Genomic DNA, 72089 nt, shown 5'->3' with positions numbered 1-72089 from the left:
AATTGGTCATAACTTGATCATCCGGAAACGAAATCAAGTGATTCCAAAGCCTAAAGTTAATAGTTTTTCGAAAGCTAATCATCTAAAAATGTTATAAGATCAGATCAAAAGTCAACTCTTATCAGATCCTAGAGAATAAAATTCGTTTTTCATGTAAACAACATCAATTGATCAAATTAACGAAAGAAATTAACATGTACGTGTATAGACTTGAGCAATTGACAACATACCCTATGAAACTTTATAAAAAAAATCAGATTTTTAACAATATGGGTTTGAGAGATTTTACCACAAATCAAGCAATTACTTGTATCTACGCGTAGAGGAGAATGAGAGGAACACGAATCCGCAAGTAATTTAACGATCAAGCAATTGTGTGATGTTTAATTTGGGATTTAAGATGATGGTTTATAGTAGAAGATGTTGATGATCAAAGTAGGGCTGTAGTGTGAGGGTTAAAAATAATATTGATGCATGTATGCACATGTGTGTGTTATAGTATAAGAAGGAACTAGTTTTTCAACTACCAAAAGTCAACAAACATGAGCCTAAACTAATAGTCAACATGCATTGGCTACTCATGGGACCAAGGATGATGAGGTATGAGGTCATGGCCATGTGGCCTCGGGCTCGGGTCTCAGGCTCGTTTTGTGTAAAAGCTCGTTCGCGCGTGGTTCGTTTCGAGTGCCATTAACCGTACCGAATCTCCAGAACGTTAACTAGTCGTTGAAACAAAATCACCGTGTTTAATTCATTAAGTAAATAATAAATTGAATTTCTTTCATAAGTTCAATAATTATTAACAATAATTATTCTATCATTTTTGTGAGTTCCGTTAACTGAAAAGTTTTATAGGCGATTAACTTTAATCGTGTCGTTTCTAGTTTAATTCGTCAACCGAATTAAGTTCACTAATTAATATAACATATTAATTCAAGTAATCCACTAAGGATCAAGTATGCATTTAATTACTTTAAATACGAAAAGTTTCACGTAGCCACTGTTAACTATTCTAAAAAAAGAATTCGGCATATGAAAATCGTATGATTTAACTAACGATCGTCAAGTATTTAACAGAAGTTTTAACGGAAAAGCTCGAGTTGTTACATTATCCACCCGTTATTGAAAATTTCGTCCCGAAATTTGGATGATGGTAGTTATTGATGAAAATAAAATATTTTCGTATCATTAGAAATCCACGTTTCAACGTGAGCTTGAATTCTATAACGAAGTTTGCAAATAAAGTTTATACTTGGCTTGAATAGTTTGTCTTTCCAGACATAAGCCTTCATACATTCTTTTAATAAAAGATTTTGGTCATATATGAGTGTTTCGTCAAAGAATATGATAAGATTAAATAATCTTTCGAGATCTCTATACGGATGGACTTCTAAGTTCCGTTCGGTTTCGTAATGAATATGAGTTAAGTGTATAGAATTTCTTATCATCAAGAATATGAATGAAATGATTCGGTTACGTGTAAAAATACAACTAAATATGTCACTAATGGATGTATTGAAGTAATAGTTGTCCGCCTTGACTTTTCGATGTAATCACTATTGATTCTCCTAAATTCAAGGGATTTGAATATAATCGTTTGAAATCTGTGAGATTTGAATCCCGGTAATTAAGGGAATTAGAATCCTTTTCTTTTTGATTTAATACGATTATCTTAATCGGCTAACGCGTTGCTATGGTAAAAAGTTCTGATATAAATTAATCATCTCTGCGTCCTTATTTTCTCAACCTCAATCTTCTTACTTTCAAAATTATATTTTCGAAAATTTTGTGAAGATGCTTCATCCGCTCTTGATTTTCATTACTATTTTGACTATGTATACAGTCATTCTTCTTTTTAGTCTACCACCAGAAGAATCTCTGTTCTTCTATAATGCTCTAGGGGTGACAGTATTTTTAATTCTACCACTCCTCTGTTTTTCAATACTTATTGATATAAATGGTTTATGATCTTCCATGTTTGTTGTCTTTTATATTTTGACCTATTTTTCGAAGACTCGTTCTTTTTATCCAAGAAGATCTTCAGCTTGTTCTTCTATACATGGTCAAATAATACGGGTCAATAGCTGGTGATGATGCAGAAACATTCGTTGTTCATCGACATAGTATCCGTTTTCACCTTGTTTTCTCTTCTCGACTTTAAATCAAGCAAGTAATGGTCCAGAATTCGTAGGTATGGAGTTTCGAATGATTATAATATACAAAGTAGAAAGGAAAGGTAATAGCACGATTTGATTTGTCAAATTACCAGAATATCCGAAAAAGACCGAATCATCAAGAAATATATTTCCTTGATATGTTTAGAAGTTAAATAGAATGAAAGAGTTATGTAGCATGGTTCATGATGATTGTAAGGTCTGTGAATCATCATCTTCCATTAGAAATTCTGCATGACTTCGGAGCAAGATATTATCTAAAGATTTCATCGGATCCTGAATTACCTGGATTCTTTGAATATAGGGTTTGGTCCTTATATTTGTCCTTGGTCTCCTTCATGGTTTGCTCAATCCGTTTTCCAGTTCCAAATTTGAGCTTATACCATTATTTATTATTAAACTTTTAGTCCTTAAGACCATCTACAACTTTTGCTACTTCATCAGCATTCTCAAGGTTAACAAATCTGAATCATTGAATATCAATCCGAGATGGTTTCAAGAAATTTTGTTTTTAGATGATTAAACGCTGATTGTAATCGTCAATAGATCTAACGGTTGACGAATAGGCGTTGTTGATTTCAAAAGTAATAAATGATAATTTCGGTGGTTTGATGTGATAATTCATCACATAATGCGAATGAATATAATTCAGGAATGTAGTGATCTTTAGGAAGATAACACTTGCTAAAGCTTTAATTGGATTCTGATATGTCAAAATATGTAGTGGTTGTTCTTTAGTGAACGGATACATATATCTTGTGAATGTAAGTAGTATAGCTACTGTTTATCGAATCAGAATTTGAAGAATGTACAATGTAGCATATTAATGTGAGATATAAATATTTCTCGGGTATTACCTACCCGTTAAAATATTTTCACAATTAACAATTTGTACAAAAGAATTTTTAATTACAATCTTTATGAAAATATACGTACATATATATCTTCCTTCAGGTGTAATTATGGATTTATTGAGTTAATATAATATTAAACTCATTTGATTTACGGTTGAATAAATAATCTCCAAAATTTTAGAGATTACATAATCGTCGCATAATATTTCTTTAATGAAGTTATGAATCAGTACTTCATCGTTCATTGTTATTGATATACCTCGGTATATGTTGTCAGTGCTTGTAGGATTTTTGTGAACTTCGCAAGGCACAATTAATGTTTTCAAAAAGGTTTCGAGTATATCGAAAATGGAAGTATAAATCAAACATGTATTAGAATAATACACTTGATTTATTATGAAATGAAGTTTATTGTGCTGAAGCAGTGATTAATGATTGTTAAGTCATTAACGATGGGTGTACATCATATCCTATTAGTGATATGAATTAACCAAGTAGTACATACTAGTTAAGATTCAAACGTAATAGCTTAGTACGAAAAGATTTATTATTGTTTCAAACCACACACACACACACACACACACACATACACACACACACATATATATATATATATATATATATATATATATATATATATATATATATATATATAAAGTATACATATATAATTCTTCAGGAAGAATGAGTCAATACATCTTAACTCATTATTACTAATATTCCTTGGTATCTATGGGGCGTATGATGTTGATATCCGAGGTACCGAGTGTGATGTTGAGACGTGAGATGCGGATGTTGTCGTTGGTACTGTTGTTGTTGGTGGTGATGCTGCTGGTACTGGTGGTGCTGATTATGCTGCTGGTGCTGCTGATGCTTGTAGATTTCGCATCATATTTTCCAGAGCCACTACTCGAGTGCGAAGCTCATTGACTTCTTCCATTACACCGGGATGAATGGCGGTTCGGACAAGGGGATGAATAAGATCTAGAATTCTAGATATTATATATTCGTGACGGGATATTCTGGAAATGAGGGTGAAAATAGTGTTCCGAATTGGTTCGCCGGTAAGTGCTTCAGGTTCTTCGCCAAAAGGTGAATTCGGTTGGTGGAAGGGATCGCCTTCTTCTCGCCTCCATTGATTAAGTCGACTACGAACCCACCCCCAATTCATCCAGAAAAGATGATGGCTAATAGGTTCGTTCGTTCCGGTTACGCTGTCCATGGAGCTCGAGGAATCAGATGAGAAATCCATATTGTGTGTTTGGAATAGGGTTTGATATGAATTGAGTGTTGGATACTGAATGATATATTCGTCTCCTTGAATACGTATATATATAAGAAGATTTCCGTAATTTATGGAGGAAATTTAGGAAAAGTGTTAGACAAAGTCTATTGGGATAGATACGATAAGATATGATTTGTCTACAATCCATTTATGCAATAATTGCAGTATGACGTGTCTAGATTAAAAATGATAAGCAGTGAGAAGTAGTGATCGGTCGCAACTAGTAGTGAGAGGCGGCGTTGAATAGTAGTAAGCAACGATAAATAGCAAATAGTAGTGGTATAAGATGATGAGTATGTTTAGGCAGTGTCTTCGTAGTGCCAAGTAGAAATCAAGGATGATGTACAGTGTCGTGTAGTGACGAATTGTGACGTTATTAAACGCTCCTTATAGGTTATAATAACAATTAAATCGTACAATGTAAATTTCTACTCATATTTGAAATTAAACGGTTTATGTTCTAAATGGTATTTATCCAAGTAACCTACTTGACTCGTTCCCAATTCCTTATTTTGCGGTGTCGGAACTTCTATATGAGTTACCGTAATGTAATCCCGGTCATTACATTACGCTATCTCACATTTCCATTCGACATCACTCCATAAGTTCAAGATGGCGTAATCAACTTAATTTAGTTAAATCTCGCGTCGCTTGTACGTATGTGTTTTGTAGTATGGTATTCAGTTCAAGTCCATATCATATGAGTGTAAGGTGTATATGTATGTGATGTAATGTGTAGCCCTACATGTAGCATAGTGACACATACAGTGTAAGTACGGTGCATAAAAGTCATCCAAGACACACGGCTATAGACTAGACTTCACTAATGCGCCCTACGGTTAGACACACTAATGTATCCTAGTTCCCTATAGCCAAAGCTCTGATACCATCTATAACACCCCGTCAAAAATCCCTTTAACGGAATGTTAACTCTGGTCCCAGTGCTTGGCTTGACTTCTACGTAACAGCAATATTCTACAGCGGAAGCAATTAATACCTGAGAATAAAACACGCAAACGGATCAACAACAATGTTGAGTGAATCTACAGGTTTTAGGTAAACAATACAGTATGTTTAAGAAATACATTTCGAAATGGTTATTAGTGGAAGACCATCAAGGTTCAATGTTAAAAGTTAGACAACTCCGTGTCCCATTTTAAAAGTTTGTTGACACTACCATGTCAAGTTTCAATCATTTGTAGACAATACCATGTCAAGTTTCAAATATTCGTAGACAATACCATGTCAAGTTTTATCTCATTTGTTCGTAAACCACAGTTTTAAATAACGTTGTATAGTATCTGAAAAACAGTTATCAGAAATATAGTTTAGTTTCCTTGACCACGAGATTTTACAAGTACAACTCCAAGTTGCGAAACGTTTGCATAATCTATGAGCACCTGAATACTAGCAATGACCCTAGTATAGAATCCACTATACCCGCCTTTACATCATAAAAATGTTATACACTTGTACGAATGTATTATGTTCAAAATAAATGCACCACAATTTTTATAGCGGGTGAGGTTGTCAACCTAACGGATCCGTCCATCTAAATTGTGCCTACACCGATGGTATTTAAAGTATTCAAGCTAGAGGCTTTGTGCACAAACTCAATATGCATATATAGTACTCGTGTCAATACAAAAGCATTTGTAAAAAAAATAAGTTACAATAGCGTGTATTCTCATCCCTGAAAATATGTAAAAAGCGGGACTGTAGACTCACCTTTGAATAAAGCTCGGATTGAAAAGTGGACAATTTACTTGTACGGTTTATAGCCGAGTAATGCAACCTAAGTATATGTATTTAGGTTGGTCAATAAATATGTCTTAAACAAGTATGGTTTCATAGTATAAGTTGTCTTATTGCTCGAATCGACGCGTTTCAAAGTAGAAGTCAACATACAGTCAACTAATTCATGCAAGTCAAACAAAGTCAACCGAAGTCAAATTGAAAGTCAAACTTGGTCAAATTAGTCAACTAAAGTCAACATCAGTAGGTTCATGTCAAATGTTGGTCAACATGTCAAACCTAAGTCAAACAACACGTTTTAGATCATAATTGGTCAATTTCACAATTTCAGTTTATCGTTGTGCACAAAGTTCATGTACATGTAGCAAACTTAGCATATTATCTCATAGTACAAAATTCATGCAAACATGGAAAACTCCAGATCATAAGTATACTCAAAATCGATTCCAAAAAGTCTGGCCAGGGTCTCATACGATAATTAAAAGTCAGGAATCAGAAGGGATACATTTATGGTTTGTCAAGTCAGTTTCTGACCGCGCACTGATTTTGTTTTGGCTATAACCGGAGCTAGGGACATGCAATTGATACAAGACTAGTGGCCATGGTTCTAGGACAAATCAAACTAACACATATCAAAAGTTGAGCAATTTTTGTTTAGCCAATTTGTACAGTTTATTCGTACAAGTTGAACATTCAGTTTTTCAGCTCAAATCAGAATTTACATAAAGTATGGCCATATTGTGCCCAATGCATAAGGTTTCAGAGATTGATATAAACTAACAATAAGTCACATATCATGTTAAAATTCATATTCCAGAAGCTTACATGCTCATTCAATAAACACAATCAACAGAGTATAAAACAGAGAGCAATTTACAGATTCGATTCTAGTTTCGCTAGTCACATTCGTACGCGATTACTCGAAGATCTAGATACAATTAGCCTATGATATCTACATGAAAGATGAAGTAATTTTTGTGTAAATTTCAAATATGAAAAGCTTTAAATCCATAAGTTAACACATTTTATCATACAAGGCTGATTTCATGCAAGTGCTGTATAAATCAACTTTTTCAGTAAATCAAGCATATCTCAAGTTATACATAAGCAAACAAGATGATATCCTAGTGTAACCTGAGTGTTTTTAAATTACCTCTCCAATGGTATTAATTTCACAAACCAATTCGTGGTCTATCAAACCCAGAATTTCCGATCAATCACAAAAACACAACGTTAAATTCAATTGGTCATAACTTGATCATCCGGAAACGAAATCAAGTGATTCCAAAGCCTAAAGTTAATAGTTTTTCGAAAGCTAATCATCTAAACATGTTATAAGATCAGATCAAAAGTCAACTCTTATCAGATCCTAGAGAATAAAATTCATTTTTCATGTAAACAACATCAATTGATCAAATTAACGAAAGAAATTAACATGTACGTGTATAGACTTGAGCAATTGACAACATACCCTATGAAACTTTATAAAAAAAATCAGATTTTTAACAATATGAGTTTGAGAGATTTTACCACAAATCAAGCAATTACTTGTATCTACGCGTAGAGGAGAATGAGAGGAACACGAATCCGCAAGTAATTTAACGATCAAGCAATTGTGTGATGTTTAATTTGGGATTTAAGATGATGGTTTATAGTAGAAGATGTTGATGATCAAAGTAGGGCTGTAGTGTGAGGGTTAAAAATAATATTGATGCATGTATGCACATGTGTGTGTTATAGTATAAGAAGGAACTAGTGTTTCAACTAACAAAAGTCAACAAACATGAGCCTAAACTAATAGTCAACATGCATTGGCTACTCATGGGACCAAGGATGATGAGGTATGAGGTCATGGCCATGTGGCCTCGGGCTCGGGTCTCAGGCTCGTTTTGTGTAAAAGCTCGTTCGCGCGTGGTTCGTTTCGAGTGCCATTAACCGTACCGAATCTCCAGAACGTTAACTAGTCGTTGAAACAAAATCACCGTGTTTAATTCATTAAGTAAATAATAAATTGAATTTCTTTCATAAGTTCAATAATTATTAACAATAATTATTCTATCATTTTTCTGAGTTCCGTTAACTGAAAAGTTTTATAGGCGATTAACTTTAATCGTGTCGTTTCTAGTTTAATTCGTCAACCGAATTAAGTTCACTAATTAATATAACATATTAATTCAAGTAATCCACTAAGGATCAAGTACGCATTTAATTACTTTAAATACAAAAAATTTCACGTAGCCACTGTTAACTATTCTGAAGAAAAAAAAATTCGGCGTATGAAAATCGTATGATTTAACTAACGATCGTCAAGTATTTAACGGAAGTTTTAACGAAAAAGCTCGGGTTGTTACAGCCGTCCTGGTCTTCAATGCTGGACGCTGTCCAGATAACTGGACACCATCCAGATGCACTGAATCAAAATTTTTTTTAAGGCGTGTTATTGGTCGGATAACGGGTTGGGTCGTTACAAACCAACAAAAGAAGTGAATAAACAAAGTTAGATATACAAAAATATTTTTGTTAAAATTATATAAATTTTATTAATAAACACACTATGTATAGATTTAGAATTGTTCAATTATATTAAATATACATTTAATGTATGTTATTAAGAATTTCTAATTTAGTGTATGATAATGATTCATTATTCATTTATAATGACAGAAAGTGATGTAAATATAGAAGAAGAAGAAAATGTATGTGATTCAGATGATATTACGATTATCTCGGAGAAGAAAGGTACAAGTAAAAGACTACCAACAAGATCGAGTAGAAGACTGAGAGATTTAAAGAGATCAAAACAGTATAAAGGTAATAAAAAAAATTAGAATTGTTAAATTATGTATAGATTTAGAATTGTTCAATTATATAACACATACATTTAATGTATGTAATTAAAAATTTCTCATTTCTTTTATATTATTGAAATATGACAAAGAAAAAATATTAAAAAATAATAATAACAATTGCAGTAGAACCAATAACAAACAAAAAGGACTTGAAGAATCAAACAATAATAGAAAAGAAAAAATGAAAAGAAAAGAAAAGCAGCAAGAGAAGAGCATCCTATTGAGATTGAGGAAGAAGAAGAAGAAGAAGAAGAAGAAGATGGATTTGGAGATGAAACATACAAGGAAGCAAGCAAACAAACTAAAAATGAAGAAACACTAAAAACAAGAATGTCTCCAAAATCTTTCTACGAAACTATAAAAGTGTTGAATGAGGATCAGAGACAAGCAGTTACAAGAATTGGTTTTGGACAAATGCTAGAAATGGATTTTTGTGAATTGCCATCGAAGTTAGCATATTTCTGTTTCAAAAAATTTAACTATCAAACAAGCAAGATTGAGTTGCCAAATGAAAATATAAGTATAATAGATGATAGTCTGCACAAGTTGTTTTGGGTACCCATATGAAGGGAAAAAAATAAAAACAAGCATAAGGGTAAGGAAAAGAGACAAGATGACTAAGATATTTAAAGATCAATACAAAGACAGAAAAAATACCACAGCGAATGTAGCAGAAATGATACAGGACTCAAATGAAGCTGGATGGAAGTTTATATTAAATTTCTTAGTATTGTTCACAACAACAATGGTTGAAGGAAACCAAAATACAAATGCCAACCAAACATTTCTGTCCAACATTGAAAATGAAAATCAAATCAAGGAGCTTAATTGGTGTGAATATATATTAGAGAAACTGAGAGAAGGAGTGAAGAATTACAAGGAAAAAACGATGTTTGTTGGAAGCATATCGGCATTAATTGTAAATCTGAAAAATAAATACTAGAATAATATGTTCATACACCTACAGTTTTACATATTATATAAATATATATATGAAAATAAGACATGTTTTTATCACAGATGCATTATGTCCAATCAACAAGAATTGGAACAATGTATGTACCTGATAAAGGTTTGACAATAAGCAAGTGGACATCAGCTATATTGAAACAAAGAGAAGACAAGGAAAAAAAGCTTGAATTTGGTAATGTCATTGTGATTCAAGAGAGAAGCGTAAACAACGATGGATTAGAAGAAAAGGAACCAGCTAAGGTAAGAAATGAAGAATAATAATATATATTTTAAAAGTAATTAATATAAAAATAGTTTCTAATATCTACAAATATGTATAGATTTTGATGATTATATACAATATTGATGGGAAAGAAGAGGAGCATGCAAGAGAAGAGGTAAAAAAAAAAAAAAAATACTTTCTTACCATTATAAAGAAAATTAAAAATAATAACATACATTTCATGTACTTTAAAAAAACATATGAATTTTAGTTTGATGTTTTCAAGTATATGTAACATATATCGGTTGTATCATATAAAAATGAAATGCATGTTAATAAAACTTGACTAAAATACATCAAAAAATAAAAAAAAAATGTGCACGAATTTAAAAGGGAATTGAAGAGGGGATATCTACCTGTTGAAAAATATCTTTTAAAGCTTAAAGAAGCTTTTATCAAATTTCCAAATAGCGTCGAGATTAAGGAAATTTCAAGAAGCCTACAAAGTGTTATTTTAGAAATGAGACCAACATAGAGTGAGAAGATGAATCCTACAGGATCAAGTGAAGCAGACAAATATGAAGATCAAAATGAAGGAGAAACAGAGACAAAAGATGATTTATTTGATGAGGTTACTGAAGAAGTTAAAGTAGCATCATCTGTTTTAGAAAGTTTGAAAACATGATGCTTGAAAAAAGATGATGAAGAAACAAGAAAAGATATTGCAGCTGTCTACAGATCACCATTTAACAAAAGAGAGGTTGATATCAAACAAAAGGTTGAAATTGAAGAAGCAAACATTTTAAGGTACTTGATGAGCTTAGGAGAAGACAAAAGGTAATGTGATAAAATAAAAAATATGTTATTATATATTTATCTCAAAAATACTATATTAATGTTCAAATACAACTAATGTATGCTAATAATTATATATTTTATACAGTTCAACTGTGTACATGAATGGAGAAGAAGACTTCTGTTTTTATGAATGTCTATTGACCTTAATGTATCCAACATGGGTGAGTTCAACTATAATAGACATATGGTCAAGTATACTGAGGGCAAGAAGCTGATGCTGTACCAACAACACCAAAAAGATTTTTCATGCCGACAACTGTCGTGATAAGTAAACTATATGAAACATATACAAAAAATTTATTGATGAAATCATTTACTAATTTATTTAAAAAAAAGTCCCGTAATATAGGGACCGATTATGATGAATTGTCCTAGTATCAGAAAAGAAGATCAGGTGGAGTTCAACAGAAGTGTTGAACATTGTCTAAGGCGTTTTAAAATGAATGAGGATTTGAAAGGAATTGATATGGTAAGATAAACAAGCTATTGATATATATTAAATCAAATTATTTAACTAAAAAAAACAAAAATATAGAATTGAATAATTATATGCAGTTTATCTTCCTGGTTTGTAAATCACAACACTACTACATGTTATGCTTTAATCTAAGAAATGGAATTTTGGAAATCATCGACAACTCAGAAGATCTGATAAAGAATAACAACAAATATACAGACATCCTGAACAAATATGTAAGAACAAATTTCTAATATATATTTTCATCAAATAAATTCAAAAGTTATAAGACTAATGTACATATATATTTTGATTTAGGTATATATGCTCAAATCATATATGGAAACTAAAGGTAACAAGACCTAAGCCAGACAAATTGGAAAAGTTGTAAAAGAGCTAGAGATGAATTGGAGAACAGTGGACAATACAAAAGACTGTGGAGTTTTCCTGATGCGTCACATGGAAACTTACAGAGGAGAATATCCATGGGAATCTGAACTAAAAGAGGAGGGATTCAAGCAAGATAAGCAGCTACTAGAATTAAGAATCAGATATGCAGTGAAGATAGTGACTGATGAAAATAACACATTATGGGCTGGCATGGAAAAAGATGGAAAAAATATGATGCAGATTTTACTGAAAAGGAAAAGAAATAAAAACTGGACAAAGCAGCACCTATAGTGTTGAAGATGATTGAAGATTGTTTTAAAAGGAAACAAGTTGATAAAAATTAAATGAAAAAAGAAACAATGTTTGTAATTTGATGTTATTTTGAAACAATTAGATTAATTTCTATAAAAATTGATAAGATTCATGAATGATGTTTATATTAAAAAAATGCTACTTTAGTTCAAAATTTCCAAATAAAAAAACATTAACATACATATGATGTATGTTAAAATACTTTCTAAGTTAAAGGCACGAAAATTATTAAAAAATAGTTATGATACATCCGATGTATGGGTAACCAAAATTAAGTGTGTTTTGTTGTATTTGAAGTGTATTTTTTTGTTTATGAAGTTTAATGTTTTAAATTTAATATGAATCGTAACGTAATCGTAATCATAATGTTTATATTTTTTATTTTTTTTTATTTTTTTGTATACACGGTTTTGCTACGTTATATATATGAAATACATAGTATTTATATTAGAAAAATATTAAAAAATAAAAAAATAATAATAATAGAAAAAAAACTAATCCCAAAAAAGAACAACCTAGAAGCCTTCTTCCTTCTATATAATAAATGACACAATTCATTCTCTCTATCTCTCTCTCTCTCTCTCTCAAAAAAAAAAAAGGAAAACTTTAGAAAAATAATAAAAGAGAAAAATGTCTGCTTCAACATCAAAACCCTCAAAATCAAACAAAAGAAAAATACCACCACAATCACCAAAACTACCACCACCATCTCCTAAAATTGAAATATTCGAAACTCCAGAAGTAACCAAACGACACCCAGAATATGAAAATATGAAAACATATGTTGACATTGTGAATAGGGATAAAATGAGATACCAAGTGCTTTATGAAAATTACAAAGAACTGGAGGATGAAACTAAAGAAATAATGAACATGCTTGATGTTCACAAGAACTACCTTGATAAGCATGCATAAATGTATTCATGTATAATCTTTTTGAATGTTCTTGTGTTGAATCTTTTCTTATTATGGATTTTATCTTTTGTATTTGTGAAATTTTAATGAATGAATGAATCTATGTTTATTAATTATGTATCAAATACATTGTGTTATTTTACTTGCGTTTAATTAAATTAAAATTTAATTATAATAACTTTTTTATGTGAGTTGCAATGATTACAAAAAAATATTTTGTTACTATTTTAATAAACAAGGAAAATCTTATAGTCTGAAAAAATCTTATAAAATCTTATAGGGTGACTATAGACTGAAATCAGATTATTATGAACCGTCAAAAAAACATCACATAAAATGCATTGAATGTATTTTAAAATTTATTTAAAACAAAATAACAATAAACCTTACAACTTCCGATTTTGCCTATATATACCATGAAATAAAACCACAATTTGTACCTTTTATTCTTAAACATCAAAAACAAAAAAGAAAAGAAAAACAAAACAAAAAGAAAAAATGGATTCAAGTATCTCTCCACCACCACCAACAATGTAGTGACCCGAACTTTTCCATGTTTATATATATATATATATATATATATATTAAATGAAATTGTTATTTACATGATTAAGTGTTTCCAACATGTTAAGCAATCAAACTTGTTAAGACTTGATTAATTGAAATAGGTTTCATATAGACAATTGACCACCCAAGTTGACCGGTGATTCACGAACGTTAAAACTTGTAAAAACTATACGATGACATATATATGGTTATATATATAGTTAACATGATTTTATTATAAGTATGTATCTCATTAGGTATTTTAACAATGAGTTATATACATAAAATGAGACTATTAAATTAAGAAACTCGAAAACGATATATATAACAATTATCGTTATAACAACGTCTTACTAGGTACATATGAATCATATTAAGATATTGATACACTTGGTTAATTATGTTAAATGATAAGTAAATATATTATTAAGTGTATTAACAATGAAATACATATGTAAAAATAAGACTACTAACTTAATGATTTCGAAACGAGACATATATGTAACGATTATCGTTGTAACGACATTTAACTGTATATATATCATACTAAGATATATTATATATCATAATATCATGATAATATAACAATTTAACATCTCATTTGTTATAATAAACAATGGGTTAACAACATTTAACAAGATCGTTAACCTAAAGGTTTCAAAACAACATTTACATGTAACGACTAACGATGACTTAACGACTCAGTTAAAATGTATATACATGTAGTGTTTTAATATGTATTCATACACTTTTGAAAGACTTCAAGACACTTATCAAAATACTTCTACTTAACAAAAATGCTTACAATTACATCCTCGTTCAGTTTCATCAACAATTCAACTCGTATGCACCCGTATTCGTACTCGTACAATACACAGCTTTTAGATGTATGTACTATTGGTATATACACTCCAATGATCAGCTCTTAGCAGCCCATGTGAGTCACCTAACACATGTGGGAACCATCATTTGGCAACTAGCATGAAATATCTCATAAAATTACAAAAATATGAGTAATCATTCATGACTTATTTACATGAAAACAAAATTACATATCCTTTATATCTAATCCATACACCAACGACCAAAAACACCTACAAATACTTTAATTATTCAATTTTCTTCATCTAATTGATCTCTCTCAAGTTCTATCTTCAAGTTCTAAGTGTTCTTCATAAATTCCAAAAGTTCTAGTTTCATAAAATCAAGAATACTTTCAAGATTGCAAGTTTACTTCCAAGTTTTCTAAATCCATTCCAAGTAATCATCCAAGATCAAGAAACCTTTGTTAATTACAGTAGGTTATCTTTCTAATACAAGGTAATAATCATATTCAAACTTCAATTCAATTTCTATAACTATAACAATCTTATTTTGAGTGGAAATCTTACTTGAAATTGTTTTCGTGTCATGATTCTGCTTCAAGAACTTTCAAGCCATCCAAGGATCCTTTGAAGCTAGATCCATTTTTCTTATTTCCAGTAAGTTTATCCAAGGAACTTGAGGTAGTAATGATGTTCATAACATCATTCGATTCATACATATAAAACTATCTTATTCGAAGGTTTAAACTTGTAATCACAAGAACATAGTTTAGTTAATTCTAAACTTGTTCGCAAATAAAAGTTAATCCTTCTAACTTGACTTTTAAAAACAACTAAACACATGTTCTATATCTATATGATATGCTAACTTAATGATTTAAAACCTGGAAACACGAAAAACACCGTAAAACCGGATTTACGCCGTCGTAGTAACACCGCGGGCTGTTTTGGGTTAGTTAATTAAAAACTATGATAAACTTTGATTTAAAAGTTGTTATTTTGGGAAAATGATTTTTATTATGAACATGAAACTATATCCAAAAATCATGGTTAAACTCAAAGTGGAAGTATGTTTTCTAAAATGGTCATCTAGACGTCGTTCTTTCGACTGAAATGACTACATTTACAAAAACGACTTGTAACTTATTTTTCCGACTATAAACCTATACTTTTTCTGTTTAGATTCATAAAATTGAGTTCAATATAAAACCATAGCAATTTGATTCACTCAAAACGGATTTAAAATGAAGAAGTTATGGGTAAAACAAGATTGGATAATTTTTCTCATTTTAGCTACGTGAAAATTGGTAATAAATCTATTCCAACCATAACTTAATCAACTTGTATTGTATATTATGTAATCTTGAGATACCATAGACACATATACAATGTTTCGACCTATCATGTCGACACATCTATATATATTTCGGAACAACCATAGACACTCTATATGTGAATGTTGGAGTTAGCTATACAGGGTTGAGGTTGATTCCAAAATATATATAGTTTGAGTTGTGATCAATACTGAGATACGTATACACTGGGTCGTGGATTGATTCAAGATAATATTTATCAATTTATTTCTGTACATCTAACTGTGGACAACTAGTTGTAGGTTACTAACGAGGACCGCTGACTTAATAAACTTAAAACATCAAAATGTATTAAAAGTGTTGTAAATATATTTTGAACATACTTTGATATATATGTATATATTGTTATATGTTCGTGAATCAACCAGTGGCCAAGTCTTACTTCCCGACGAAGTAAAAATCTGTGAAAGTGAGTTATAGTCCCACTTTTAAAATCTAATATTTTTGGGATGAGAATACATGCAGGTTTTATAAATGATTTACAAAATAGACACAAGTACGTGAAACTACATTCTATGGTTGAATTATCAAAATCGAATATGCCCCTTTTTATTAAGTTTGGTAATCTAAGAATTAGGGAACAGACACTCTAATTGACGCGAATTCTAAAGATAGATCTATTGGGCCTAACAAACCCCATCCAAAGTACCTGATGCTTTAGTACTTCGAAATTTATATCATATCCGAAGGGTGTCCCGGAATGATGGGGATATTCTTAAATATGCATCTTGTTAATGTCGGTTACCAGGTGTTCACCATATGAATGATTTTTATCTCTATGTATGGGATGTGTATTGAAATATAAAATCTTGTGGTCTATTGTTACGATTTGATATATATAGGTTAAATCTATAACTCACCAACATTTTTGTTGACGTTTAAAGCATGTTTATTCTCAGGTGAATACTAAGAGCTTCCGCTGTTGCATACTAAAATAAGGACAAGATTTGGAGTCCATGTTTGTATGATATTGTGTAAAAACTGCATTCAAGAAACTAATTTCGATGTAACATATTTGTATTGTAAACCATTATGTAATGGTCGTGTGTAAACAGGATATTTTAGATTATCATTATTTGATAATCTACGTAAAGCTTTTTAAACCTTTATTTATGAAATAAAGGTTATGGTTTTTTTTAAAAATGAATGCAGTCTTTGAAAAACGTCTCATATAGAGGTCAAAACCTCGCAACGAAATCAATTAATATGGAACGTTTTTAATCAATAAGAACGGGACATTTCAGTTGGTATCCGAGCGTTGGTCTTAGAGAACCAGAAAATTTGCATTAGTGTGTCTTATCGAGTTTGTTAGGATGCATTAGTGAGTCTGGACTTCGACCGTGTTTTCTTTAAAAATGATTGCTTAACATTTTTGTTGGAAACTATATATTATTAACATGTATATATTATGTGATATATTAATCTCTTAACATGTTTGATATTGTGTGATAGATGTCTACCTCTAGCACAAATCCCATTGATTCACCTAATAATAACGAAGAGTCGAATATATATTGGACTGATTCACAAGTTCCTTAAGAAGAACCGGAAGAAGAATCAGAACCGGAAGAAGAATCAGAACCGGAAGAGGAGGAACCGGAGGAGGAAATAGAACCGGTGGGGGAAATAATAAAACGGTTAAGTAAAAGAAAATCCTCAACCAACCGACCAAGGTTAATTATAGTCAATGGTGTTTCCGCCAAGGAAGCAAAATATTGGGAGGATTACCAATTCTCCGATGAATCGGATTCCGACGAGAATTCCGATGATGTTATAGAAATTACCCCAACTGAATTTAAAAAGGCAAAAGAGAACAATAAGGGAAAGGGCATAAAAATAGAGAAATTTGATTCCAAACCCGATGAACTTTATATGTATCGTCAACACCCGTATTTCTTAAGTTGTGACAATAACCCGGGAACCTCTAAACCACCAGGTTTTTCTAAACCAATGTGGAAAACGACGGCTCGTATTAGGGGAACATCATATATCCCTAGAAACTTGGCAAAACGAACCAAAACCGAAGAAGAAGAAACGAGCGAGTCAGAATAAGATAGTGGTATTCGTGTGGTGTAATATATGTAATATAGTGTGCTTATGCTTTATGATATATGTAAAAATTGCTTGTATTAATAAGTATTTTTTTTTATGAATCTAACTCTTGTCTATTTTACAGTATAAAAACACAAAATGGATAGACAACCCAATATTTTAAGAGACCTACCCGGAGACATGATTGATGAAATCTTGTCTAGAGTCGGTCAGAATTCCTCGGCACAACTATTTAAGGCGAGATCAGTTTGTAAGACATTCGAAAAACGTTCCAAGAATGTCTTGGTTTATAAGAGACTTTCGTTTGAAAGATGGGGGATATCACATTGGGAAACTCATAAGTTACGATGTGTTTACTTTGACGCATATATTGCGGGGAACCCAAATGCTATTTTACGCAACGGGTTAAGAAATTATTTTGACTCAATGTATCCGAATATAGGACTTCATGATTTAGAAAAAGCGGCTAACATGCAACATAAAGAAGCATGCTATGCTTACGGGTTAGTAATGTTCGTTTCTCACCAAAGTGAGAAAAAGAACATCGGGCTACAACTATTAAACAAAACGTTCCCACAAGTGACGGAGTCGGTAATTGGGGTAAGAAATGAGGTTTTTAGGTTATTACGAGACTGTTGGTCATTACGTAACCTTCGTCCCTTTGACGACATTACAACACGCTGTCTTATCAACAGCCATAACGGTTATGTTCCACAAGACCAAGGATGGGAAGTAGTCCTAGTAAAACCAGAATGCGTGACTTGTTTCTGGACGTATGAATTACGTGTCTTTATTGCCTTTGCTGAACGACTTGTGTACTAGCTAGAATTATCTTCACAACTATCTTGTATCAAAGTTATTGTGTGCTATATTTCATGCTTTATGTAAAATAAGCGGTATTGTAAGTTTGTAAAATATTGTATAAAAGTTTGAACGCGAAATATTATTATAATCAGTTTTTTCATATAGAATTGTAGTAGTTGAATTGTATATTAGCTACTAAGTATGAACTTAACGGGTAGGTACTACCCGAATTTAAACTTATAAAACGCTAATATGAAGAAAAAGCTTTTATAAATGAGTTCATATTATACTACGAAATACTATTAACTACTCTTAATATTCTGTATGATTAACTTGTTCCATTTGACTATCTGGAAGGAAATGGCACCGACTACTCGACACACCGTGAATATGAATGAAGAGGAATTCCGTACTTTTCTAGCTTCAAACATAGCCGCAGTACAGGCTGCGCTACATACCAACAATAACCTTGGATCTAGTAGTACAGGAAATCATGTAGGATGCACCTACAAAGAATTCACTGCCTGCAAACCTTTGGAATTTGATGGAACCGAAGGACCGATCGGATTGAAACGGTGGACCGAGAAGGTCGAATCGGTGTTTGCCATAAGTAAGTGTACTGAAGAGGACAAAGTGAAGTACGCTACGCATACCTTCACAGGTTCTGCGTTAACATGGTGGAATACCTATCTAGAGCAAGTGGGACAAGATGATGCGTACGCACTACCGTGGTCAGCATTCAAGCACTTGATGAACGAGAAGTACCGTCCCAGAACCGAGGTCAATAAGCTCAAGACAGAACTTAGAGAGTTACGAACCCAAGGATTTGATATTACCACGTACGAAAGACGATTCACATAATTGTGCCTATTGTGTCCGGGAGCATTCGAAGATGAGGAATAGAAGATCGACGCGTTTGTGAAAGGATTACCGGAATGAATCCAAGAAGATATAAGTTCACACGAGCCAACCTCCATACAACAGGCATGTAGAATGGCTCACAAACTAGTGAACCAGATTGAAGAAAGAATTAAAGAACAGACTGCTGAAGAGGCCAATGTGAAGCAAGTCAAAAGGAAGTGGGAGGAAAACGGTGATAAGAATCACCAATACAACAACAACTCCAATTACAACAATAATCGCAACAATTATCCCAACAATCGCAACATCAATCGCAACTACAACAAACGGCCCAACAACAACAACAACAACAACAACAACAACAGCAACTACAACAATCATCCCAACAACAATAACAACGGCAACAACAACAACAATCAGAAGCAGCTATGCCAAAGGTGTGAAAAGTATCACTCGGGGTTCTGCACCAAATTTTGCAACAAGTGTAAAAGAAATGGTCATAGCGCGGCGAAGTGTGAGGTCTACGGACCAGGGGTTAACAGAACGAAAGGAACAAATAGTGTCGGAACGAGTAATGGCGGAGCAAGTAGTGTCGGAGCAAGTTATGCCAATGTAGTTTGTTATAAATGTGGAAAACCGGGCCACATTATTAGAAATTGCCCGAACCAGGAGAACACGAATGGACAAGGCCGCGGAAGAGTTTTCAATATTAATGCGGCAGAGGCACAGGAAGACCCGAAGCTTGTTACGGGTACGTTTCTTATTGACAATAAATCTGCTTACGTTTTATTTGATTCAGGTGCGGATAGAAGCTATATGAGTAGAGATTTTTATGCTAAATTAAGTCGTCCATTGACGTCGTTGGATAGTAAATTTTTACTCGAATTAGCAAACGGTAAATTAATTTCAGCAGATTATATATGCCGGAATCGAGAAATTAAACTGGGTAGCGAAATATTTAAGATTGATTTGATACCAGTAGAGTTAGGGAGTTTTGATGTAATAGTTGGCATGGACTGGCTGAAGAAGGTGAAAGCAGAGATCGTATGTTATAAAAATGCAATTCGCATTGTACGAGAAGAAGGAGAACCCTTAATGGTGTACGGAGAAAAAGGCAACATGAAGCTACATCTTATTAGTAATTTGAAGGCACAAAAACTAATAAGAAAAGGTTGCTATGCTTTTCTAGCACACGTCGAGAAAGTACAAACTGAAGAAAAGAGCATCAATGATGTTCCCGTCGCAAAAGAATTTCCCGATGTATTTCCGAAAGAATTACCGGGACTACCTCCACATCGATCTGTTGAATTTCAAATAGATCTTGTACCAGGAGCTGCACCAATAGCTCGTGCTCCTTATAGACTCGCACCCAGAGAGATGAAAGAACTGCAAAGTCAACTGCAAGAACTATTAGAACGTGGTTTCATTCGACCAAGCACATCACCATGGGGAGCTCCTATTTTGTTTGTCAAGAAGAAAGATGGTACATTTAGGTTGTGTATTGACTACAGAGAGTTGAACAAACTTACCATCAAAAACCGTTATCTACTGCCGAGAATTGACGACTTATTTGATCAACTACAAGGCTCGTCGATTTATTCAAAGATTGATTTACGTTCTGGATATCATCAAATGCGAGTAAAGGAGGATGATATTCCAAAAACTGCTTTTAGGACGCGTTATGGTCATTACGAGTTTATGGTTATGCCGTTTGGATTGACTAACGCACCAGCTGTGTTCATGGACCTTATGAACCGAGTGTGTGGGCCATATCTTGACAAGTTTGTCATTGTTTTCATCGATGACATACTTATTTACTCAAAGAATGATCAAGAGCACGAAGAACATTTGAGAAAAGTGCTAGAAGTATTGAGGAAAGAAAAACTGTACGCTAAGTTTTCAAAGTGTGCATTTTGGTTGGAAGAAGTTCAATTCCTCGGTCACATAGTGAACAAAGAAGGTATCCAGGTGGACCCGGCAAAGATCGAAATAGTTGAAAAGTGGGAAACCCCAAAAACTCCGAAGCATATACATCAATTTTTAGGATTGGCTGGTTACTACAGAAGATTCATCCAAGATTTCTCCAAAATAGCAAAACCCTTGACTGCATTAACGCATAAAGGGAAGAAATTTGATTGGAAAGATGAACAAGAGAAGGCGTTTCAATTATTGAAGAAAAAGCTAACTACGGCACCTATATTGTCATTGCCTGAAGGGAATGATCATTTTGTGATTTATTGTGACGCATCAAAGCAAGGTCTCGGTTGTGTATTAATGCAACGGACGAAGGTGATTGCTTATGCGTCTAGACAATTGAAGATTCACGAGCAAAATTATACGACGCATGATTTGGAATTAGGCGCGGTTGTTTTTGCATTAAAGACTTGGAGGCACTACTTATATGGGGTCAAAAGTATTATATACACCGACCACAAAAGTCTTCAACACATATTTAATCAGAAACAACTGAATATGAGGCAGCGTAGGTGGATTGAATTGTTGAATGATTACGACTTTGAGATTCGTTACCACCCGGGGAAGGCAAATGTGGTAGCCGACGCCTTGAGCAGAAAGGACAGAGAACCCATTCGAGTAAAATCTATGAATATAATGATTCACACTAACCTTACTACTCAAATAAAGGAGGCGCAACAAGGAGTTTTAAAAGAGGGAAATTTAAAGGATGAAATACCCAAAGGATCGGAGAAGCATCTTAATATTCGGGAAGACGGAACCCGGTATGGGGCTGAAAGAATTTGGATACCAAAATTTGGAGATATGAGAGAAATGGTACTTAGAGAAGCTCATAAAACCAGATACTCAATACATCCTGGAACGGGGAAGATGTACAAGGATCTTAAGAAACATTTTTGGTGGCCAGGTATGAAAGCCGATATTGCTAAATATGTAGGAGAATGTTTGACATGTTCTAAGGTCAAAGCTGAACATCAGAAACCATTAGGTCTACTACAACAACCTGAAATCCCGGAATGGAAATGGGAAAACATTACCATGGATTTTATTACTAAATTTCCAAGGACTGCAAGTGGTTATGATACTATTTGGGTAATAGTTGATCGTCTCACCAAGTCAGCACACTTCCTGCCAATAAGAGAAGATGACAAGATGGAGAAGTTAGCACGACTGTATTTGAAGGAAGTCGTCTCCAGACATGGAATACCAATCTCTATTATCTCTGATAGGGATGGCAGATTTATTTCAAGATACGGGCAGACATTACAGCAAGCATTAGGAACTCGTCTAGACATGAGTACTACCTATCATCCACAAACTGATGGGCAGAGTGAAAGGACAATACAAACGCTTGAAGACATGCTACGAGCATGTGTAATTGATTTCGGAAACAGTTGGGATCGACATCTACCGTTAGCAGAATTTTCCTACAACAACAGCTACCATTCAAGCATTGAGATGGCGCCGTTTGAAGCACTTTATGGTAGAAAGTGCAGGTCTCTAATTTGTTGGAGTGAAGTGGGGGATAGACAGATTACGGGTCCGAAGATAATACAAGAAACTACCAAGAAGATCATCCAAATTCAACAACGGTTCAAAACTGCCCAAAGTCGACAAAAGAGCTACGCCGACATTAAAAGAAAAGATATAGAATTTGAAATTGGAGAGATGGTCATGCTTAAAGTTGCACCTTGGAAAGGCGTTGTTCGATTTGGCAAACGAGGGAAATTAAATCCAAGGTATATTGGACCATTCAAGATTATTGATCGTGTCGGACCAGTAGCTTACCGACTTGAGTTACCTCAACAACTCGCGGCTGTACATAACACTTTCCACGTCTCGAATTTGAAGAAATGTTTTGCTAAAGAAGATCTCACTATTCCGTTAGATGAAATCCAAATCAACGAAAAACTTCAATTCATCGAAGAACCCGTCGAAATAATGGATCGTGAGGTTAAAAGACTTAAGCAAAATAAGATACCAATTGTTAAGGTTCGATGGAATGCTCGTAGAGGACCCGAGTTCACCTGAGAACGAGAAGATCAGATGAAGAAGAAATACCCGCATTTATTTCCACAATTTGTACCTTTTATTCTTAAACATCAAAAACAAAAAAGAAAAGAAAAACAAAAAGATAAAATGGATTCAAGTATCTCTCCACCACCACCAACAATGTAGTGACCCGAACTTTTCCATGTTTATATATATATATATATATATATATATATATATATATATATATATATATATATATATATATATATATATATATATATATATATATATATATATATATATTAAATGAAATTGTTATTTACATGATTAAGTGTTTCCAACATGTTAAGCAATCAAACTTGTTAAGACTTGATTAATTGAAATAGGTTTCATATAGACAATTGACCACCCAAGTTGACCGGTGATTCACGAACGTTAAAACTTGTAAAAACTATACGATGACATATATATGGTTATATATATATATTTAACATGATTTTATTATAAGTATGTATCTCATTAGGTATTTTAACAATGAGTTATATACATAAAATTAGACTATTAAATTAAGAAACTCGAAAACGATATATATAACAATTATCGTTATAACAACGTCTTACTAGGTACATATGAATCATATTAAGATATTGATACACTTGGTTAATTATGTTAAATGATAAGTAAATATATTATTAAGTGTATTAACAATGAAATACATATGTAAAAATAAGATTACTAACTTAATGATTTCGAGACGAGACATATATGTAACGATTATCGTTGTAACGACATTTAACTGTATATATATCATACTAAGATATATTATATATCATAATATCATGATAATATAACAATTTAACATCTCATTTGTTATAATAAACAATGGGTTAACAACATTTAACAAGATCGTTAACCTAAAGGTTTCAAAACAACATTTACATGTAACGACTAACGATGACTTAACGACTCAGTGAAAATGTATATACATGTAGTGTTTTAATATGTATTCATACACTTTTGAAAGACTTCAATACACTTATCAAAATACTTCTACTTAACAAAAATACTTACAATTACATCCTCGTTCAGTTTCATCAACAATTCAACTCGTATGCACCCGTATTCGTACTCGTACAATACACAGCTTTTAGATGTATGTACTATTGGTATATAAACTCCAATGATCAGCTCTTAGCAGCCCATGTGAGTCACCTAACACATGTGGGAACCATCATTTGGCAACTAGCATGAAATATCTCATAAAATTACAAAAATATGAGTAATCATTCATGACTTATTTACATGAAAAGAAAATTACATATCCTTTATATCTAATCCATACACCAACGACCAAAAACACCTACAAACACTTTCATTCTTCAATTTTCTTCATCTAATTTATCTCTCTCAAGTTCTATCTTCAAGTTCTAAGTGTTCTTCATAAATTCCAAAAGTTCTAGTTTCATAAAATCAAGAATACTTCCAAGATTGCAAGTTTACTTCCAAGTTTTCTAAATCCATTCCAAGTAATCATCCAAGATCAAGAAACCTTTGTTACTTACAGTAGGTTATATTTCTAATACAAGGTAATAATCATATTCAAACTTTAATTCAATTTCTATAATTATAACAATCTTATTTCGAGTGGAAATCTTACTTGAAATTGTTTTCGTGTCATGATTCTGCTTCAAGAACTTTCATGCCATCCAAGGATCCTTTGAAGCTAGATCCATTTTTCTTATTTCCAGTAGGTTTATCCAAGGAACTTGAGGTAGTAATGATGTTCATAACATCATTCGATTCATACATATAAAACTATCTTATTCGAAGGTTTAAACTTGTAATCACTAGAACATAGTTTAGTTAATTCTAAACTTGTTCGCAAATAAAAGTTAATCCTTCTAACTTGACTTTTAAAATCAACTAAACACATGTTCTATATCTATATGATATGCTAACTTAATGATTTAAAACCTGGAAACACGAAAAACACCGTAAAACCGGATTTACGCCGTCGTAGTAACACCGCGGGCTGTTTTGGGTTAGTTAATTAAAAACTATGATAAACTTTGATTTAAAAGTTGTTATTCTGGGAAAATGATTTTTATTATGAACATGAAACTATATCCAAAAATCATGGTTAAACTCAATGTGGAAGTATGTTTTCTAAAATGGTCATCTAGACGTCGTTCTTTCGACTGAAATGACTACCTTTACAAAAATGACTTGTAACTTATTTTTCCGACTATAAACCTATAATTTTTCTGTTTAGATTCATAAAATTGAGTTCAATATAAAGCCATAGCAATTTGATTCACTCAAAACGGATTTAAAATGAAGAAGTTATGGGTAAAACAAGATTGGATAATTTTTCTCATTTTAGCTACGTGAAAATTGGTAACAAATCTATTCCAACCATAACTTAATCAACTTGTATTGTATATTATGTAATCTTGAGATACCATAGACATGTATACAATGTTTCGACCTATCATGTCGACACATCTATATATATTTCGGAACAACCATAGACACTCTATATGTGAATGTTGGAGTTAGCTATACAGGGTTGAGGTTGATTCCAAAATATATATAGTTTGAGTTGTGATCAATACTGAGATACGTATACACTGGGTCGTGGATTGATTCAAGATAATATTTATCAATTTATTTCTGTACATCTAACTGTGGACAACTAGTTGTAGGTTACTAACGAGGACCGCTGACTTAATAAACTTAAAACATCAAAATGTATTAAAAGTGTTGTAAATATATTTTGAACATACTTTGATATATATGTATATATTGTTATAGGTTCGTGAATCAACCAGTGGCCAAGTCTTACTTCCCGACGAAGTAAAAATCTGTGAAAGTGAGTTATAGTCCCACTTTTAAAATCTAATATTTTTGGGATGAGAATACATGCAGGTTTTATAAATGATTTACAAAATAGACACAAGTACGTGAAACTACATTCTATGGTTGAATTATCAAAATCGAATATGCCCCTTTTTATTAAGTCTGGTAATCTAAGAATTAGGGAACATACACCCTAATTGACGCGTATTATAAAGATAGATCTATTGGGCCTAACAAACCCCATCCAAAGTACATGATGCTTTAGTACTTCGAAATTTATATCATATCCGAAGGGTGTCCCGGAATGATGGGGATATTCTTAAATATGCATCTTGTTAATGTCGGTTACCAGGTGTTCACCATATGAATGATTTTTATCTCTATGTATGGGATGTGTATTGAAATATGAAATCTTGTGGTCTATTGTTACGATTTGATATATATAGGTTAAACCTATAACTCACCAACATTTTTGTTGACGTTTAAAGCATGTTTATTCTCAGGTGAATACTAAGAGCTTCCGCTGTTGCATACTAAAATAAGGACAAGATTTGGAGTCCATGTTTGTATGATATTGTGTAAAAACTGCATTCAAGAAACTGATTTCGATGTAACATATTTGTATTGTAAACCATTATGTAATGGTCGTTTGTAAACAGGATATTTTAGATTATCATTATTCGATAATCTACGTAAAGCTTTTTAAACCTTTATTTATGAAATAAAGGTTATGGTTTGTTTTAAAAATGAATGCAGTCTTTGAAAAACGTCTCATATAGAGGTCAAAACCTCGCAACGAAATCAATTAATATGGAACGTTTTTAATCAATAAGAACGGGACATTTCAAACAATCCAGCAAACCCAATACGTTGCAAACAGCAAAGTAGATCAAGTTTTCATCAACCATTATGTTGAAAAAGCAAACAAAAACATTGAACAAATGAACATAACCTGGAAGAAAATGGAAAAGATGAATGAGGACATAACATACTTCAAAGGAATTTCTGACCAAAGTATGAGAATGGTGTTTGGACCTGCTAGAGGTTATTGAATATGAAGATTATTGTATTTTGATAGAAGTTATTTTTTGTTTTGTGGAAATTTTAATATCTAATGTCAAAATTTAATGACTAAAGTTGTATGAATGAAGTTTCGATTAATATGAATATTATTTTTTAATTTTTTTTTTTGTTACAATGAATATTATGTTATGCATATACATATTTATAAAATGAATATATGAAACATCAAATGTATCATATATTCATTAAAATTTATCAGAGTTTTAACTCCGATTCCAGCACATTGATAAGCTACATAAAATGTATGTTAAAAACCAGGGATCTAAAAAATAAATATATTAAATTAAAAAAAAGTGAATAAAAAAGTTTTTAAAACATTGATATCATTTAAAAAAAAGTAAAAAAAAAAAATTAACATAAAAAAAGGTAAAAAAAAGAAGAAGGTAAATATAACCGCAAAGTAATACCTGCACAAAAAAAAAGTAACCGCAATGAAAAAACTTATAATCAGTAAATAAAGTAAAAAATTCAAAACACGATCAAAAAAACCCCCATAAATAAGAATACACTCACACACATCAGTCAAAGTTTCAGAAAAACACACACAATCATCGCTCTCATATTTAAACAAACCCTAATTATGAACTCAGAGAAAAACTCCATACAAAATTTACAGAAACAAAAAGAAGAGTAGCAGGATGGAACTAAAAGGTGAACTTATTAAACACAAATTCATTATGATCATCCTTTCTATTTTTTTTATTTTTAAATATTCTGAAAACAATTGATTAACGTTTCATATACAAACTTAAAAAAAACAGGACCAGGAAGCCTGAAGATTGTAATCAAGCGAAAAGGTAAACAAATATACACATCTATAGTTTTGTTATGATTCATCTACTGTATGTTAATATGATGTTTCATTTATATGATGATGTATTTTTTGTTATCGTTCATCTACTGTATGTTCATATGATGTTTCATTTATATGATGATGTATTTTTTGTTATCGTTCATCTACTGTATGTTCATATGTTATTTATTTTTATTTTTTTTATTTTTCATCAGATTTATAGTTTTGTTATCGTGCATATGATGTATTTTAATAATTTCTTCTATTCTATTATATTGATTTCTAGTATAGATAATCTATATATAAAAAAACATATGAGTTATCATTCATTACTGTATGTTAAAATATGATGATACATTTATATAATGATGTATTTTTTGTTATAATTTATCTACTATATGTTTCATATAATTTTTTTAATCATATATATAGATTTGTTATCGTTCATATGATGTATTTTAGTATTTCTTTTGTTCTATTATATTATTTTGTAGTATAGATAATATATACAGAGTCAGCTTGTCTAAAAAACAAATCAAAGTTTCTCTTATAAAACATCAAATACATGATAATACAATAAAAGTTGAAAAAAAATTGGTTGTGATATCATTTATAATACTTATACATGACTCCAAAGTAACAAAAAAAAGGAATATAGATGCATTACTACTATTTTTGATACAACTAATAATGTAAAAGATACATTGATAGATATATTGGAATCATCGAGCATTGCTGGAGAAAAAGATAGAGAGAATCTATCATCTGGGAATAAAACTCGAGAAGAAGCATTCGTAAACGAGCAACATGGAAAGAGTGCATAGAAAACAACATACAACTTGAATGAAAAAGGTAAGACATGCAAAAATAGTTTTATCAAAAATAGATTGTTTAATCTTTAGAATTGTGAATAAGATAAACTGACAATTACTAATGATTCAATATTCATTTCATAATAAACACATACAGTAATGTGAATGTAGAAGAAGAGTATGTGTCTGATTCAGACAATGTTACGAACGATAAAGGTAAAAGAAAGCCTACGAGATCTAGTAGAAGAATAAAAGATGTGAAAAGGGCAAGAAAGGAGAAAGGTATAAAAATAATATAAGCTTTATAAATTTTGAAATATTGAAATGAAAAATATTAAAAATATACATTTCAGGTGAATCATGGATAAAAAGGAGCGATGCAAATCAATGATAAAGAAGAGTAGAAAACAAAAAACTGAAAAGAAAAGAAAAGTGGAAATAGAAGAAAAGAAGAAAGTACTTGTGAACCATCGAGAACTAAAAAAAAAAGATGCCTTAGAAACAAGAATGTCTCCCAAATCATTATACGAAACCATTAAAGTGATGAATGAAGAGCAGAAATAAGTTGTAAAGAAGATTGGTTTTGGACAAATTCAAAAAATGGAATTCTGCCTACAGCGCTAGCATATTTCTGTTTGAAGAAATTCGACTATGAAAAAAGCCAAATTGTGTTGCCGAATGGATCTGTAAGTGTAACACAAAATAGTTTACACAGGCTATTTGGTGTTCCGATGGGACCAAAAAAGATAAACACTAGTGAAAGGGCAAAAAAGGGGGACGAAATGACTCAAAAATGGAGAAAACAATACACAATCGAAGGGATTAGATCAAAGCATGTAGCAGAAAAGATAAAAGCGTCAAATGAATCACGACGGGAGTTTATATTGGATTTCTTAGTGTTGTTCAGTTCGATAATGATTCAAGGACATAAAAATGGGAATGTCAATCAAAACTTTCTGAGTAACATTGTAAATGAAGAACAGATAAAAGAACTCAATTGGTGTGAATATATGCTGGAAAGTTTGAAAGAATATGTGAAGAAGTACAAAGAAGAGCAAATGTTTGTCGGAAATATATCTGCTTTAATTGTAAGTTTAAAGAATAAATAGCATAACAATCTATTCATGCAAATACAAATTACAGATGTAAAAATTATGTTATATAAAACTAACAAATGTTTAAATCACAGATGCACTATGTGGAATCAACAACTATTGGGACCATGTACGTCCCAGATAAAGGCTTGACAATCAGCAAATGGACAACAACTCTATTGAAGCAAAGAGAAGAGAAAGAAATGAAGCTTGGATTTGGTAATGTTGAAGTGACTGCTGAAAAGAACGTAAATAATGATGAAGAATACAGATTACCAGAAATTGAAGAGGTAAGCACTGATAATGATGGTTTATTCTAAACAAAGATGAAAAAATAATAACACATACTGCTTTATGTATAGGTTTTGATGATCAAATACACAAATGTTGAGGAGGAAGTAAAGCAAGAAAAAGAAGAGGTAAAAAATAAAAATTATTTATAGTAAAAAATCAAAAACTTTGTAGTATTTGTGATAGTCAAACAAGCTTGATGTTAAACGATAACAATATTTGAATGTATGTTAACTTATAACATAAATTAGATGTATGTTAGCTGATAACATTGATTGTATGTTTGTTAACTGATAAAATTAATTTGATGTATGTAAACTGATAACATTCATTGGATATATGTTAACATGCATAAGTATAATTTTAAACATGCATCAAAATGCATTCGAATTTTAGCTTGTTGTATACAATTAAATGGATGTATGTTACCTAATAACATTCATTACATGTATGTTATATTAATATTTATTAGATGTATGTTAAATAATTACATTGATTGGATGTATGTTAACTAATAACATTCAAATAGATATATGGTAATTGATAACATTAATTGGATGTATGTTAACTAGATAACATTTATTTGATGTATGTTAACTAATAACACATGTAATGTCTATTAACTGATAACATTGAATGTATGTATGTTAACTGATAACATTCATTTGATGTATGTTAACTGATAACACATGTGATGTATGTTAACTGATAAAATTATTTGAATGTATGTTAACATTAATTCGTATAAATTTAAACATGCATCTAATGTATGTTAAAAATATACAAATTTTAGCTTGTTCTATTCAAGTGGTGGAATCATACAAAATCAAATGCATGTAAAAAAAACTTCATCAAAACTATAAAAAAAATGACATGTATGTTTGCAGCAATGTGAGAAAGAGATTGATGGAGGATATGAAGATGTGGAAAAGTATCTTAAGAAAGTTAAAGAAGGTTTGATCAACTATCCACATAACATGAAGATTAAAGAAGTTTTAAAAAAACTTCAAAGTATTATTGAAGGTATGAATACAACATCTTCTGAGGAAAGGACTCCTTTGCATTTGATTGTAACTGAAGGAAGATGTAGTAGCTACAAAGAATATTCTGGAGTAGAATTCAATTTAGATTATGAGATTGAAGGAATAAACAGAGTAAACACCGTGAGAGAGAATGAGGGAGAAGATGTGAATGTTGAAATGGATACAGATGGAGTGGAAAGTTTGTTTGAAAAAGAGGAGATGACAAACAATGTGAATGTGGAAATGGATAGTCATATTGTCAAAAGTTTGAATAGAAAGCAAACCGATGAGATGAATGTTACAATGGAGGATGTTGTAGTTGAAAATTTGAGTGAAAAGGAGGAAACTAGACAAAAAGTGAATATGGAATTAGATAAGACAAATAATGAGGTAAGTGTTGGGATTGAGGAAGATTTAAATGAAAGACCGAGAGAAGAAAACAACAAGAAAAAAGATGTGAATGTTGAAATGAATATAGATGAAATGGAAGGTTTGTTTGAAAAAATAGAGATGACAAACAATATGAATGTGGTAATGGAGAGTCATATTGTTGAAAGTGTGAAAGAAAAGTAAACTGACGAGATGAATTTTACAATGGAGAATGTGGTAGTTGAAAATTTGAATGAAAAGGAGGAAAATGTACAGAAATTGAATATGGAATTGGATAAAAATGAATAGGAGATTATATTTGAAAAGACAAATGATGAGGTAAGTGTTGCAATTGAGGGAGATTTAAATTTAAATGAAAGAATGAGAGAAGGAAACAACTCAAAACAGGATGTGAATATTGGAATGAATACAAATGGAGTGAAAGATTCATTAGAAACGGAGGAGATGAAAAAGAATGTGAGTGTGGAAATGGAAAATAAAAGTTGTGATGAAGAAGAAGCAGCACGAGAAGAAGTGATGGAAAATGTTTCCAAAGAGTCAATCAGGATAGTTGAAATAGAAACTGAGAAAGAAGAAAATTTGGTTGAAAAAAATCTGAAAGAAAGAAGTGTGAATGTGGAAATGGAGATAGAAATTATAAAAGATTTTAATGAAAAAATACAAACAATAGTTGAACAGCAGCATACAGTAATAGGTGTGAATGTGCCATTAAATAGTGAAGTAGTGGACATTTTGTTTCAAAAAACAAGTGGTGATGAAGAAAAAGCAGCAACAAAAGAAGGAATGCCAAATATTTTAGGAGAGTCAATAGACATGCTTGGAATGGAGACTGAAAAAGCAAAAAAATTTGGTTGAAAAAGTTGAGAAAGAAAAAAGTGTGAATGTTGAAACTGAGACTAAGATGGATGAAGATTTTAATGATAAAACAATTGATGATGATGAAGAAAATACAAACGAAGTTATTGCAAATATTTTGGGAGATCTGAAGAATGATAGTTTATTTTCAAGTGCAATAGACACAAATATAAGTAGAGTAGGGAAAAAAATTGGAGAAGAAGGAGTTGTCAAAGAAGGGAAAAGAGAAGATGAAGAAAATAAAGGAGAAAAAAGAGAAAAAAGAACAATACGATTACCAGCTGTATACAGATCGCCTTTTAATAAAAGGGAGGTTGAAATCACAAAAAATATTGAGAGGGGAATGTTAACTGTTGCAAGATACTTCATGAGGTTTGGAGAAAAAGAAGGGTAATTTGATGAATAAATCATATCATATTTATTTATTATTAGACAACAAATATCAAATTATAATATATTATATACAATTTACAGGTCGTATGTTTACTATAACAATAATGGAGAGATGATAACAGATGAAGCAATAGCAAGCTTAATGCACCGAGTGTACGTGGAAGCAATTGTGATAGACGTATGGACAGGAATTCTAAACAGGCAAGAGAAACAAGCTGGGACAAAAATCAAAAAATGATTGTTCATGCCAACATGTATATTGGTAAGAAAAATTAATAAATTGAACATATACATAAAAAATTTATTGATGAAAAGAAAACTGAATGCTATCTAACATAATTCCTAAAAAATATAGGCACCCAATTATCTGAAACATAACAGAATACTCAACATACATAAAGATGATTTCAACACAAATGTGGAGGGTTATCTGAAGGGCAGAAAACTGAATGAGGATATGAGAGGATATGATGTGGTAAGAAATGAAACAAGTACGGTATATGTTATATATATAAAAATATATACAAGTGCTACTTATTTTTATTATAAAGACATACTGACATGATAAATTGCAGGTAATGTTCCCGGTATGCAAATTGAAACACTTTTACCTATTGTGCTTCAATCTTAACACTGGTGTTCTGGAGATTATCAACAATTCAGCAAAAAAGAAAACTTGAAGACAAAATATGGAAATGTTCCAAAAAGATTTGTAAGTACTATTTATGTAAGTACATATTGTAAAACCTATATAACTAATACGTCAATGTTGACTTAGGTGACCATGTTGAAAGGATATCTAGAAAAGAAAGGTTACAAGAAAGCAGCTGAAAAGATTGAATCAGGTATTACAACCGAGCTACAAATGGCCTGGAGAACAAATGATAATAAGGTTGACTGTGGGGTTTTCTTAATGCGTCACATGGAAACATACAAAGGTGAATATCCATGGAACAGTGAGCTACCAACAGACGAGGAAATGCAGATTAAGTGTTTAAATGAACTGCGATTAAAGTACGGAGTGAAGATAGTGAGCGATACAGGAAATACATATTGGCCTAAGTTGGATGCGAGAAGAAAAGAGTACGAAAAAAATCATGATGAAAAAACAAAGATGCAGAAGCTAAGAGAAGGGAAAGACATGGCCTCAAAAATGAAAATTTGACTGTTTTAAGAAGGAATGAATTGATGAAAGAGGAAACAATGTTTTGTTATTCATATAATCTGAAACAACTAGTATGAATGTATGTAAATGTATCTGATGCATGAAAAAAGTTGAAATTTATTAAACAAGTAGTATAAAACATACGTGATGTATGAATGTTGGAAGTGTTATATAAAAATTTGTTTGATAGATAAACAAAAATGCTAATTTTTAAAAATCATTATTGGTTAAAAAAACCATTAAAATACATATGATGTAAGATACATATTAAAAAAAAACTACAAATGCATGTAATTTATGTTATTGTAATGTAAATATTTTAAAAATCATTATTAGTTAAAAAACATATTAAGATAGATATGATGTTTATTAATGTAAATTGCACGTGACAAATGAGTTTTTACACACAAAAATGTGTATATATCTATTTAAATGCATGTGATGTATGTTATTGTACGTTAATTATATACAAAAACATTTATAGAAAAATCTGGAGAAAAAAGTATATATATTACAACATATCACTAATAAAACCAAAAAAAAAAAAAACTTAAAAAAAGGAACGTTACTATGTATTAAACTGAATGATATAAAAAATATTTAGAATTATTGATAAAACTCAAAGTCTAAGTAAAAACAAATAGTTCTTTAATCATCAACATATTAAACTCACATAACATGTAAAAAAAATGTACTTAATGATCATTGTCTTCGCCTTAGTCTGAATAAACATCTTCATCATCATCCTCGGAATCAGTAAACTCTGAATCAAGGTCTGTAGTGCAAGTACGAACATTATGACCAATCTCTTTACAACGTTGACACTTTCTCCTATTTACAGACGATTTACTTGCAACCTCTTCTCGAGCACTTTTATACCTTTTACTGCTGCGTTGACCTTTGTTTGGAACGACAACTGGAGCACGAACCTTTACATTACTTGGCTTTGAAAATCCCAAAACATTATCAATTTGTTGAACCTTTGTAACTAAAGAATGTTGGTCAGGGATGGAAGGTGCAAATTCTTTAACAAAGCCATCAAACTTATCACTAAAAAGCTGGAGTATTTCTTTGTCATTCTTACAAATAGAAACAACTCTCCTAAAAGTATTGAAAAGATGTTTGGTAATCAAGTAGGCATCAGAATGGTAATTAATACTAGCAAAAATAACATTCAAAGATTCAGATGCATCTCTAGTCCACCTCCTCAATATATGTTGTTTAGGAATTTTGAAAATGTCATTAATTTCATAAACATGAAATATGTGACGACACAAACGGCCTTCACGGTTGAACAACAGACATGAACAATGAGCTTCACCAGACACAGAATGAAAAGAAATCTGAGGCAAAAAAAAAAACATCAAATATTCATTGTAAAAAAGGGACATAAATAACAGAAACAAATAGAAAAAAAAAAGAGAGAAACTAACCTTGTAAATCAATTTCTTACGAGGAGGAATGAACTTTTCCTGAACTTCACAAATCTTCTTAAGTTCATCATCACCATCAGCAACACAACTTATTTGAGAACACATTTTATCAGATTGAAAAATTTCATCTTGAACTAACAAAAAAAGGTAGGAGTGTACACGTCTCTTGCTTGAAGCTCAATCGGCTTAACAGTTCTACACTTAATAGATCTGCTTTCCATTTGAGAATCTATCAATCTTGTATTATCACACTTCTTATCCATGGCAGCATCAAATCTAGAAAAGAAATCAACTAAATTTGAATGCTTATTTTTGCATTTAGAGAAAAACGAATTCTCACTTTCAGATAATGAGGATGTTCACATTAAGCCATTCATTGGTACATCTCTAAAAAAACAAGGAATCCACATCTCCTTGATTGCATACATATCGTCAAACCACTTTGCACCATCTAACTCAAAATCTTCAGTTAACGACTTCCAATGTCTTTCAAAAGATGATACAGACATTTCTTTGTTCCAAAATATGTAATTTATACGTTTGTGAAAACTTTATTATTATATAAAACATAACCAACCTGAAAAAAACACATTTAACAAAAAGAAAATATTAAGATACATCATATGAAAATTATCAAAAAACAAATAACTTAGTGATGAAAAAACAAAAAGATATTAAAAACAACACATGAATGATAACAAAAAAATGAATACAAAGTTACCATTTTATTTAAGAAAATTTAAAAAACAACAGATGAATGATAAAAAAATACATAAAAAGTTACATGTTCTTTAAGCAAACAAAATTAAAATGCATCAAAAGAATGATAACAAAAAGAAAAATTTAAGTTACCTTATCCTTTAACTTCTGACTGATGTGCCACATACATAATCTGTGTTTTCCAGTTTTAAACTTCTTAGCTACCGCTTCTGTGACGCCCCGTACAAAACCATCGTGTACGGTTCATCAACAACAGGATCATTACAAGGTCAAACACTATATGCTGTTTGAAAACCAGTTTTGCATTCATAAAAAGATAGCTTTTTACAAAAGATAACGTGCTTTTTATGAATAGAAGCGTTAACATAAGTATGTGACCCAAAGGTCGTTACAAAGCCATTGTTTGAAAAATAATGTAAGTTACGAATGCATAAGAAAAGATCCATGATTGAGACATCTCTAAGTAATGCAGCGGAAATCTAACACAGCAGGTCCGTAACAGCAAGTCTATAACACCAAGACAGCAAGTCTAACGGCGGAAGCAACATCATCTAAGCACCTGAGAAATACACGCTTAAAAGTCAACACGAATGTTGATGACCTATAGTTTATAATCAGTAAAGTAATGTAGACCACGAGATTTCAGTACTTCAACAAGCAGTTTAAATCAGTATGAAAAGTATATGCTTATCCGTGGGCACCCGGTAACTAACTTAACGTAATAGTAATATCCCCTAAAAGTACATTTGGCGAGTGCGTATGTCCTCGAAGTATCAAACACCCGTTAAATGCTAGCGCGACTAGCCCGTGTGGGGATGTCAAACCCTATGGATCCATATCTAATATTCGCGTTCACCGGTTCAAAACCAATGATTAAAGGTTATCTTGCTAAGGGGAATCTTTATGCCGTTATATATGAAATGTCCCGTTCTTATTGATTAAAAATGTTCCATATTAATTGATTTCGTTGCGAGGTTTTGACCTCTATATGAGACGTTTTTCAAAGACTGCATTCATTTTTAAAACAAACCATAACCTTTATTTCGTAAATAAAGGTTTAAAAAGCTTTACGTAGATTATCAAATAATGATAATCTAAAATATCCTGTTTACACACGACCATTACATAATGGTTTACAATACAAATATATTACATCGTAATCAGTTTCTTGAATGCAGTTTTTACACAATATCATACAAACATGGACTCCAAATCTTGTCATTATTTTAGTATGCAACAGCGGAAGCTCTTAGTATTCACCTGAGAATAAACATGCTTTAAACGTCAACAAAAATGTTGGTGAGTTATAGGTTTAACCTATATATATCAAATCGTAACAATAGACCACAAGATTTCATATTTCAATACACATCCCATACATAGAGATAAAAATCATTCATATGGTGAACACCTGGTAACCGACATTAACAAGATGCATATATATAAGAATATCCCCATCATTCCGGGACACCCTTCGGATATGATATAAATTTCGAAGTACTAAAGCATCCGGTACTTTGGATGGGGTTTGTTAGGCCCAATAGATCTATCTTTAGGATTCGCGTCAATTAGGGTGTCTGCTCCCTAATTCTTAGATTACTAGACTTAATAAAAAGGGGCATATTCGATTTCGATAATTCAACCATAAAATCTAGTTTCACGTACTTGTGTCTATTTTGTAAATCATTTATAAAACCTGCATGTATTCTCATCCCAAAAATATTAGATTTTAAAAGTGGGACTATAACTCACTTTCACAGATTTTTACTTCGTCGGGAAGTAAGACTTGGCCACTGGTTGATTCACGAACCTATAACAATATATACATATATATCAAAGTATGTTTACAACACTTTTAATATATTTTGATGTTTTAAGTTTATTAAGTCAGCTGTCCTCGTTAGTAACCTACAACTAGTTGTCCACAGTTAGATGTACAGAAATAAATCGATAAATATTATCTTGAATCAATCCACGACCCAGTGTATACGTATCTCAGTATTGATCACAACTCAAACTATATATATTTTGGAATCAACCTCAACCCTGTATAGCTAACTCCAGCATTCACATATAGAGTGTCTATGGTTGTTCCGAAATATATATAGATGTGTCGACATGATAGGTCGAAACATTGTATACGTGTCTATGGTATCTCAAGATTACATAATATACAATACAAGTTGATTAAGTTATGGTTGGAATAGATTTGTTACCAATTTTCACGTAGCTAAAATGAGAAAAATTATCCAATCTTGTTTTACCCATAACTTCTTCATTTTAAATCCGTTTTGAGTGAATCACATTGCTATGGTTTCATATTGAACTCTATTTTATGAATCTAAACAGAAAAGTATAGGTTTATAGTCGGAAAAATAAGTTACAATTCGTTTTTGTAAAGGTAGTCATTTCAGTCGAAAGAACGACGTCTAGATGACCATTTTAGAAAACATACTTCCACTTTGAGTTTAACCATAATTTTTGGATATAGTTGCATGTTCATAATAAAAATCATTTTCTCAGAATAACAACTTTTAAATCAAAGTTTATCATAGTTTTTAATTAACTAACCCAAAATAGCCCGCGGTGTTACTACGACGGCGTAAATCCGGTTTTACGGTGTTTTTCGTGTTTCCAGGTTTTAAATCATTAAGTTAGCATATCATATAGATATAGAACATGTGTGTAGTTAATTTTAAAAGTCAAGTTAGAAGGATTAACTTTTGTTTGTGAACAAGTTTAGAATTAACTAAACTATGTTCTAGTGATTACGAGTTTAAACCTTCGAATAAGATAGTTTTATATATATGAATCGAATGATGTTATGAACATCATTACTACCTCAAGTTTAGTAGGTAAACCTACTGGAAGTGACAAGAAATGATCTAGCTTCAAAGGATCTTGGATGGCTTGAAAGTTCTTGAAGTAGGATCATGACACAAAAACAAGTTCAAGTAAGATTTTTACTCGAATTAAGATAGTTTATAGTTATAGAAATTGAATCAAAGTTTGAATATGAATATTACCTTGAATAAGAAAGATAACCTACTGTATATAACAAAGGTTTCTTGATCTTAGATGATTACTTGGAATGGATTAGAAAGCTTGGAAGTAAATTAGTAAACTTGAAGGGATTTTTGAAGTGTTCTTGAAGTGTTCTTCCTATGATGATTATAGCTTGATTCTTGAAGTGATTTTTGATGAAGATGATGATTAACTACTGGAAAAATACATTCATAATAGTGTGTGTGTGTTGAGAGAGAATTAGAAAGAGAATTGGAAGTGAAATGGAGTGAATGATGAGTGGTAATTGGTGAGTGGTGAGTGGGGTTAAAAGGAGTTCTAGTTAGTTGACTAGCTCATGGTAGAAGTTAAAATTGATTAGTCATACATGACATAATCAAGAGTGGAATCCCATGCTAGTTCCTATTGGTATATACTCATAGTAAGTACGTTTTGAAGCTGTGTATAATACGGGTAAGAATACGACTAGAATTCTTGATGAAAGAAAAGAATGGAAAAGTAACTGTAACCATTTTCGTTAAGTATGAGTGTTTTGATATATGTCTTGAAGTCTTCCAAAAGTATTTTAATACATCTAAATACACTACATGTATACATTTTAACTGAGTCATTAAGTCATCGTTAGTCGTTACATGTAAGTGTTGTTTTGAAACCTTTAAGTTAACGATCTCAATTAATGTTGTTAACCCATTGTTTATTATATCTAATGAGATGTTAAATTCTTATATTATCATGATATTATGATATATTAATATATCTTAATATGATATATATACATTTATATGTCGTTACAACGATAATCGTTACATATATGTCTCGTTTCGAAATCCTTAAGTTAGTAGTCTTGTTTATATGTATATAACTCATTGTTAATATACTTATGGAGATACTTACTTATCATAATATCATGTTAACCATATGTATATCCATATATATATCGTCATGTCGTTTTTACAAGTTTTAACGTTCGTGAATCGCCGGTCAACTTGGGTGGTCAATTGTCTATATGAAACATATTTCAATTAATCAAGTCTTAACAAGTTTGATTGCTTAACATGTTGGAAACATTTAATCATGTAAATATCAATCTCAATTAATATATATAAACATGGAAAAGTTCGGGTCACTACAGTACCTACCCGTTAAATAAATTTCGTCCCGAAATTTTAAGCTGTTGAAGGTGTTGACGAATCTTCTGGAAATAGATGCGGGTATTTCTTCTTCATCTGATCTTCACGCTCCCAGGTGAACTCGGGTCCTTTACGAGCATTCCATCGAACCTTAACAATTGGTATCTTGTTTTGCTTAAGTCTTTTAATCTCACGATCCATTATTTCGACGGGTTCTTCGATGAATTAGAGTTTTTCGTTGATTTGGATTTCATCTAACGGAATAGTGAGATCTTCTTTAGCAAAACATTTCTTCAAATTCGAGACGTGGAAAGTGTTATGTACAGCCGCGAGTTGTTGAGGTAACTCAAGTCGGTAAGCTATTGGTCCGACACGATCAATAATCTTGAATGGTCCAATATACCTTGGATTTAATTTCCCTCGTTTACCAAATCGAACAACGCCTTTCCAAGGTGCAACTTTAAGCATGACCATCTCTCCAATTTCAAATTCTATATCTTTTCTTTTAATGTCAGCATAGCTCTTTTGTCGACTTTGGGCGGTTTTCAACCGTTGTTGAATTTGGATGATCTTCTCGGTAGTTTCTTGTATAATCTCCGGACTCGTAATCTGTCTATCCCCCACTTCACTCCAACAAATCGGAGACCTGCACTTTCTACCATAAAGTGCTTCAAACGGCGCCATCTCAATGCTTGAATGGTAGCTGTTGTTGTAGGAAAATTCTGCTAATGGTAGATGTCGATCCCAACTGTTTCTGAAATCAATAACACATGCTCGTAGCATGTCTTCAAGCGTTTGTATCGTCCTTTCGCTCTGCCCATCAGTTTGTGGATGATAGGCAGTACTCATGTCTAGACGAGTTCCTAATGCTTGCTGTAATGTCTGCCAGAATCTTGAAATAAACCTGCCATCCCTATCAGAGATAATAGAGATTGGTATTCCATGTCTGGAGACGACTTCCTTCAAATACAGTCGTGCTAACTTCTCCATCTTGTCATCTTCTCTTATTGGCAGGAAATGTGCTGATTTGGTGAGACGATCAACTATTACCCAAATAGTATCAAAACCACTTGCAGTCCTTGGCAATTTAGTGATGAAATCCATGGTAATGTTTTCCCATTTCCATTCCGGGATTTCAGGTTGTTGAAGTAGACCTGATGGTTTCTGATGCTCAGCTTTGACCTTAGAACACGTCAAACATTCTCCTACGTATTTAGCAACATTGGCTTTCATACCCGGCCACCAAAAATATTTCCTGAGATCCTTGTACATCTTCCCCGTTCCAGGTAGTATTGAGTATCTGGTTTTATGAGCTTCTCTAAGTACCATTTCTCTCATATCTCCAAATTTTGGTACCCAAATCCTTTCAGCCCTATACCGGGTTCCGTCTTCCCGAATATTAAGATGTTTCTCCGATCCTTTGGGTATTTCATCTTTTAAATTTCTCTCTTTTAAAACTCCTTGTTGCGCCTCCTTTATTTGAGTAGTAAGGTTATTATGAATCATTATATTCATAGATTTTACTCGAATAAGTTCTCTGTCCTTCCTGCTCAAGGCATCGGCTACCACATTTGCCTTCCCCGGGTGGTAACGAATCTCAAAGTCGTAATCATTCAATAATTCAATCCACCTACGCTGCCTCATATTCAGTTGTTTCTGATTAAATATGTGTTGAAGACTTTTGTGGTCGGTATATATAATACTTTTGACCCCATATAAGTAGTGCCTCCAAGTCTTTAATGCAAAAACAACCGCGCCTAATTCCAAATCATGCGTCGTATAATTTTGTTCGTGAATCTTCAATTGTCTAGACGCATAAGCAATCACCTTCGTTCGTTGCATTAATACACAACCGTGACCTTGCTTTGATGCGTCACAATAAATCACAAAATCATCATTCCCTTCAGGCAATGACAATATAGGTGCCGTAGTTAGCTTTTTCTTCAATAACTGAAACGCTTTCTCTTGTTCATCATTCCATTCAAATTTCTTCCCTTTATGCGTTAATGCAGTCAAGGGTTTTGCTATTCTGGAAAAGTCTTGGATGAACCTTCTGTAGTAACCAGCTAGTCCTAAAAACTGGCGTATGTGTTTCGGAGTTTTCGGGGTTTCCCACTTTTCAACAGTTTCTATCTTTGCCGGATCCACCTTAATACCTTCTTTGTTCACTATGTGACCGAGGAATTGAACTTCTTCCAACCAAAATGCACACTTTGAAAACTTAGCGTACAATTCTTCCTTCCTCAATACTTCTAACACCTTTCTCAAATGTTCACCATGTTCTTGGTCATTCTTTGAGTAAATAAGTATGTCATCAATGAAAACAATGACAAACTTGTCAAGGTATGGTCCACACACTCGGTTCATAAGGTCCATGAACACAGCTGGTGCATTAGTTAAACCAAACGGCATGACCATAAACTCGTAATGACCGTAACGTGTTCTGAAAGCAGTCTTTGGAATATCAGCTTCTTTCACCCGCATTTGATGATACCCGGAACGTAAGTCAATCTTTGAATAAACAGACGAGCCTTGTAGTTGATCAAATAAGTCGTCGATTCTCGGTAGTGGGTAGCGGTTCTTGATGGTAAGTTTGTTCAACTCTCAGTAGTCGATACACAACCTGAATGTACCATCTTTCTTCTTGACAAACAAAACAGGAGCTCCCCACGGTGATGTGCTTGGTTGAATGAAACCACGCTCTAAAAGTTCTTTTAATTAGCTTTGCAGTTCTTTCATCTCGCTGGGTGCGAGTCTGTAAGGAGCACGAGCTATTGGTGCAGCTCCTGGTACAAGATCTATTTGAAATTCAACGGATCGCTGTGGGGGTAATCCTGGTAATTCTTTCGGAAATACATCGGGAAATTCTTTTGCAATGGGAACATCATTGATGCTCTTTTCTTCAGTTTGTACTTTCTCGACGTGTGCTAGAACAGCATAGCAACCTTTTCTTATTAGTTTTTGTGCCTTCAAATTACTAATAATATGTAGCTTCGTGTTGCCCTTTTCTCCGTACACCATTAAGGGTTTTCCTTTTTCTCGTATAATGCGAATTGCATTTTTGTAACAAACGATCTCTGCTTTCACTTATTTCAAACAGTCCATACCGATTATCACATCAAAACTCCCTAACTCTACTGGTATCAAATCAATCTTAAATGTTTCGCTAACCAGTTTAATTTCTTGATTCCGACATATATTATCTGCTGAAATTAATTTACCATTTGCTAATTCGAGTAAAAATTTACTATCCAAAGGCGTCAATGGACAACTTAATTTAGCACAAAAATCTCTACTCATATAGCTTCTATCCGTACCCGAATCAAATAAAACGTAAGAAGATTTATTGTCAATAAGATACGTACCCGTAACAAGCTCCGGGTCTTCCTGTGCCTCTGCCGCATTAATATTGAAAACTCTTCCGCGGCCTTGTCCATTCGTGTTCTCCTGGTTCGGGCAATTTCTAATAATGTGGCCCGGTTTTCCACATTTATAACAAACTACATTGGCATAACTTGCTCCGACACTACTTGCTCCGCCATTACTCGTTCCGACACCATTTGTTCCTTTCGTTCTATTAACCCCTGGTCCGTAGACCTCACACTTCACCGCGCTATGACCATTTCTTTTACACTTGTTGCAAAATTTGGTGTAGAATCCCGAGTGATACTTTTCACACCTTTGACATAGCTGCTTCTGATTGTTGTTGTTGTTGCGGTTATTATTGTTGTTGGGATGATTGTTGTAGTTGCTGTTGTTGTTGTTGTTGTTGTTGTTGTTGTTGTTGTTGTTGTTGTTGTTGTTGTTGTTGTTGGGCCGTTTGTTGTAGTTGCGATTGATGTTGCGATTGTTGGGATAATTGTTGCGATTATTGTTGTAATTGCTGTTGTTGTATTGGTGATTCTTATCACCGTTTTCCTCCCACTTTCTTTTGACTTGCTTCACATTGGCCTCTTCAGCAATATGTTCTTTAATTCTTTCTTCAATCTGGTTCACTAGTTTGTGAGCCATTCTACATGCCTGTTGTATGGAGGCGGGCTCGTGTGAACTTATATCTTCTTGGATTCTTTCCGGTAATCCTTTCACAAACGCGTCGATCTTCTCTTCCTCATCTTCGAATGCTCCCGGACACAATAGGCACAATTCTGTGAATCGTCTTTCGTACGTGGTAATATCAAATCCTTGGGTTCGTAACCCTCTAAGTTATGTCTTGAGCTTATTGACCTCGGTTCTGGGACGGTACTTCTCGTTCATCAAGTGCTTGAATGCTGACCACGGTAGTGCGTACGCATCATCTTGTCCCACTTGCTCTAGATAGGTATTCCACCATGTTAACGCAGAACCTATGAAGGTATGCGTAGCGTACTTTACTTTGTCCTCTTCAGTACACTTACTTATGGAAAACATCGATTCGACCTTCTCGGTCCACCGTTTCAATCCGATCGGTCCTTCGGTTCCATCAAATTCCAAAGGTTTGCAGGCAGTGAATTCTTTGTAGGTGCATCCTACACGATTTCCTGTACTGCCAGATCCAAGGTTATTGTTGGTATGTAGCGCAGCCTGTACTGCGGCTATGTTTGAAGCTAGAAAAGTACGGAATTCCTCTTCATTCATATTCACGGTGTGTCGAGTAGTCGGTGCCATTTCCTTCAAAATAGTCAAATGGAACAAGTTAATCATACAGAATATTAAGAGTAGTTAATAGTATTTCGTAGCATAATATGAACTCATTTATAAAAGCTTTTTCTTCATATTAGCGTTTTATAAGTTTAAATTCGGGTAGTACCTACCCGTTAAGTTCATACTTAGTAGCTAATATACAATTCAACTACTACAATTCTATATGAAAAACTGATTGTAATAATATTTCGCGTTCAAACTTTTATACAATATTTTACAAACTTACAATACCGCTTATTTTACATAAAGCATGAAATATAGCACACAATAACTTTGATACAAGATAGTTGTGAAGATAATTCTAGCTAGTACACAAGTCGTTCAGTAAAGGCAATAAAGACACGTAATTCATACGTCCAGAAACAAGTCATGCATTCTAGTTTTACTAGGACTACTTCCCATCCTTGGTCTTGTGGAACATAACCGTTATGGCCGTTGATAAGACAGCGTGTTGTAACGTCGTCAAAGGGACGAGGGTTACGTAATGACCAACAGTCTCGTAATAACCTAAAAACCTCATTTCTTACCCCAATTACCGACTCCGTCACTTGTGGGAACGTTTTGTTTAATAGTTGTAGCCTGATGTTCTTATTCTCACTTTGGTGAGAAGCGAACATTACTAACCCGTAAGCATAACATGCTTCTTTATGTTGCATGTTAGCCGCTTTTTCTAAATCACGAAGTCCTATATTCGGATATACTGAGTCAAAATAATTTCTTAACCCGTTGCGTAAAATAGCATTTGGGTTCCCCGCAATATATGCGTCAAAGTAAACACATCGTAACTTATGGATTTCCCAATGTGATATCCCCCATCTTTCAAACGAAAGCCTTTTATAAACCAAGGCATTCTTGGAACGTTCTTCGAATGTCTTACAAACTGATCTCGCCTTAAATAGTTGTACCGAGGAATTCTGACCGACTTTAGACAAGATTTCATCAATCATGTCTCCGGGTAGGTCTCTTAAAATATTGGGTTGTCTATCCATTTTATGTTTTTATACTGTAAAATAGACAAGAGTTAGATTCATAAAAAAAAATACTTATTAATACAAGCAATTTTTACATATATCATAAAGCATAAGCACACTATATTACATATATTACACCACACGAATACAACTATCTTATTCCGACTCGCTCGTTTCTTCTTGTTCGGTTTTGGTTCGTTTTGCCAAGTTTCTAGGGATATATGATGTTCCCCTAATACGAGCCGTCGTTGTCCACATTGGTTTAGAAAAACCTGGTGGTTTAGAGGTTCCCGGGTCATTGTTACAACTTAAGGACTTCGGGGGTTGACGATACATATAAAGTTCATCGGGATTGGAATTAGATTTCTCTATTTTTATGCCCTTTCCCTTATTATTTTCTTTTGCCTTTTTAAATTCAGTTGGGGTAATTTCTATAACATCATCGGAATTCTCGTCGGAATCCGATTCATCGGAGAATTGGTAATCCTCCCAATATTTTGCTTCCTTGGCGGAAACACCATTGACCATAATTAACCTTGGTCGGTTGGTTGAGGATTCTCTTTTACTTAACCATTTTATTATTTCCCCCACCGGTTCTATTTCTTCTTCCGGTTCCGATTCTTCTTCCGGTTCCGATTCTTCTTCCGGTTCCGACTCTTCTTCCGGTTCCTCTTCGGGAACTTGTGAATCAGTCCACGAATCATTCCAATTTACATTTGACTCTTCATTATTATTAGGTGAGTCAATGGGACTTGTTCTAGAGGTAGACATCTATCACATAATATCAAACACGTTAAGAGATTAATATATCACATAATATTCATATGTTAAAAATATATAGTTTCCAACAAAAATGTTAAGCAATCATTTTTAAAGAAAACACGGTCGAAGTCCAGACTCACTAATGCATCCTAACAAACTCAATAAGACACACTAATGCAAAGTTTCTGGTTCTCTAAGACCAACGCTCGGATACCAACTGAAATGTCCCGTTCTTATTGATTAAAAACGTTCCATATTAATTGATTTCGTTGCAAGGTTTTGACCTCTATATGAGACATTTTTCAAAGACTGCATTCATTTTTAAAACAAACCATAACCTTTATTTCGTAAATAAAGGTTTAAAAAGCTTTACGTAGATTATCAAATAATGATAATCTAAAATATCCTGTTTACACACGACCATTACATAATGGTTTACAATACAAATATATTACATCGTAATTAGTTTCTTGAATGCAGTTTTTACACAATATCATACAAACATGGACTCCAAATCTTGTCCTTATTTTAGTATGCAACAGCGGAAGCTCTTAGTATTCACCTGAGAATAAACATGCTTTAAACGTCAACAAAAATGTTGGTGAGTTATAGGTTTAACCTATATATATCAAATCGTAACAATAGACCACAAGATTTCAAATTTCAATACACATCCCATACATAGAGATAAAAATCATTCATATGGTGAACACCTGGTAACCGACATTAACAAGATGCATATATATAAGAATATCCCCATCATTCCGGGACACCCTTCGAATATGATATAAATTTCGAAGTACTAAAGCATCCGGTACTTTGGATGGGGTTTGTTAGGCCCAATAGATCTATCTTTAGGATTCGCGTCAATTAGGGTGTCTGTTCCCTAATTCTTAGATTACCAGACTTAATAAAAAGGGGCATATTCGATTTCGATAATTCAACCATAGAATCTAGTTTCACGTACTTGTGTCTATTTTGTAAATCATTTATAAAACCTGCATGTATTCTCATCCCAAAAATATTAGATTTTAAATGTGGGACTATAACTCACTTTCACAGATTTTTACTTCGTCGGGAAGTAAGACTTGGCCACTGGTTGATTCACGAACCTATAACAATATATACATATATATCAAAGTATGTTTACAACACTTTTAATATATTTTGATGTTTTAAGTTTATTAAGTCAGCTGTCCTCGTTAGTAACCTACAACTAGTTGTCCACAGTTAGATGTACAGAAATAAATCGATAAATATTATCTTGAATCAATCCACGACCCAGTGTATACGTATCTCAGTATTGATCACAACTCAAACTATATATATTTTGGAATCAACCTCAACCCTGTATAGCTAACTCCAACATTCACATATAGAGTGTCTATGGTTGTTCCGAAATATATATAGATGTGTCGACATGATAGGTCGAAACATTGTATACGTGTCTATGGTATCTCAAGATTACATAATATACAATACAAGTTGATTAAGTTATGGTTGGAATAGATTTGTTACCAATTTTCACGTAGCTAAAATGAGAAAAATTATCCAATCTTGTTTTACCCATAACTTCTTCATTTTAAATCCGTTTTGAGTGAATCACATTGCTATGGTTTCATATTGAACTCTATTTTATGAATCTAAACAGAAAAGTATAGGTTTATAGTCGGAAAAATAAGTTACAAGTCATTTTTGTAAAGGTAGTCATTTCAGTCGAAAGAACGACGTCTAGATGACCATTTTAGAAAACATACTTCCACTTTGAGTTTAACCATAATTTTTGGATATAGTTTCATGTTCATAATAAAAATCATTTTCTCAGAATAACAACTTTTAAATCAAAGTTTATCATAGTTTTTAATTAACTAACCCAAAACAGCCCGCGGTGTTACTACGACGGCGTAAATCCGGTTTTACGGTGTTTTTCGTGTTTCCAGGTTTTAAATCATTAAGTTAGCATATCATATAGATATATAACATGTGTGTAGTTAATTTTAAAAGTCAAGTTAGAAGGATTAACTTTTGTTTGCGAACAAGTTTAGAATTAACTAAACTATGTTCTAGTGATTACGAGTTTAAACCTTTGAATAAGATAGTTTTATATATATGAATCGAATGATGTTATGAACATCATTACTACCTCAAGTTTAGTAGGTAAACCTACTGGAAGTGACAAGAAATGATCTAGCTTCAAAGGATCTTGGATGGCTTGAAAGTTCTTGAAGTAGGAGTTCAAGTAAGATTTTTACTCGAATTAAGATAGTTTATAGTTATAGAAATTGAATCAAAGTTTGAATATGAATATTACCTTGAATAAGAAAGATAACCTACTATATATAACAAAGGTTTCTTGATCTTAGATGATTACTTGGAATAGATTAGAAAGCTTGGAAGTAAATTAGTAAACTTGAAGGGATTTTTGAAGTGTTCTTGAAGTGTTCTTCCTATGATGATTATAGCTTGATTCTTGAAGTGATTTTTGATGAATATGATGATTAACTACTGGAAAAATACGTTCATAATAGTGTGTGTGTGTTGAGAGAGAATTAGAAAGAGAATTGGAAGTGAAATGGAGTGAATGATGAGTGGTAATTGGTGAGTGGTGAGTGGGGTTAAAAGGAGTTCTAGTTAGTTGACTAGCTCATGGTAGAAGTTAAAATTGATTAGTCATACATGAAATAATCAAGAGTGGAATCCCATGCTAGTTCCTATTGGTATATACTCATAGTAAGTACATTTTGAAGCTGTGTATAATACGGGTAAGAATACGACTAGAATTCTTGATGAAAGAAAAGAATGGAAAAGTAACTGTAACCATTTTTGTTAAGTATGAGTGTTTTGATATATGTCTTGAAGTCTTCCAAAAGTATTTTAATACATCTAAATACACTACATGTATATACATTTTAACTGAGTCGTTAAGTCATCGTTAGTCGTTACATGTAAGTGTTGTTTTGAAACCTTTAAGTTAACGATCTCAATTAATGTTGTTAACCCATTGTTTATTATATATAATGAGATGTTAAATTATTATATTATCATGATATTATGATATATTAATATATCTTAATATGATATATATATACATTTATATGTCGTTACAACGATAATCGTTACATATATGTCTCGTTTCGAAATCCTTAAGTTAGTAGTCTTGTTTATATGTATATAACTCATTGTTAATATACTTATGGAGATACTTACTTATCATAATCTCATGTTAACCATATGTATATCCATATATATATTGTCATGTCATTTTTACAAGTTTTAACGTTCGTGAATCGCCGGTCAACTTGGGTGGTCAATTGTCTATATGAAACATATTTCAATTAATCAAGTCTTAACAAGTTTGATTGCTTAATATGTTGGAAACATTTAATCATGTAAATATCAATCTCAATTAATATATATAAACATGGAAAAGTTCGGGTCGCTACAATATAACCCACACATATGTAAAGTTTAAGTACTCGTTTCAAGTAGGTAAAACATAAAAAGCGCATGTATTCTCAGTCCCAAAAATAGTATAAGTAAAGAGGGAAGCTATAACTCACAGTGAATAAGCAGTAAAAGTTGATATGAAACGTATGCAGGTAATAAGTTGGTCCGAAAGGTCGTCAACCTAAGTTAAAGGTCACTAGTTCAGTATGTTGTCCCCAAAAGTTTAAAAGTGAATAAATTACGTTTAAGTGTCATCATCAACATTATAATCATTCATCAAAGCTAAGGTAAGTTTAACAAGAATAGAGATCGAAACAAAAGGCTAACTTTGGATAGCTGTTACGACCTCTATACAAATCGAAAAGACGCATAGTCAGTGGCTATGGCTCCGTATGTGAGTCTGTGACAACCTGGAAATTTTCGACCAAATTTAAACTTTATCTTTATATTGTTCCGACACGATGAGCAAAGTTTGTTAAGTTAAATCTCAAGAATTTAAAACTGTGTTCATACATTCATTTAACCTCGACCAAGTTTCAACGATTCACGAACCATTATATATATATATATATATATATATATATATATATATATATATATATATATATATATATATATATATATATATATATATATTATAACTTGGGAATATTAATAAAGTATTAAAAGTATAATATTTTACATGAACGTATTTGTTTCAATATGTTTATCGACGGAATTAGAAGATAATATCAAATGATTGATATTATTAAATACATTGTATGATTACGAGTCTCTGTTGTGAGGTCCACTTTGAATTAGGAAACCTTTCCTTTTTAACGGTATTCGGAATATTTGTTAAAGTGATTTAAAAAAGTGTCATTAACGAGAGTTAGTCAAAAGTTGGTAAAGAATCCCGTTTAATTTTCAAAAGCGTGCTTTACAGTGTTTGTATTGTGGTAAATTAATTATTTAGTTTTTATATTATTAAAAACATTATTTAATATAATAACTTCTATTTAAACGAGTTAACTTATATAAAACGCACTTTGAAGTATAATTGGTTTTGAAAAACCAAATATTATATAGATATTTCTAAAATGTATAAATTATATTTCCAAATGATTATGTTTATATATTTTACAAAGTGATAAAATATAATATTACTTAGTCGTAAAACGTTTAATTTAAAAATATATTTTGATAAACAACGAGCCATTGATTTATAGAAGTAAATGACCACAACACTCAAATGATTAGGTTACACTTTGAGTAGGTTAGTTTTTCATTGAATTAAGTATTATTATTTATAAAGGTACTCGTCACGAAACGTAAAGTATTAATTTTCTCAGCGTACGAAACGTCGTTCAAAAAATCGAAAGTGGTACATGAGTCGAGTGACAACGTACGAGTCATTTGAGCAAAAATTACAATTTATCTAGGCACGTAAATATAATATAATATAATATATAATTAATTATATAAATTAAATAAATAACTATAAATTATATATAAATGAGTGTCAGCAAACGAGATTGGCTGAATGTAACTTGCACTAGTTAACCATGTGACTGCATGGATAAAACAAGCAAACCCCATGCGATCGCATGGGGTGTTTGGTGAGCTCCAATTCCCTTTAAAACGCGTTTTTGTCAGAATGGAATTCATTTATCTACTCTCTCGAACTCACTCCCTCTCTGATATACATATACATATTTATTTATGATTATTTTATTAATATTAATATTATTATTATTATTATTATTATTATTATTATTATTATTATTATTATTATTATTATTATTATTATTATTATTATTATTATTATTATTATTATTATTATTATTATTATTATTAGTAGTAGTAGTAGTAGTAGTAGTATTATTATTATCAAATATACATAAAATACTACGACGGAGTAATGAACGAGTCATTCCAAAATGGGTTTTATGAGAGGGATAGAGCTAAGGAAATTATGGGTTATAGCTATGGAGGATATGAGTAATGTTCGGGGGCATGCTCATGAGGTCAGTCTAGTGTTTATCATCTCCGTCGCATCCACGTACTTTCCTGCAATATTGAATCTCAATATTGATACGTGAACACTTATAACTTAACTTTTATATATTGATAGTGTATCCCTGACTAGTGCTCGAGTATATATGTTTATGCATGCTTGTATGTTTAATTTTGTCATTAGATAGCTTATGATAGATTATGAATTTGTTACATATGCAATTGAGATAAGTATATGATATCCATGTCGTTGGAAAACTGGCAAAAAATTAATAACTTTTCATTTAGATATCGAATGGTTTCGATGAACAGATTAAAAGTTATAGTCAATTGAATTATCTATAATTTTAATGTATTATTGTTAAAATGGTTATCGTTATCGTTATCGTTATCGTTATCTTTATCGTTATTGTCGTTATTATCGTTATTATTATTACTATCTAATAATCAATATTATTATTATTATTATTATTATTATTATTATTATTATTATTATTATAATTATTATTATTATTATTATTATTATTATTATTATTATTAATATTTTATCAAAACTATCATTTTATTATTTTTATCGTCATTATTATTATTAAAAGTATCACTAATATTAAAACCATCATTTTTATTAAAATTATCATTTTTAATAGAAATATCATTGTTATTATAAAATATCATTAGTATTATCATTTCAGTATTATTATTATTTAAAATTATCATTTTGAATAGAATTATTATTTTTATATAAAATATTATTATTACGATTAATATTAAAAAGTATTGATATCATTAAGATTGTCATGATTAGAATTATCATTTTATTATAATCATTAGTAATATATAAATATTGTTATTTTATTAGTAGAAAAATAATAATTATTATTAAAAAATAATACAACTTTCACTTATTATTATTTTCGATATTATTTTATCAAATCAATATGTGATACAAAGATATTTTACTACATGTAATACAATTACATTAATAATACCTATCACTATAGTTTTACGATATTAATTGAACTTCATAAATTATATTATTTAAGATATATAAAAGTATATTTTTAGCATAGATAAATTTTAATATAAATTTTTAAAATAAGATTTTATTTATAAATGACTTGTATTATTTTTACTCTAATAAAAACTGATAAATGAATTTAAATATATAAAACGACTATTTAAGTTATATAATAAACATGAATAAGATTTTTTAAATCATCTTGGGTCAAATTGACTTTTGTTGACTTTTGCATATCGATCTCGAGCATTAGGATTGTGGTACACTATGACCTGACCTAAATTGTTAGATAGTTACTGACCAACATATAAAATATATATATATATATATATATATATATATATATATATATATATATATATATATATATATATATATATATATATATATATATATATATATATACTTAATATAGGTTCGTGAATCTGAGGCCAACCTTGCATTGTTCAATGTCGTCATATGTATTTTTACTACAAAATACAGTTTTGTGAGTTTCATTTGCCCCCTTTTTAAATGCTTTTGCAATATATATTTTGGGACTGAGAATACATGCGCTGATTTATAAATGTTTTACGAAATAGACACAAGTAATCGAAACTACATTCTATGGTTGGATTATTGCATCGAATATGCCCCTTTTTAGTCTGGTAATCTAAGAATTAGGGAACAGACACCCTAATTGACGCGAATCCTAAAGATAGATTTATTGGGCCCAACAAGCCCCATCCAAAGTACCAGATGCTTTAGTACTTTGAATTTATCATGTCCGAAGGGAGTCCCGGAATGATGGGGATATTCTATATGCATCTTGTTAAGGTCGATTACCAGGTGTTCACCATATGAATGATTTTTATCTCTATGCTGTGCGAAATGCCTGATATGAGATGATGTTTATGAGAAATGGAAATGAAAATCTTGTGGTCTATTAAAATTATGAAAATAATCGATTATGATAAACTAATGAACTCACCAACCTTTTGGTTGACACTTTAAAGCATGTTTATTCTCAGGATTGAAAGAAATCTTCCGCTGTGCATTTGCTCAATTTAAAGATATTACTTAGAGTCATTCATGGCATATTTCAAAAGACGTTGCATTCAAGTCGTTGAGTTCAGTAAATATTATGATTAAGTAAATGACAGATTAGATCATTTATAGTTGGATATTATGAAATGGTATGCATGCCTGTCAATTTTCGATGTAATGAAAGTTTGTCTTTTAAAACGAATGAAATGTTTGTAAAATGTATCATATATAGGTCAAATACCTCGCAATGAAATCATATGTTATTGTATTCATTCTTATGGATTAGGACAGGTATTTACATGTGGTATCAGAGCGGTGGTCTTAGCGAACCAGGTCTGCATTAATGTGTCTAACTGATAGTCGTTAGGATGCATTAGTGAGTCTGGACTTAAACCGTGTCTGCATGTCAAAAGTTTTGCTTATCATTTTTGTCGAAAATTACCTGCTTATCATTTTTAGTTTAGACACATCTTATTGCATTGATTGCATGAATAGTGTATAGACAAAATTCATATCTTAGCGTATCTGCTAATTCATATCTTAGCGTATCTGTTACTGTAAACTTTTCTTGACATATTCCGTAAATTCCTCTGTAATTTATGAAATCTTTTGCTCTATATATATAGATATTCTATGTAATTAGAATACCATTCGATAGCCGGAAAATCATTTCATATCGAAAAATCCTTTATTCAATCATATGAAATGGAATTCTTCATTAGTTCAAGTCCTTCGGACTCCGAAATGAAATCCCATTCAAGCTCCGAAAGTAGTGTGACTGGAATGGATCAACCAATCAGCCATCATCTATTTTAGATGAATTAATGATGGGTTCGTAGCCTTCTTAATCATTGGAGACAAGAAGAAGGCGATCCCTTCCATCCACTACATTTCCCTCTTGGCGAAGAACCTGAAGCATTAACCGGCGAACCTATCTGAAACACCATTTTCTCTCTCATTTCCAGAGTGTCTCGTCACGATTATATACTATCTCACATTCTAGATTTTATTCATCCACTCGTCCGAACCGACAACCACCACGGTGTAATAGAAGAAGTCAACGAGCTTCGCGCTCGAGTATTGGCTTTGGAGAATATGGTGCAAAGATTACAAGCACCAGCAGCAACACCGGCATCAACAGCACCACCATCCTCACCACCAACAGTACCATCACCACCACCAACAGCAACATCCGCATCCCACACTTTAACATCACAATCAGTACCTTGATTATCAACGTCACACACACCATAGATACCAAGGAGTACCAACAACAACAAACGATGAAGTATTGATTCATAACTTCATCGGAGAAATATTCTACGGTGATTATGTAATCTCTAAAAGTTTTAGAGATTATTTATTTAAATCATAACCGTAAACCAAGATGAATGGATGGTTAGAAATGATATAGGGAAGAATAGAAACCCTGACAAGGATGACGCATGAATTACAAGCTAGACTTGTTTACCAGCAGCATCAATAGTACCGTCAGTATCATTAGCACCGCCAGAGTCACCGTCAGTATTCCCAACACCAGAAACACCTGTAACACTACAAGCTTCACCAATTACATAATCACCAACGATATCGACAACACAATCACCAATAGGTATATCGAAATAATGAGTTATGAAGTATTAACTCATTCCCACTGAAGGATTTATATGTATATCTTATACATATGAATTTTTTTAAATCATAATAAATCTTTCCGTACTAAGCTACTATGTGTGAATCTTAACTATTCGGTTAATTCATATTACTAATATGCTATGATGTACATTCTTCGTTAGCGACTTAATCATCGTTAACTACAATCTCTATTTTTAATTCAATGAATTCCATTTCATAATAAATCAAGTGTATTATTCAAATATATGTTTGATTCTACACTTTCATCATTGATGTACTCGAAACTTTTCAGATAACATCATTCGTACCTTGCGAAGTTCACAAGAATTCCACGAACACCAACATCATGCATCAACAAATAACGAAGTATTGATTCATAATTTCAATTACATTGAAGAAATACTCCGTAAAAGTTATGTAATTTCTAAAGTTTTTTAAGGATTATTCAATTCTAGTTTCAACCGCAAATCAAATGAGTTTAATTTAATATTAACTCATCAAATATATGTTACATCTGAAGAAAATATACACATATATATTTCATAAAGACTGTAATAAAAGTTCTTCTGTATAAAATATTAATTGTGAAAAAAAAATTTAACGGGTAGGTAATACCCGAGAGATATATAAATTCACAATTAATATGTTACATTCTTCGAATCTGATTCAGCAAATCATCCATTATACTTCATACTTTCACAACAATATACATTCTTTATAGAAATTAAAACAACCATACTCATTCAAAAATCTAAATACATATTCTGATTTTGAAATCTCAGAATTCAACTCGAGATATGACCAAAATTATCACTCTTAGATCCTTACATCTTTCACAAGCTATACTTTGACTTCAGAACTGTGTTAGAACATCATATGTATATTAACGATTACAATCTGTGTTCAAACCCTTCAGAATTCCTGAAGACACTTCAAATAATGAACAATCGAGATGATGATTCAACCACATATTAACCACAGTCTTGCACCTGAAAAGCTCTCGAAACTAGAGTCATAATTTAACATGTATCCGTGTCAGACCCTTTGGCATTTGTTAGCAAAAATAATTTTTGAGATTCCTTTTCAAATTAGTCAGCTTTGTCACAGCTCCAGCAAGTCAACTTCGACTTTTCAGTTGAAACAATCTTATTATAACCTTGATATAGACGTTGCCCTTTCGTCATCGTTACCGGAGAACCTTTTTTGTCTCACCACATTAGCAATAAACTTACCAACAACTTCACTGATCTTTGACTTTCTGAAAAAAAAATTATTATATTTATCGAAACCCCATCATTTACTCATCCGCATCTTGTAACAAGAATTGTCATGCCAATTATTGGGAATCAGCAATCAGTATTTTGAAATCTTGCAGCATGTCTACGCCAACAGTTGTAAGTGTATGTATAACGTCTATCTCCTAGACTTATATACTTCGAATGTGAAGTTTCTGAAAAACACCCTAAACTGCGAACTAGTTCTCCGAAGTTTGGAAAATGCTGATGAAGCAGCAAAAAATGTAAACGACCTTAACAGTCAAAAGTTTGATGATAAAGAATAGTGTGTTGGAAAAGCTCAGAAAAAGAGAAGGTTTGGAACTGGAAAACGGATTAAGCAAACCATTAAGGAGGCTGTGGACAAATCACAAAGACTAAACCTTCCTTCAAAGAATCCAAATGATTCAGTAGCTACTAAAGCCATCAACGAATACCTTGCTCCTGACTTTAAACCCTTGCGGACAATATTCTTCATCATCCTCTGATATTAGAAATTCTAAGATATCATCGTATCTTTCATTATAAATATCCTCCATATGTCTGAAGATATTTCCATAATTATTCTTATCTGAAATCATTTACCTCTTCGTGCTATCTGTATTACATCATAAAAGAAACTATTTTAGTTTCTAAATTCTGAAACTTTCGAGTTTAAAAATATGAATGTTTTTGAAGTGGTGTTGAGAGCTGAAGCATGAGTTAGTATAATATAATGACACTTGATCAACGTGATTATATTACAGTAATTCATGCTGAGTTTCTAAATGGAACGTGATGATTCACAGATCATAACGTCATCATGTGCTATGTCACACGACTCTTGTATTCTATTTAACCTCTAAAATATCAAGAAAATATTTTCTTGATGATTCGGTCTTTTCCAGGGTATTCTGGTAATTTAACAAATCAAGATCGTGCCATTACCATTTCCTTCTTAGAACATTAACAATGTTCATTCCGAAATTTATATCTGCGAATCCTAGACCATTACAAGCAGTGCTAAATCGCAAGAAGAAGAAATGAAAGGACAAAGCATCGAAACAGAAATAGGGGTATAAATTGCAGCAAATAAAAAAGAACAATAACTGGGGATGACAATGATTATAGAAGACAGAAGCAGAGACTTTGAAGTATAAGGGAAGATATAAAACCCAACAACAACCCAGAAATTACAAACCGTATACATCGATGCATAAAGCAACATAAAGACACAGGGGAACTAAAAATACTATAAAACCAAGAGTATAGTAGAAGTGAATAGATTCTTCCGGCGGTAGATGAAAAAGAAGAATGACAGATATGAAAGTTAGGAATATATCAAGAAGCAGAACTGGATGGAGCATATTGACGAATGCTTTAAGGTATGAGTTGAGAGAGAAAGAATAGAAGATGTGAGTTGTAAGGAAAAGAACGGGGTGGATTTATAGTAAAATATCCGACAGAGCAAACAAAACAGATGATCGCATTTAAAGCAGATCCTAATTCCCTTTATTACCGAAAATCAAATCTTATTACGAAGATTTTCTCCAATCTCTTGAACTTGGAAATCAATCCCATCTACGTCAAAAAGATATGATGAATCTACACCTACTCATTTCACTCTTTTGTGATAGCCTCACTCGTATTCTTCAAATGGTTTTATCCATATTACTCAATGATGATAAAACTCTATTTATCAACTCATATTTGTCATGAAAACATTCTTAATGTTATCCATGACGACCTCAATCAAATTTCGGGGACGAAATTTCTTTAACGGGTAGGTACTGTGACAACCCGAAAATTTTCGACCAAATTTAAACTTTATCTTTATATTGTTCCGACACGATGAGCAAAGTTTGTTAAGTTAAATCTCAAGAATTTAAAATTGTGTTCATACATTCATTTAACCTCGACCAAGTTCCGACGATTCACGAACCATTATATAAATGAATATGAGTGTGTGTATATATATATGTATATATTATAACTTGAGAATATTAACAAAGTATTAAAAGTATAATATTTTACATGAAGGTATTTGTTTCAATATGTTTATCGACGGAATTAGAAGATAATATCAAATGATTGATATTATCAAATACATTGTATGATTAAGAGTCTCTGTTGTGAGGTCCACTTTGAATTAGGAAACCTTTCCATTTTAACGGTATTCGAAATATTTGGTAAAGTGATTTACAAAAGTGTCATTAACGAGAGTTAGTCAAAAGTTGGTAAAGATTCCTGTTTAATTTTCAAAAGCGTGCTTTACAGTGTTTGTCTCGTGGTAAATTAATTATTTAGTTTTCATGTTATTAAAAACATTATTTAATATAATAAGTTCTATTTAAACGAGTTAACTTATATAAAACGCACTTCGAAGTATAATTGGTTTTGAAAAACCAAATATTATATAGATATTTCTAAAATGTATAAATTATATTTCCAAATGATTATGTTTATATATTTTACAAAGTGATAAAATATAATATTACTTAGTCGTAAAACGTTTAATTTAAAAATATATTTTGATAAACAACGAGCCATTGATTTATAGAAGCAAATGACCACAACACTCAAATAATTAGTTACACTTTGAGTGGGTTAGTTTTTCATTGAATTAAGTATTATTATTTATAAAGGTACTCGTCACAAAATGTAAAGTATTAATTTTCTCAGCGTACGAAACGTCGTTCGAAAAATTAAAAGTGGTACATGAGTCAAGTGACAACGTACGAGTCATTTGAGCAAAAATTACAATTTAACTAGGCACGTAAATATAATATAATATATAATTAATTATATAAATTAAATAAATAAATATAAATTATATATAAATGAGTGTCGGCAAACGAGATTGGCTGAATGTAACTTGCACTAGTTAACCATGCGACTGCATGGATAAACCAAGCAAACCTCATGCGATCACATGAGGTGTTTGGTGAGCTCCAATTCCCTTTAAAACGCGTTTTTGGTCCGAATGGAATTCATTTATCTAATCTCTCGAACTCACTCCCTCTCTGATATACATATACATATTTATTTATTTATGATTATTATGATTATTATTAATCTTATTATTATTATTATTATATTATTATTATTATTATTATTATTAGTATTATTATTAGTATTATTATTATTATTATCAAATATACATAAAATACTACGACGGAGTCATGAAAGAGTCATTCCAAAACGGGTTTTATGAGAGGGATAGAGCTAAGGAAATTATGGGTTATAGCTATGGAGGATATGAGTAATGTTCGGGGGCATGCTCGTGATGTCAGTCTAGTGTTTATCATCTCGATCACGTCTACGTACTTTCCTGCAATATTGAATCTCAATATTGATATGTGAGCACTTATAACTTAACTTTTCATCTCCGTCGTTGGAAAACCGGCGAAAAATTAATAACTTTTCATTTAGATATCGAATGATTTCGATGAACGGATTAAAAGTTATAGTCAATTGAATTATCTATAATTTTAATGTATTATTGTTAAAATGGTTATCGTTATCGTTATCGTTATCGCTATTGTCGTTATTATCGTTATTATTATTATTATTATCTAATAATCAATATTATTATCATTATTATTATTATTATTATTATTATTATTATTATTATTATGATTATTATTATAATTATTAATATTATTAAAATAATTAATATTTTATTAAAACTATCATTTTATTAGTTTTATCGTCATTATTATTATTAAAAGTATCACTAATATTAAAACCATCATTTTTATTAAAATTATCATTTTTAATAGAAATATCATTGTTATTATAAAATATCATTAGTATTATAATTTTAGTATTATTATTTAAAATTATCATTTTGAATAGAATTATTATTTTTATATAAAACATTATTATTACGGTTAATATTAAATAGTATTGCTATCATTAAGATTGCCATGATTAGAATTATCATTTTATTATAATCATTAGTAATATATAAATATTGTTATTTTATTAGTAGAATAATAATTATTATTATTACAAAATAATACAACTTTCACTTATTATTATTATCGATATTATTTTATCAAATCAATATGTGATACAACGATATTTTTACTACATGTAATACAATTACATTAATAATACCTATCACTATAGTTTTAAGATATTAATTGAACTTCATAAATTATATTACTTAAGATATATAAAAGTATATTTTTAGCATAGATAAATTTTAATATAAATTTTTAAAATAAGATTTTATTTATAAATGACTTGTATTATTTTTACTCTAATAAAAACTGATAAATGTATTTAAATATATAAAACGACTATTTAAGTTATATAATAAACATGAATAAGATTTTGTAAATCATCTTGGATCAAATTGACTTTTGTTGACTTTTGCATATCGATCTCGAGCATTAGGATTGTGGTACACTATGACCTGACCTAAATTGTTAGACAGTTACTGACCAACATATAAATATATATATATATATATATATATATATATATATATATATATATATATATATATATATATATATATATATATATACTTAATATAGGTTCGTGATACCGAGGCCAACCTTGCATTGTTCAATGTCGTCATATGTATTTTTACTACAAAATACAGTATTGTGAGTTTCATTTGCTCCCTTTTTAAATGCTTTTGCAATATATATTTTGGGACTGAGAATACATGCGCTGCTTTATAAATTTTTACGAAATAGACACATGTAATCGAAACTACATTCTATGGTTGGATTATCGAACCGAATATGCCCCTTTTTAGTCTGGTAATCTAAGAAATAGGGAACAGACACCCTAATTGATGCGAATCCTAAAGATAGATCTATTGGGCCCAACAAGCCCCATCCAAAGTACCGGATGCTTTAGTACTTCGAATTTATCATGTTCGAAGGGAGTCCCGGAATGATGGGGATATTCTATATGCATCTTGTAAAGGTCGATTACCAGGTTTTCACCATATGAATGATTTTTATCTCTATGCAGTGCGAAATGCCTGATATGAGATGATGTTTATGAGAAATGGAAATGAAAATCTTGTAGTCTATTAAAATTATGGTAATGATCGATTATGATAAACTAATGAACTCACCAACCTTTTGGTTGACACTTTAAAGCATGTTTATTCTCAGGATTGAAAGAAAGCTTCCGCTGTGCATTTGCTCAATTTAAAGGTATTACTTGGAGTCATTCATGGCATATTTCACAAGACGTTGCATTCAAGTCGTTGAGTTCAGTAAAGATTATGATTAAGTAAATGATAGATTAGATCATTTATAGTTGGATATTATGAAATGGTATGCATGTCTGTCAATTTTTGATGTAATGAAAGTTTGTCTTTTAAAACGAATGCAATGTTTGTAAAATGTATCATATAGAGGTCAAATACCTCGCAATGAAATCATATGTTATTATATTCATTCTTATGGATTAGGACGGGTCTTTACAGAGTCCTCTAACCACTGACCAATTTTCAGAACCTAACTCGTCTTCGTTTGACCGTGGCGACGGTTTAAGTGCGAGTAGGTCAGAAATTTCAGCACAACGTCACAAAGGCGTAGTGACTTTCGGAAGGCTATAAATCCTAAACCGTATATCGAATTAAGTCGAGGCCTAAACGAAAAGTCATCTACTCAAAACGAACCATCTGAAAATAAATTTTGCAGAAGCCTAGGAGTCTGATCAGACCTCGAAAAACAGCAAACAAGTGCTCCGGTGAGATTCTTGGTGCTTGATGCTCATCACGGTTCTCATCCTTGATGCTTGTAAGCTTCAAGTGTACAACTCTTTGATGTTTTAGCATCACTTTGTGAAAAGACCACCGCTCTAATACCACATGTAAATATATGTGGGGACAAACACCATCCCACCCAGTGGCTTAACTATCCAGCGACCACTGAGTGTACCTCAGATACTGATTTTAGGACCTGCCTCTCGGCAACCGCCAACCCTCGTAAGGGATCGCAAGGAGTAAGATCCAATGCTTCGCCACAGGTTACACTGTGAGAACCTCCTTTACGACTAACCTGCCACACATAGACGCGGTTATACCAGCTCTGATACCAACTAAAAAGACCACCGGTCTGATACCACATGTAAAGACCCGTCCTAATCCATAAGAACGAATACAATAACATATGATTACATCGCGAGGTAACTGACCTCTATATGATACATTTTATAAATATTGTATTCGTTTTTAAAAGACAAACTTTCTTTACAATGAAAGTTGATGGCATGCATGCCATTTCATAATACATTCAACTATAATTGACCTAATAATAATAATCTTGATGAACTCAATGACTTGAATGCAACGTCTTTCGAAATATACCATGAATAACTCCCAATAATATCCTTAAAATGAGCTAATGCACAGCGGAATATTTCTTTAATACCTAAGAATAAACATGCTTTCAAGTGTCAACCAAAAGGTTGGTGAGTTCATTAGTTTATCATAATCAATCATTTTCATCATTTTAATAGACCACAAGATTTCATATTTCAATATACATCTCATACATAGAGATAAAAATTATTCATATGGTGAACACCTGGTAACCGACATTAACAAGATGCATATAAGAATATCCCCTATCATTCCGGAAAATCCTTTGGACATGATAAAAATGAATTCGAAGTACTAAAGCATCCAGTACTTTGGATGGGGTTCGTTAGACCCAATAGTCTATCTTTAGGATTCACGTCAATTAGTAGATCGGTTTACTAATTCTTAGGCTACCAAGCAAAAGGGGCATATTCGGCTTTGATCATTCACCCATATAATGTAGTTTCAATTACTTGTGTCTATTTCGTAAAACATTTATAAAAGCGCATGTATTCTCAGTCCCAAAAATATATATTGCAAAAAGCATTTAAAAAGGGAATAATGAAACTCACCATACTGTATTTTGTAGTAAAAATACATATGACGTCATTGAACAAACGTAGGGTTGGTCTCGGATTCACGAACCTATATTATTCATATATCTATTAAAGCATATACTTGTAATCGAACAAGTTTAGATATTATTATTAATTGTTATTTCAGTAACTTGTGTGTTTCATTAATAGTCAAATTAACTATACTTTATTTTATATACATTAGATAAATAATTAGTATTTATTATGAAAATATTAATGTTGTTATGTGATATGTTTTAAAAATATTCTTATATAGTTATTTATTTGTTAAAATAATATCAATAATAATAAATAAAAATTTGTATATAGTGTTTGACCTTGTAATGATACTGTTATTAATAGATTTAGTAATGATACTGTTATTAATAGTTTTGATAATACTACTAATAATAAAAGTAATGTTAGTAATAATAATAATTTCAATGAAAAGATAATAATGATAAGATAAAAATGTTAGTTTTCATAAAAATAATATTTTAAATAATAATGGTACTTTTAAATAAAAACGATGATTCTAATAGAAATTTTAATAGTCATATTAATAATAATACTATATATTTTAATAATACTAATAATAATAATGATAATAATATTAATTATACTCATTATAATAATGCTAATAGTTATATTAATAATTATAATGATAATAATACTACCTATAATAATACTAATACTTATGATACTAATATTAAAAATAGTTGATGATAATAATAATAATACTTATGTTACTTAATGACAAAACAATAATAATAATAATAATAATAATAATAATAATAATAATAATAATAATAATAATAATAATAATAATAATAATAATAATAATACTAATAATAATAATAATAATAATAATAATAATAATAATAATATTTATAATAATAATCTTTGGTAAGAAAAACTACCTCCAACAAGCTTTTCCCAAAAAAATGTCTCATACAAGACTCGAACCCATGACCTCCCGCTCAACCAAGCACATTCCAAACCATTTAACCGCCAATTACGTTCTTGTATTAATTCGCATAATTAATTATTTATCATATTACTAATCTGAAATCTTTAATTATTTTTCTTTCTTATTCTTACTTGTATATTCATTATCAAAATCTCGTTATAACCTCATCTTCTTCATATCCCTCTACGGTCTTCATCATTATCGAGCTATATCTTTAACCACACATCGATTATCTTAGTTATCATATCACCATTGACATAATATTATCGTCATCATCCTCTCGGTTCATCATCAACACCCATCGTCTTCTTTATCATCTTCGACATAATATTATCATCGTCAAGTGTTATCACCAACACATCATTTCATGTACATAATCCTCATCATCAACTTCTCATCCCGTCATAACCTACTGTCTAGTAAAACCCAGAATTTAGAAACGATAGATGCATCATCGTGGCCCAATATTTTCCTCACAAGCCCAATCTATTTAATTAAGGTCGGCCCAACACAGAAATTCAGGGTCTATGTTTCAAGAGTCCAAAAGTAACCCAACTAATAGTCCATTAGCATATATTATGTTTATGTTCGGTTTGCAAGGATAACAGGGAAGAGAAAACGAGTAAGCAGCCGTGAGTCAAAATGGAATAAAGGGTTTTCAATTTATAATATAAATTAGCAGAAAAGGCAAATGGTAGCAGACAATTACGACCCTTCCCATCATTATCATACTCGTTCCATCATCATTCTTTTTTTTTTCTTTTTTCATTTTTACTATCCAGCAAAAAGAAAAAAAAAATAGTATCAAGCAATAGTGGGATTCAAGGGTGGTTACTAATAGAAGGATATAGCAGTAACAGTTCATGATTGATTGGTTGGATGGTGAAGTGGTTTTGTGATAGTTTTCGGATAGAACAGGAAGTAAACAGAAGTAGAACACATCGAGTAGTAGCAGCTTAATGCTTCAACCAAAAAAACAGGATTAACTAGTTGACAAAAGCCTGTGGATTTTGTGAAGATTTTAAGTGACGGTTTATAGCTGTGATCAAGAGGTTGTAGTAGTGGTTTGTAATAAGGTGGGTGAAGGTTGCATAACTTTTACAGTTGAGTAAAGAAAGGGTTTTCTTTTTGGGTTTGGGCCGTCTAACAAAGAGGTATATATATATATATAGGTTTAATGGTAGGTTGGTCATGGGTTTTAGGTGGTGATATGGTAGTCGACAGGAGGTTCAAGTGGTGGTTAATTGGAGATGGTGGTTGTTCACAATGGTAATGGTGGTTTTGGTCGTGGGTTTCCAAAGAAGTGAAACACAACAAAAAAAATATAACGTTTCATACAATTAGAGAAATATACGTACACAGTTTGTCATAAGTGAACGATGATGGTGATGATCGAAGAGAGTAAGGTTGCAGGTGGCATGGTGATAATTCGAATAGCCTGTGGTGGTTTGGTTCGTTTGATAGTGTTTTACGAAGGAGAGTGAGAGAGAGGTTAGAGAGGGAGTGAGGTGGTGATGATTGTCTTGGTGGTGATTTCACGAGGTGATGTGGTTTGTTGTTGAAATACGACGTCTATAGCAGCATACAATAGTTAAATATGTATTTTTAATATACTTTTATTTATATATATGGATATGTTTTAAATAATAATTATTATATTTTGTTTTATTTTACATAGATAAATTTTGGTAACAACAACATACAATAGTTAGAATTATATTTTTAATTATTATATATATATATATATATATATATATATATATATATATATATATATATATATATATACACACACATATCAAGTTACAATTAATTGTTCGTGAATCGTCAGAAATGGTCAAAGGGCAAATGCATTCATGTAAACTGTTCCAAAGTTTTCGAGACTCAACATTACAGATTTTGCTTATATGTCAGAAACATATAAAGATTAAGTTTAAATTTGGTCGGAAATTTCCGGGTCGTCACACTTTGGCCAAGGTTCAACCATCAACACACAACTAAGAGTAAAATCTATCATTCTACAAGTTTTGAACATCCAGATTGCCTCTTTATTGCATAAATCCAATAAAGCTTCAACCTTTGTCCATTTTACACAAGTTTATGCATCTCCATCATATCTGATGATGAAGACTTGATCTTTATCATCACAACAAACACAAAAAGGTTCCGAATAAGTGAGATCTACAATAATAACTTAGATCTCAAGTATTAAGAAAACCCTAAGCTAGAAAGCTTGGATCTTTACAAGATTAATGAGACCATAAACTAGAAAGCTAAGATCTTTAATAAAATAATGAAAGTAATGAGACCATAAGCTAGAAAGCTAAGATCTTTAACATAATAATGAAACCCTAAGCTAAAAAGCTTGGATCTTTAGTGTTCTTGAAGATCTTGAAGCATAAAGCTTGGATCTTTAAGATACATAAAGATCATAAACACAAGTTTTGATCTTTATAACAAAACAAAGAAATTACAAACTAGATCTAACAAGTAAATAAAGATTCCAAGCTAGAAAGCTTGAATCTTTTATGTTCTTGAAGGATCCAAACTCAAGTTTGAATCTACAAGATATAACAAGATCAAAAGCTAAAAGCTAGATCCAAAAAATGATGATGATGATGATGTCGACTTTATGAAAAAGAAAAGAAGAAAAAGAAAATTTAAAAACTTACACTTTTTAGAGTGAGAAAGACTAGAGAGAGAATTAGAGAGTAAGTGTGTGTAAATTGCAAATGAGATCAAGTGTAGAATGGGTGAAATAAGGATTGTATTTATAGGTGGTGAGGAGGTGGGAGGGGTGGTATGGCCGTGGGATTGGGGGGAGACAAGGGGGACAACTTTTTGCTTTTTGGTTAATGGTTGTCTAAAGTTGGTGCTTATGTTAGGATCCCATGCAACATTAAGGATAATGCTTAACAAAAATGCTAGTATGTTCCCTCTAATAAATGGACATTTGTCTTTCATTAATATGGGTCACTAACTTATTATAATTGGGCTAATTAAATAGTCCACTAGCTAGTGTAGGGTGGGCTAAAGTCCAACAAGGTAGAAAGTCCAACAAGACTAACTAGTGTGCTCTAGTAAATTACTAAGCGTAATTAAGCATCCAAAAACCCAAGTAATTGTTATTATAAAATAAAAATTAGTGTTTCGTAGTCATAATATTCCGATTATGACCAAAGTTAAACGTGTACCGAAATACATAGCTCGTTTCAAATTTCAAGTGACACCAACGGTCGTAAAAGCTTTCGTAGATCAAGTTAAGTGATTACACACTTAATAGCACGTTGTAAGGTATTAATGAAAGTAATTAATCATTAAATAAGATTCCAGAGCATAAACTAGCTCAGTACGCACATATACGCAGTTTCGTGAAAGCACAAAGCACAAAAGCAAATCGAAAAAGTCGAGTCGTTACAGCTTCCAACACTGCAGGGTCTTGATCAGTAGTAACCAAACCAGGTTCAGTAGAGAAAGTTTTTGAAAAACAGTTAATAAACCATTTGTACGAATCAATAGTTTCACGTGATAGCAATGCAGCACCAAATATAAGAAGCTTCTTGTGATTATCAATACCAGTGATAGGAACAAATCTCAAATTGTACCTAAAAAAGAAAACCAATAAAAAAACAACATTAAGAGCTAACATGCAACTAACGAATGTTAAACAAAACAATGTCACATAAAAAAATACCTATTGGTACCATATGTTGCATCAAATGAAACAATGTCACCAAATTCTTTGTAATTCATTTTAGACAACTGATCAGCCCAAAAAACACCATTTAAACAACCTTCTTCATCACATCTATACTCGCAAGTAAAATTGGGTAAAACCTCTGTAACATCCGTCCCACATCGGTTGGAGAGGGGAACGAAGCATGCCTTATAAGGGTGTGGAGACCTTTCCTAGCATGACACGTTTTGGGACCACAAGCGCAGCAGATCTCATGAGAACTCTGCAGTTAAGCGTGCTCAGGCGAGAGCACTACCAAGATGAGTGACCTCCTGGGAAAGTGCTCGTCGTGTGTGGTTGCCAAGAAAAATTCGTGCGCCTATGGGCAAAGTGGACAATATCATGCTACGGGGAACGTTTACCTGGGATGTTACAGATGGTATCAGAGTCAGGCCCCGGACCAACGTGCACAGCGGGGACGCTGTGTTTCCCATTAGGGGGAGGATTGTAACATCCGTCCCACATCGGTTGGAGAGGGGAACGAAGCATGCCTTATAAGGGAGTGGAGCCCTTTCCTAGCATGACGCGTTTTGGGACCACAAGCGCAGCAGATCTCATGAGAACTCTGCAGTTAAGCGTGCTCAGGCGAGAGCACTACCAAGATGGGTGACCTCCTGGGAAAATGCTCGTCATGTGTGGTTGCCAAGAAAAATATGTGCGCCTACGGGCAAAGCGGACAATATCATGTTACGGGGAACGTTTACCTGGGATGTTACAACCTCCTTCTTCCTTAGCAGATTTTCAATGACAATGTGAGCATCAGTTTCACCAATATGCCTTAGCAAATCACGCCTAAAATTTTTGTAATCTACATTAGTAGGACCAACCATATCATAACCACCACTAATATCACAGTTAATATGATGAGCAAGCATAGGGCCAATATTAGACTTCGAAGCAAGATCATGAACAAAGTTCATATCAAAATACTGCATCTTTCTCTTCTTATTCAGCGAATTCTTATTAGCTTCATAAACGAGCTTATGATTGTGCCCCTCAAAAAGTTAAAAATGAATATCTTACCGTTTTCATATTTACACCTTAGACTAGCCTCGCAACCACACTTAACTATTGAAGACTTACGGTTAGCAAATTTAGGAGGTTTATTCGAAGAGTTTTCATCATTAACCTGATTATCATCAACTTCTTTACCTTTCCTAGATTGACGTTTTGCTTTATTGTTCATAGCATCAACATGATTAGAAACAACATAGGTATCACTAACAAGAGTATCAACAGCTAATCTTTTAGGAACACCCGACCTAATACACCGGAACACAATGTAATTGATAGTACCATCAGCCAACCTATTAAATGAAGCTTTCTTGACATCAAATCCAGCAAATTCAGCATAACTCTCATAAAAACGCAAGCAATGATCATAAGAAGGATAAACAGAATCAACAACATGCTTTAATGCAATAGGAACTACTGGAAACCATAACCTAGAACCATTTGGAGTTCGATGCTCAACTAAACTCAGTATATGATTATGTTCATCAATAACAGGGGAAGCATTCAGAACATCTGTAAAAAAAAAAAAAACTAAGTAAGAACAATAAAAAATATTAACATACATGTGATGTACGATAATAAGTAACACGAGAACATGAAAAAAGTAACAAAAGTTTTGATCGAAAAGTAAAATGCATCTAATGTATGATAACATCTAAGAAAGATAACATAAATTATGTATACGTATTAAACAAATAACATACATATGACGTATGTTAATATAATGATAAAAACAATATTGTATTACAGTAAAATGCATCTGATGTATGATAACATGTAAAGATAAAACACATAATGTATAGGTATTAAACAATAACATACATATAATGTATGATAATTTATTGATGAAAACAGTATTGGATTCTATAAAATTGAGAATAAAACAGTAACATACATTGAATGAATGATAGTATAAAAAGTAAAATAAAACAGTAACAGATGAAAATTAAATAATTATAAAACTTACCAGATGAATAAGCGATATCGACTCCAGACTCATTAGGAGATACAGGATGTTTAATACTCATCGAAGAAACTGAATCAACTGCAGAATAATTGGATGAGGAAGCCATTGAATGAATTGAGGTAGACGACGGAGAATGAACTATAAAACGAACGATGTAAGTTCAATAAATTGAAGGATGACGACGATGAAACAATGAATTCAATATGAAGGATGAGTACGACGAATAATGAATCAAAAAAAAAAACAACTGAAAATTGAATTAACTGATAAGTAATTTAAAAAATAATAAAATGAAAAAGAAAAATAAAAATATAAAAAGGAAAAGACACAAATACCCTTACCTCTGTAAATTACCTTGAACGGAAAATAAAACAAGGGAAGAAGGAAGAACGGCGACGATGAGAGAAGGATGACAAGATCGACGACGTAGAGCTCCTTATTCCCTTTATCGCTGGACATACAGCTTAGCGCTAGATCGCAGCCCTATATATATATATATATATATATATATATATATATATATATATATATATATATATATATATATATATATATATATATATATATATATATATATATATATATATATATATATATATATATATATATATATATATATATATATATATATCGCCCAATATTTTATTATTAATTATGATCATTATATATTTATCTTTATCTTTTAAGGTAACAACCAGCCATAATTTATTAATTAATTTAATTTAATTTAATTTAATAATAGAATGACACGTAATATTATGTAATCCATATTAAATATAATAGAATGACACGTAGGACAATTTAAATTAGATTAATTGAGGCAATGACACATAAGCATAATGGCACGTGCTTTATAATGATGTATATATATATATATATATATATATATATATATATATATTAAATCTCTAAAATGATGATGTCATAAATAAACATTTTCTAAGCATAAAAATAATTTAAAATAAAAAAGAAAAATTTTAAAACATCTTTGATGATGTCATTATTTTATATTAATTTAAATAAAAAAATAATACGAAATCTTTTATAAAAGAAAATACTAATCCATCTTAAATTGTACAATCTTCAACAGAACGATGAACATATTCACAAATTTTAAAGCATATTGTACAATTTTTATATAATAATTATATTTTAATTTTCTAAAAAAATTTCAAAAGGCATTTATT

General features: G+C 31.6%; 1 protein-coding gene across 1 annotated transcript; it reads right to left on the bottom strand.

The window, feature by feature from the left end:
• Window positions 1–34925: 34925 nt before the first annotated feature.
• On the bottom strand, window positions 34926–71361 carry LOC139847187 (protein FAR1-RELATED SEQUENCE 7-like). Its single transcript, XM_071836826.1, has 11 exons — window positions 71244–71361; window positions 70903–71040; window positions 70005–70448; window positions 69641–69888; window positions 68880–68947; window positions 68567–68790; window positions 55905–55976; window positions 36006–36153; window positions 35802–35918; window positions 35643–35730; window positions 34926–35552 (listed from the first exon to the last, which is right to left on the bottom strand). Exons 1-11 carry the CDS (start codon window positions 71359–71361, stop codon window positions 34926–34928), a joined length of 2292 nt encoding a protein of 763 aa, XP_071692927.1.
• Window positions 71362–72089: the final 728 nt, after the last annotated feature.

Source organism: Rutidosis leptorrhynchoides, chromosome 1 (assembly GCF_046630445.1).
Source record: "Rutidosis leptorrhynchoides isolate AG116_Rl617_1_P2 chromosome 1, CSIRO_AGI_Rlap_v1, whole genome shotgun sequence".
Classification (NCBI taxonomy): Eukaryota; Viridiplantae; Streptophyta; class Magnoliopsida; order Asterales; family Asteraceae; genus Rutidosis; species Rutidosis leptorrhynchoides.
The sequence above is the reverse complement of the archived record's forward strand: the minus strand, read 5'-3'. Positions and strand labels throughout refer to the sequence as shown.

Excerpts from the sequence above, each read along its gene's own strand:
- LOC139847187 (XM_071836826.1), bottom strand. The coding sequence starts at position 71,361 with ATGTCCAGCGATAAAGGGAATAAGGAGCTCTACGTCGTCGATCTTGTC. Across the intron at positions 71,041-71,243 it reads GTTCAAGGTAATTTACAGAG|TTCATTCTCCGTCGTCTACC; the intron begins GTAAGGGTATTT and ends TTCGTTTTATAG. Across the intron at positions 35,919-36,005 it reads GTACCAATGAATGGCTTAAT|ATTTGATGCTGCCATGGATA; the intron begins GTGAACATCCTC and ends TTTCTTTTCTAG.